We start from the raw sequence: 53708 nt of genomic DNA on the forward strand, positions 1-53708 counted from the left end.
GACAGAGGAAGACAGCCTCGTAATGAGAATCCATAAGTATACAAGAACACATCAGAGTGTGCCACTCTACATGGACCGGTCCAGGGGACCAAGCGGGAAGGAGGGAGGAAGGTACAGATCTGTCTGGCAAATGGGGCAAGTCTTTCGGGGAAAACCTAATTCCTCAATAAATTGGCTCAATGAGTCAGCTGACGGAAGGGGAGAGTGAACCTTAAAATTTTTAAGAAAATAATCTTTGCAAAGGGCCCTAGGACAAAAGGGCCGTTTGGACATACACAATTTATAAATCAAATCAGTAATCAATTGTCTCCCCCCTCCTTCTGTCTATCCCACCCTGTGTTGGTGTTGCAAAAACAAACAAGGGTGGGTGCCCCCTCAAAAGAGAAGACTATTCAGGTGCCCACCTGGCTGCGTCATCATGGCGAACTTAGGTGCCTCTTAGCTTTGACAGGCTACTGTAAACTCCTGACCTGAATCTGACTCGCAGGAAGGGACTGGGTCCCCCAGGGACAGACCACCCTAAGCCATATGAGGTCACCACAAAACTGCAGGTTAGGGCCCACTCAGACTCTGTAAGTCACGAAGGCTGTGGAGCCACACTCTCGCCCTGGAATGAGGACAAACCAGGGCACTCACTCATACACACATTCAGACCAGAGTTTATCACAGTGCCCCCGCCCCCTGAAGGTCCCTAACTGGTGGGCTTCCTACTGAAGACCATAGGAGGTGATCAAGCTCCTCCTCCATCTAGAGATGGGACCTGACTGGGTTTGGTGCCCCGGGGCCTTACCTGATCCTGTGGCCGTTCCTGGTGAGTTGGTCCATCCCTCCAATGAGTCTGGTCGGTGCCCAGCTGTCTGGAGAGTCAGAGCACCAGTCCGAAAGAGAACCTGGAATACCATCAGGTGGTGCACCTCCTCGTTCATCTCAGAGCTCCTTAACTCCAACTCCACTGAACCACTGGTCTGACGGCTCAAGGGGCCAGTGTGGTTGGAATCTCACTGGGGCCTCTAGAAATGTTGTAGAAATCAGTCCATCAAGAAACCAAGAACCACAATCGGAGGGTTGGAGAACTCAGGTTTATTAAGCCGGTGGCCCCAGATGAGCTAACACTCCAAGGTTCTGGGCCCCGAGCTCAGGATGAGCTTTGCTTTTATAGGGGTCAGTGCACATGGCTACAGTGAGCATTGGTAGATTGGTTACTTGGTTTACAGAGCACGGAAGTTTCCAAATAGAAACTTACAAGAGCAGGTGTAGAACATTCCATATTTAGCAAAACATGGTTACATTTGATTGCTAGGTCATCCTGTTTTTGCTTTTCTTTTTCAGTGCAGCAAGCATATTTTACAAAAGCAGAACAAGCATGAAGTTATTTTTAGCTGAGTGCAAGTTTCTAATTTTCGTCTTCACAGGTATAAAAAGAATGAAGTATTTACATAACAGTTATGAATCACAAAATAATTATGCAGCATGAAGACAAAGCACAATTTTTAAAAAGTAAACATTTTTATGATTCCAATCATATAAAGTTCTATAAAACAAACTAACTTACTGTGAAAGAGTAAATCAAGTTGCTGTGAGGGCAGAGATTTTGTAAATGGTACAAGTAAGTTCCCTGGTAGCCTAACGGTTAAGGATTCTGGGCTTTCACTGCCATGACTCAGGCTCAATCCCTGGTTGGGGAACTTGAGATCCTGAAGCTGTGTGGGGTGGCCAAAAACATAAATAAGATAAAAGGGGTACAAGTAACTATGAATTTATAGATATGATCATCACAGTTTTTTAAATGGTTTCATGGGTGTACACTATGTTATAATTATATTGTACAATTTAACTCAATTATACCTCAATAAAACCGTAAAAATTTGTTTAAATAGAAATCTAATTCCCCTACATTTTTCCCCCAGAGAACCATAGCTTTAGAAACTTTGGGAAGGGCAGCCCTCTGATGAGGGGAAAAAAGTATTGGCAAAGGTCATTTCTGAGTCAGTAGGGACAGCTGCTGGGTCATAAAACCTATATATCCCTGGGCTACAACATCTCCCTTCTCATTTTCTTGTCTATGCAGCAGTATTCTTAGGGTGAACACTGCAGAGGCTACAAGAAAAAACAAGGCTTTATTTGCTCTGACAATGACCTCAACCACAGGATGAACACAGGTGTAGCGTGTACAGTCATCTAACACAGCCCTAGTCACTGGGAGGCACCTTTGGAAGAGGCACACCTCTCACATTGCCATGGTCTCCTCACCAGTGTGTATTAATCACATCCAGTGTGTAAATTTAGATTTCAGCCTCACCCCTGTAGTCCTACAACCAGTAACACCAGAAAAACCAATGCTAGACATGAAGGCACGAAACTCCTTTGTAGTACCCGGGGAACAGCTTCCCTACAATAGTGCTCAGCACTATGTGATATCCTCGGGAAAAGGGAATGGGTTTATACTTCTCACAGAGGCACTAAAGGTGCTTCCTCTAGGTGACCTCTGGGCCCACAAAATTCCTTGCATCCAAGGCCATAAATTAGGGCTATGAAGCCCTCTACAGTCTCTCCTAGGAGACCCTTGGCAGCAATGTAAGTTAAATCAGACCTGGAAAAAGATAAACCTGCTGCTGTTAACATCCACACTGATCTTTGCTAAAACTGGGTCAGGATCAAGTCCTAACTAGTCAGAGGGGAGGGAATGAGGCACCCCTGAAAATCATTCAGACTGTTCTGCAGAGAACGGGACAGAGAACAGAGGCATCTGCCTTCCCTGATCACACTGGAAGGAGTGACACATACTGTTGGAACCTGGAAACTACTAGGTGGTAGAGTGAGACTTCTGCCACAGAAACTGGAAGGGACATAATTCAGACAACAGAGCCAGCAGTAGGATATACAAAAGAGGCTCTTAGAAGCTTCCCACAAACCTAGAACTCAGGGGGGCACCTCCCCACTGCGGATGCTCAGTGCAAGTGTCTCCCTCACAAAGACTTCCTCATTCTATTAAGTGAACAAAAAACCTGTGTTCCCTGTAGGTCTCAGACCTTTAGATGAAGGTTTATCCCAAATTTGCTTCACAAATAAAAATTTATCCAGGCAGTGAATGTCTCATGTTGCTTTTCTCACAGTCACTGCATTCATGAGGTTATCTGGTGTGAAGTTTCCTGTGTTGAATGATGTGGGAGCTTTGACTAAAGGACTTCCCACATTCCCCACACTCGTAAGGCTTTTCTCCTGTGTGTACTCTCCGGTGCTGAATGAGGCTGGACTTTTGGCTAAAGGATTTCTCACACTCGTCACACTTATAAGGTCTGGCTCCAGTGTGAATTCTCTGATGTTGATTGAGAGTGGAGCTGTGGCTAAAGGACTTCCCACACTCCCCACACTCATAAGGCCTTTCTCCAGTGTGAATTCGCAGGTGCTGCACAAGTTTGCATTTGTAGCTGAAGGATTTTCCACATTCGCTGCATTTATAAGGCCGTGCCCCACTGTGAATTTTCTGGTGTTGAATGAGGTTGGAACTTTGGCTAAAGGAATTCCCACACTCACCACACTTGTAAGGCCTGGCTCCAGTGTGAACTCTCTGGTGTTTAATGAGGGTAGAGCTGTAGCTAAAGACTTTCCCACATTCCCCGCATGCATAAGGCCTCACTTTAGTGTGAATTTGTAGGTGCTGCACAAGTCTTAACTTGTAGCTGAAGGCTTTCCCGCATTCGCTGCATTTGTAAGGCTTTGCTGCAGTGTGACTTCTGTGGTGTTGTATGAGTCTGTAGCTTTGGCTAAAGGATTTCCCACATTCACTGCACTCATAAGACTTTGCTCCTGGGTCAGGTCTCTGGCAATTGAGGATGGAGCTTTGGTTAAAGGGTTTCTCACAGTCATCACAGTCATAGTAACTTTCTCTAGTATGAATTTGCTGATCCTGAAAGACTGTGTATTCACAGCTGAACAATTTCTCATACTCACTGTACCTGTAATGACTCTTTCCACTGTGAAAGGGCTCCCCACACCGGAAGCTGCTGTGTGGCTTCGCCCCTTTGAGCGTGGCCTGATGCTGGAGAAGATTCAACATTGTCAGGAAATCTTTCCCGACTTCCTTGCAGGTGAAGGGCTTCCCCGAAACGTGGAATGTGTAGCTTGTCACCACTGAGGCCCTGTCTGTGTCCCTTGTGAATGGCTTCTCGTCGCTGTGCTCCTGGTGCTGGTAAAGGTTTGAACTGAACCACAACTGTTTTCCATATGCCTCACAGGTGCATGGTCTCCACCCCGGGTGCAATCCTTGGTACTCAGGCAGGTACACAGGGTCTCTCCCGGCCACAACACACTTCTCACAGGGGGCAGTCTTCTGAAGGGCTGGATCTGGACTTTGAGTCTTGCCCAGTGACACTTGATCTACAGAAACATTCTGCACAGAAAATGCCTCCTCGTCCTCCATTCCATACCAACAGCCTGAAAACACAGAAATGCGGATGAACTGCATGCTCTCTTTGGTGGGAAGGGCAGCCCCTACACAAATGTGGGTCAGACACAGTAAAGAATGAGTCCACTAGATTTTTTTCAATATGAGGTTGATGAACAGCTCTTTCTGGGACTCTGAAAGCCCTAAGAATTAGGGAGGATCAGATGGAGGATGTAAGGGTGGTGTGCAGCACAGGAAGAAACAGCATCTCCAATCCACTTCTCTACCCACGCCCTGCAGGAGGGCCTTGGCTGCTGGTGACATCTGAGTGCTGTGACCTGCACACGTCCAGGCCCAGGAAAATATGGTTGCAACTGACTACATGGTACTCAAAGTCTATTTAAGAATGTGTGCACACCTTGCAACACATTACGTGGGACCTAATGTTGGGAACATCGTGGAGGGAATAGTAGAGAAAAGGTGACACACAATGGTAGAAAGGTCAGGGATTCAGAGAAGAATCAGGTTATGGAAGTGTCCAGAGTAGGGAAGGAAAGGTAGAAATGAGGTGTGGTCACTGGTATCACCATCAACACACTGGTGGACACAGGACTGATTCCTGGTATGGTCTGAACACACTCCAGGGTCAGACCTGCCCATCTTGCCAGGGCTGGAATCATATCTGTCCCAGGACTCTTCTTTCTAAACCCCAGCTGAACAACTGCCTGTGACCCGAGCCCTAAGGCAATGACAGGACAGGTGAGGGACTAGCATTGGCCCAGAACAACTCTGCACATAACAGACAACAGAAAACAAAACAAAATATTACAAAAAGAGCTGCAGAGAAGCATCTTATTACAATAAATAGCCTGTAGGAATTCCCTGGCAGTCCAGGGGTTACGATGTCAGAACAACTGGGGGCTACAGGTTCAAGAACATGGCAGTTGCTCAGCCCAGCCTATAGACCACAGCACCCAGCCTGGGAACTGGGAAAGGAGGCAGAACATACTGTTTAAACGTGAGCAGACTCTAGCCCAAGGTACTGGGGTGGGTATAAGAGCTTACCCAGTGAGGTCACAAGTGCAAAGTTCTCCAGCATCACATCGTGGTACAGGCATCTCTGAGCCTCATCAAGGAGACCCCACTCCTCCCAGGAGAAGTACACAACCACATCTTCAAAGGTCACATTACCCTGCCGTGATGAGAAGAGATGAAATCACAAACAGCCGCACTCCCAAGGACCCACAACCATCATCCTCCTCCTAAGCTCTCTACCTCAGAGGAGACACCAGACCCTGGTGTCACTGATGTCACTCTCTCCTCAGGTGTCATTAGTCACTGTGTCCAGCCTCAGCAATAAAAGGCAGGTGGGCCAAATAATCTAAGTTGAGGGCCTGGCCTGCAACCCCACCAGCCCCCAGCCAGGCCATATCCCTGGGATACCCCCGAGTGTACCTCCCAGGTACAACCCAATGTGGACTCAAACTACACTCAAGTCCCTAATTCCAAGGTGTGGAATCATCAGCTCACACTCCCTCTCCGTGTGCACATCTTGCTTAGCACCTCTGGTGGCTGTGCACCTGTAAGTGCATCCCCACCACCACAGGACCCATTTGTCTTCCCATTACTGATCATACAGCATCAAGAGTGCCCTCCTACTGCAGACTTTTGCAGGATCCCACCTGCTGCGGCCTCTGCTTCAGTCCCAGCCACCCAGAACCATGTGCAGGTCTTAGATAACCATGGCCCTCTTCCTTCACTAGTCACAGCCCTTTTCTTCCCAGCCACCCTCATCCAAAGCCCAGCCCCAGTGGCCCTCCTCCTCAGGTGTATTAAGACAGTTCTGGAGGCTAAAGTACCACGATCCAGGTGTTGGCATGGTTGGTTGCATTTGCAGTCTCAATCCTTGGCCTACTGATAGCTGTCAACTCCCTGTGAATTCACTTGGTCCTCCCTCTGTGTCTAAGTCCAAATTTCCTCTTATTACAAGGACACTAGACATGGAGGAGGAGGGCTCATACTAATAACCTCATTTTAATTTAACCACCTCTTTAAAAAAACCGTCTCCAAATACAGTCACATTCTGAGGTGGTGGGGATTAATACTTCTACATAAATCTTTAGGGGGTCATAATTCCACACATAACATGGGGCCAAAGAGCTCACAGATGTCCCTATTCGTCTGAGCTCATCTACCAAGCTGACAGGCTCCACGAAAGGTCACCACAAAATTATGGTGAGTCAAGGATGGCGAATAAGCAGCAGCCGCAGCCTCAGGGTCATGCTCCCTCAATTATTCTTTGGCCTCTGCATTAATCTTACGTTCAGCGTTCCCTTGGAAACCTTGACCAACTGCTAGACTATCCTCTCCTCCCTCACTGGCCACCTCTCTTAAAACCTTTTACCTGTGTTTGAGAGACCACTTCCTCCACACAGGTGCCCAAGAGACCCAGAATTGACACCCACCCTCTTCTTCCTGACCTGTTAGAAATATTGCCACCAGAACAAGAATTCCCCTTCCTGTGACACAAAGCTCCACCCAATCCACACAGCACTTACCACCTATGTGTGTCTAATAATGAACTCTGTCTCAAACTTCTAGACCTTTATAACCTGCTACCCACTTGATGCCTCCATTCTGTGTTTTCTGAAACACGTGAGACCAAAAACAAAACTTCTGGCGTCCTCAATGGGAATTACTCCCACTCCCTCTACTGACGTCTCCAGCCCTGTTAATGGAGACTCCATGTGTTCAGCTGCAAAGACACCTTAAGGAGTCATCCCTGACTCCTCCCATTTTCTTCCTCCACTCTCCAAAAGAGAAAATCTGATTAGCTTTACAAGAAAGAAAGAAAGAAAGAAAAAGATAGAAAGGGAAAGGGAAAGGAAAGGAAAGGAAGAAAAGAATCTAACATCCAACAACTTCTCCACCTCCACAGCCACAACTTACATCCATCTCACCTGGACTACTGGGTAGCCTCTTCCCTAACCCTTCCAGTTTGTTCTTCTCTGCAGCTAGATGGAACATGTTAACATGGGTAAGGTCACCTTCATCTTATGATCCAAACCTTGCTTTCTTCCTACCACCTCCAAAATCAACACCCACTTCTCAGGGAGACATTTCAGGCCTCAGTCCTGCCTCCCTACTCTATTCTCATCAGAAAGAGACTTATATTTCCCTGAATACCTCCAGCCTGGCCTACACATTCAAACATCCTGCACATACAGCTACCTATGCCCTTGACAACTTCACTTTACTGATTTCTGGAACTGAGAATATCCATATAACCTCCAGGCGCAGTCTGACATTTCTCCAGGGTCCCAGATTAAGGGCTGGGAGAATGGCAGGTGAAGGGTCCCAGGATAACACAACCCCCGACACCACAAAGATAGGGTCATGATCAGTGAGGCCCGGGGACATCTTCCCCTTATTTGTGTAGATTCCAAAAGTGCTTCAACTGTTACGGAAACCATTGGGCAGAGGTCAGTGGAGGCAGGCAGCCAAGGTGGAGCTCAGTGGGCCCTGGGGCCGAGAGAACTGAGGCTATCTAAACTCTGGGATTCAGCCTCAATGCTGACTTGTACCAGCTCTGTGACCTGCACGAGGACCCAGTCTCCCCGCACTTCACTGTCACCCACCCTCTCCAGTCTGTTCTTTCAAAGAGTGTCTGGGGAAACTTCATTGAAATTCTTCTTCTTTGAAATCCCCCACAGTTCCCAGGGCCTTCAGAATGAAGGAACAACCTCTGAGCCTGCCAATCTGGGGGCCACTCCATCTTGATTCTCTGTTTCCTAAAGCAGTGGTCCCCAACATTTTTGGCACCGGGGACTGGTTTTGTGGAAGGCAATTTTTCCACAGACTGGGGTGGGGGTGGGTGCAGGGGAGGGTTCAGATGGTAATGCAAGCAACAGGGAGCTGCAGATGAAGCTTCTCTACTGACCCTCTGCTCACCTCCTGCTGTGCGGACTGGTACCATTCTGTGGCTCAAGCGTTAGGGACCCCTGCCCTAAAGCAGCAGATTTTCCCAATCCTCCCACCCCAGTCCCACCACCAAGCCTTTGCACCTGCCAGTCGCTCTGCCCATCACCCTCTCCCACGCGCCCTCACACCATCTGTCAGAAACAGGGCCCCACCCATGACCACCTCACCCTCCGGGACACCGCGGCCGGGGCTACGGGCATGTGAGCAGGTGCCCCGCACTCAGGGCTTCAGTGTCTGGTGGGGTGAGGGAGGTGCGGGCCCAGAGGACAGTTTACCTGAGGCGGGTCCCTCAGCGCCGCTGCCGCCATCAGACTCTGTGTGCAGAGTGGCCTAGTGCTTCAGACCTGCCTCTGTGCAGCGAGCACAATGATTCCTCTTGCTCACGTCTCCTCAGTCTGGTCACCTCGGAGCAGACCCAGAGCTCCAGAACCTCTGAGTATGAAACAGGCCGCCACTAGGAGGACACCGGAAGTCCCGCCCCGACACAATGGCATGCATGGAAAAGCCCCTGTCCTGGACCTTCATTGGCTCCACACTGATGGGACATTGCTGGCTCAACGTCCTCTGGGTAATGCGGTTCTCACAGCAGTGAATAAAACACTGAATCAAATAGTAAATAAAACAGTGAATAAAACTCCTCTGTATATTGTATCTACTTAATGAGCTTACAACAGATAAAGATGTAAAATCTTTCAGAATATTTTGAGGTATTTTCTTTTTTGGCCACACCATGTGGCTTGGGGGATCTTAGTTCCCCAACCAGGGCTGGAACCCACACCCTTGGCAGTGAAAGCATGGAGTCATAAATCACTGGACCACCAGGGAATTCCCTTGACGTATTTACCCTTAAATTGAGCTGCCAGAGATCATAACCTGCCCTCTGTGAGAATGGTTTAGTGACAATGATTTGCTAATCTACATGTATATAGACCATTTGGTATGAAAGCTGCTCAGAGGTTCTAACTAAAAATACCATGTAAACTGAAGCACCTGTTTGGGAAAGACAAGCCCTCCCCTTAAGTGTGTGTGCATGCACAAGCCACTGTGTGACTTCGTGAGCACGAAGAACATTTCCAAAATATGTGAATTCTTGAAAACATACAATAGCTGCACCAAGGGTAACTTTTGGGATCTTGATTTAGAAAACATTTTCAAGCTCATAATTTTCTCGGGGCAACAATTAACAGATTTTATATTTCAGGTAATGGACCCCTATTCAAAGGACTATCTAGCTAAACCACTGAGTGTTTGCATAAAGCCTGTGAAGACTGAATACATTAGATAAATCCCATAGAGGAAACATTGAGCTCCTCAACAGATTAGATAATAATAGAATCTCCCTGCAAAGAAACAGCTCTTATAAACAGTGTTATGTGCCACACTGGCATAAGGATTATCTTGAGCTGGAGGCAAATGGGAATCAACACATGCAGAAAGAAGCCTTCCCAGAACATCCTTTATCTGATTAAAAGCAGAACTTCTGAGAAATGAGGAGTCAAGCGTGAGCTCCTGTGGTGGAAGCACTGAGTCCAAACTGCTGGACTAACAGAGAACCTCAGACCCCAGGGAATATTAATCAGAGTGAGGTCTCCTGGAGGTCCTCATCTCAGCACGAAGCCTGGTTCTACCCAAGTGCCCACAAACTCCAGTACTAGCTGCCTCAGGCTAAACAACCAGCAAGACAGAAACACAGTCTCACCCATCAAAAAAATAAGTAAATAAATAAAAAATAAAGAGGAAACACACAACTTATTTGATAAAGAATTCAGAGTAAGGATAGTAAAGATGATTCAAAATCTCGGAAACAGAATGGAAGCATAGATCAAGAAAATACAGGAAATGTTGAATAAAGACTTAGAAGAACTACAGAACAAACAGTGATGAACAATGCAATAACTGAAATAAAAAATACCCTAGAAGGAAAGAGCAGAATAAGTGAAGCAAAAGAACAAATAAGTGAGCTGGAAGATAGAATGGTGGAAATAACTGCTGAAGAGCAGAATAAAGAAAAAAGAAAAAAGAATTGAGAACAGCCTCAGAGACCTCTGGGACAACACTAAGTGCACCAACAGTCGAATTACGGGGTCCCAGAAGAAGAAGAGAGACAGAAAGGACCCAAGAAAATACCTGAAGAGGTTATAGTTGAAAACTTCCCTAAAGTGGGAAAGGAAAGAGTCAACCAAGTCCAGGAAGTGCAGAGAGTCCCATACAGGATAAACCCAAGGAGAAACACACCAGGATACATATTAATCAAACTAACAAAAATGAAATTCAAAGAAAAAATATTAAAAGCAGCAAGGGAAAAACAACAAATAACATAAAAGGGAATCTCCATAAAGTTAAAAGCTGATCTTTCAGCAGAAACTCTGCAGGCCAGAAGGGAGTGGCAGGATATATTTAAAGTGATGAAAGGTAAAAACCTACAACGAAGATTACTCTACCGAGCAAGGATCTCATTCAGATTCGACAGAGGAATCAAAAGCTTTACAAACAAGCAACAGCTAAGAGAATTCAGCACCACCAAACCAGCTTTACAACAAATGCTAAAGGAACTTCCCTAAGTGGGAAACAAAAAAGAAAAAGACCCACAAAAACAAACCCAAAACAATTTATGGTAATAGGAACATACATACCAGTAATTACCTTGAATGTAAATGTATTAAATGCTCCATCCAAAAGACACAGATTGGCTGAATGGTTACAAAAACAAAACCATATATATGCTGTCTACAGGAAACCTACTTCAGACCTAGGGACACATACACAATATAAGTGAGGGGATGGAAAAAGACATTCCATGAAAATGGAAATCAAAAGAAAGCTGGAGTAGCAATACTCATCCCAGATAAAATAGACTTTAAAATAAAGAATGTTGCAAGAGACAAGAAAGGACACTACCTAATGATCAAGGGATCAATCCAAGAAGAAAACATAACAGTTATAAATAGTTACACAGCTAACACAGGAGCACCTCAATACATAAGGCAAATGCTAACAGCCATAAAAGGAGGAAATCGACAGTAACACAACAGTGAGGAACTTTAACATCCCACTTACATCAATGGACAAATCATCCAAACAGAAAGTAAATAAGGAAACACAAGCTTTAAATGACAGAATAGACCAGAAAGACTTAATTGATATTTACAGGACATTCCATCCGAAAGCAGCAGAATACACTTCCTTCTCAAGTGCACACAGAACATACTCCAGAGTAGATCACACCCTGGGTCACAAATCAAGCCTTGGAAAATTTAAGAAAATTGAAATCATATCAAGCATCTTTTCCAACCACAACCCTATGACATTAGAAATCAATTTGAGGAGGAAAAAAAATTGTAAAATACACAAACAGGGCTTCCTAGGTGGCGCAGTGGTTAAGAATCTGCCTGCCAATGCAGGGGACATGGGTTCAATCCCTGCTCCAGGAAGATCCCACATGCCACGGAGCAACTAAGCCCATGTGCCACAACTATTGAGCCTGCGCTTTAGGGCCTGTGAGCCACAACTATTGAGCCCGTGTGCTGCAACTACTGAAGCCCACGAGCCTAGAACCCATGCTCCACAACAAGAGAAGCCACAGCAATGAGGAGCCTGCGCACCACAACAAAGAGTAGCCCCCACTCACCACAACTAAAAAGAAAGCCCACATACAACAAAAAAGACCCAACACTGCCAATAAAATAAAACAAAATAATTAATTAAAAAAAAAACCCACAAACACATGGAGGCTAAACAGCGCACTGCTGAACAACCAAGAGATCACTGAAGAAATTGAAAAATACAAAGAAACAAGTGACAATAAAAGCACAGCAACCCAAAAGCTATGGGACACAGCAAAAGCAATTCTAAGAGGGAAGTTTATAGTAATTCAATCTCACGTCAAGAAACAAGAAAAATCTCAAATAAAAAAATCTAACTTTATACTTAAAGCAACTAGAGAAAAAAGAAAACCCAAAATCAGTAGAAGAAAAGAAATCATAAGATTAGAGCAGAAATAAATGAAATAGAAATGAAGAAAATAATAGTAAAGATCAATAAAACTAAAAGTTGGTTCTTTGAAAGGATAAACAAAATTGACAAACATTTACCCAGACTCATTAAAAAAAAAGGGAGAGGACACAAATCAATAAAATTAGAAATGCAAAGGAAGAAATCACAATTGACACTGCAGAAATACAAAAGATCACTAGAGACTACTACAAGCAACTATATGCCAATAAAACGGACAACCTGGAAGAAACGGACAAATTCTTAGAAAGGTATGACCTTTCAAGACTGAACCAGGAAGAATTAGAAAATATAAACAGACCAATCACAAGTAATGAAATTGAAACTGTGATTACAAATCTTCCAACAAACAAAAGTCCAGCACCAGATGGCTTCACAGCTGCAGTCTATCAAACATTTAGAGAAGACCTAATACCTATTCTTCTCAAACTCTTCCAAAAACCTGCAGGGGGAGGAACACTCTCAAACTCATCTTACAAGGCCACCATCACCCTGATACCAAAACCAGACAAAGATATCACAAAAAAAGAAAATTACAGACAATATCACTGATAAACATAGATGGAAAAACCCTCAACAAAATACTAGCAATTAGGACACAACAACACATTAAAAGGATCATACACAATGATCAAGTGGGATTTATTCCAGGGATGCAAGGATTCTTCAATATATGCAAATCAATGTGATACACCATATTAACAAATTGAAGATGGAAAACCATATGATCGTCTCAATAGATGCAGAAAAAGCTTTTGACAAAACACCCACTTATGATAAAAACCCTCCTGAAAGTGGATATAGAGGGAAACTACCTCAACATAATAAAGGCCATGTATAACAAACCCACAGCAAAAATCATTCCCAATGGTTAAAGACTGAAAGCATTCCCTCTAAGATCAGGAACACGACAATGATGTCCATTCTCGCCACTATTATTCAACATAGTTTTGGAAGTCCTAGCCACAGCAATCAGAGAAGAAAACAAAATAAAAGGAATCCAAATTGAAAAAGAAGTACTAAAACTGTCACTGTTAGAAGATGACATGCTACTACACATAGAAAATCCTCAGGATGCCACCAGAAAACTACTAGAGCTGATCAACGAATCTGATAACAATGCAGGATACAAAATTAATGCACAGAAATCTCTTGCATTTCTATACACTAACAACGGAGGATCAGAGAGAGAAACTAAGGAAACAATTCCACTTACCATCATATGAAAAAGAATAAAATATCTAGGAATAAACTCCCCTAAGGAGGCAGAAGACCTGTACTCAGAAAACTAGAAAACACTGAGGAAAGAAATCAAAGATGACACAAACAGATGGAGAGATATACCATGTTCTTGGACGGGAAGAATTAACATTGTGAAAATGACTATACTACTCAAAGCAATCTACAGATTCAATGCAATCTCTGTGAAATTACCAATGGCACTTTTTCACAGAATTAGAACAAAAAGGTTTACAATTTGTATGGAAATACAAAATATTGCAAATAGCCAAAGCAATCTTGAGAAAGAAAAATGAAGCTGGAGGAATCAGGCTCCCTGACTTCAGACTATACTACAAGGCTACAGTAATCAAGACAGTATGGTACTGGCACAAAAACAGAAAAATAGGTCAATGGAACATGACAGAAAGCCGAGAGATAAACCCATGCACCTACAGTCACCTAATCTATGACAAAGGAGGCCAGAATATACAATGGAGCAAAGACAGCCTCTTCAATAAGTGGTGTTGGGGAAATTGGACAGCTACACGTAAAAGAATGAAATTAGAACACTCTGTAACACCATACACAAAAATAAACTCAAAATGGACTAAAGACCTAAATGTAAGACTGGACACTATAAAACTCTTTGAGGAAAACATAAGAAAAACGCTCTTTGACATAAATAAACAGCAAGATCTTTTTTTGACCCACCTCCTAGAGTAATGAAAATACAAACAAGAAACTGAAACCTAATTAAACTTAAAAGCTTTTGCACAAAACAGGAAACCATAAACAAGATGAAAAGACAACTCTCAGAATGGGAGAAAATAAGGACTTCCCTGGTGGCACAGTGGTTAGGAGTCCGCCTGCCATTGCACGGGACATGAGTTCGATCCCTGGTCTGGGAGGATCCCACATGCCACAGAGCAACTAAGCCTGTGCACCACAACTACTGAGCCTGTGCTCTAGAACCCACGAGCCACAACTACTGAGCCCATGGGCCACAACAACTGAAGCCCGTGCACCTAGAGCCCGTGCTCTACAAGAGAAGCCACCACAATGAGAAGCCTGCCCACCGCAATAAAGATGCCATATATACATTACTAATAAGAAAAAAAATACCAAATTTTTTACTTTAAATATATGCAGTTTATCTCAATAAAAGTTCTCAAAAAAAAAAGAGTAGCCCCTATTCGCCAAAACTAGAGAAAGACTGTGCACAGCAATGAAGACCCAACGCAGCAAATAAATAAATAAATAACATATAAAAAAAGAATAGGAGGAAATATTTGCACACAAAGCAACAGACAGAGTATTAATCTCCAAAATATAGAAACAGGTCAGGTAGCTCAATATCAAAAAAACAAAAAACTCAATCTGAAAACGGGCAGAAGACCTAAACAGACGTCTCTCCAAAGACGACATATAGGTGGCCAACAAACAGATGAAAAGATGCTCAGCTCATCGTCACTAATTATTAGAGAAATGCAAATCAAAACTACAGTGAGGTATCATCTCACACTGGTCAGAATGGCCATCATCACGAGGTTTAAAAACAAGAAATGCCGGAAAGGGTGTGGAGAAAAGGAAACCCTCTTGCACTGTTGGTGGGAATGTAAATTGATACAGCCAATGAAGTGCACATGGGTTCAAGCCCTGGTCCGGGAGGATCACACATGCCACGGAGCAACTAAGATCGTGAGCCACAACTACTGAGCCCACGTGCTGCAACCACTGAAGCCCACGCTCCACAAGAGAGGTGGCCACTGCAATAAGAAGCCCACGCACTGCAACAAAGAGTAGCTCCCGCTCGATGCAACTATAAGAAGCCTTCGACTAGAGAAAGCCCACATGCAGCAACGAAGCCAACACAGCCAATAAGTAAATAAATTAAAAAAATAAATAAAGAAGATGTGGTACATATATATAATGGGGTATTGCTCAGGCATAAAAAGGAATGAAGCTCGGTCATTTGTAGAGATTTGGATGGAACTAGAATCTGTCATACAGAGTGAAGTAAGTCAGAAAAAAAAATATTGTAATATTAATGCATGTATCTGGAATCTAGAAAAATGGTACAGATGAACCTAGTTCCAGGGCATGAATAGAGACACCAACATAGAGAAAGGACGTGTGGACACTGAGGGGGGGGGGATTGGGAGATTAGGTTTGACATAAATACATGTGTAAAACAGATAGCTAGTGGGAACCTGTGGTACAGCACAGGGAGCTCACCTTGGTGCTCTGTGATGACCTAGATGAGTGGGATGGACTGATGGTGGAAGGGAGATCCAAGAGGGAGGGAATATGTGTATACACATAGCTGATTCACTTCACTGCACAGCAGAAACTAACAATAGTGTAAAGCAATTACACTCCAATTTTAAAAAAAGATAATAGAGCAGATTCAGAGTGCTTCCCTTAATAATTAAAGACCTGGGTTTATTAAAAAAAAAAAAAATTCAGGACTTCCCTGGTGGTGCAGTGGTTAAGAATCCACCTGCCAATGCAGGAGACATGGGTTTGATCCTTGGTCCTGGAAGATCCCACATGCCTTGGAGCAACTAAGCCCGTGCACCACAACTACAAAGCCTGCACAATAGTCCTCATGCTACAACTACTGAGCTCATGTGTCACAACTATGGAAGCCCATATGCCTAGAGACTGTGCTATGCAACAAAAGAAGCCACGGCATTGAGAAGCCTGCACACCACATTGAAGAGCAGCCCTTGCTTGCTGCAACTAGAGAAAGCCCGCCTGCAGCAACAAAGACCCAATGCGGCCATAAATTAATTAATTAATTTAAAAAATTTTCAAATCAGCATTGGATTTCCACCATCAAATTCCCCAAACCTGAAAAAGCTGTACATTACTTAACTTTAGAGCAACATCTTTGAATAATTATTTACACAACAGTTCTGTTAAGGAACTATGGACCAAAACCACCCACCTTGGCCAGGCCCCCTTGCCTGAGTTGTCTCACAACAGGAGGTCCCAATAAGGAACATGGTGCTGCAGCAGAAAACTAACCGGGAGCATTCAGGAGGGGCCGAAGAGGAAGGAGATGACCAACCTCCCAGACCCCTTCCTGCTCGAATCCATTTTGGCTGAGAGATGTGTGCGCCACCAGCAAGGACCCTGAGTCAGACTATGAGCCAAGCAACATGATTTGCCAGAGACAACCTGGACTAACCCCATCACCATAAAACCTGAGACTGCAAGCCATGTGGCAGAGCGGTCCTCCTGGGTTCCCTTACCCTCCTGCTCTCCACCTGGGTGCCCCTTCCCAATAAAGTCTCTTGCTTTGTCAGCATGTGTCTCCTCAGACAATTTCCAGTGTTAGACAAAAGCCACTCTAGGGCCTTGGAAGGGGTCCCCCTTCCTGCAACAGTTTCTTTTGCATCCTACAACTACTGTGAGTTATTTCAATTGTTATTCAGTAGTGAATGCAAAATTTCCAACAGTTAACTGGCATAGTTTATAAGAGTATAAACAAAGGGACTTTCCTGGTGGTCCAGTGGCTAAGAATCTGCCTTACAATGCAGGGGATGCAGGTCTGATCCCTAGTCGAGGAACTAAGATTCCATATGCCTTGGGGCTACTGAGCCCATGTGCCACAACTAGAGAGCCAGTGTGCCACAATGAAAGATCCTGCATGCCACAACGAAAATCCTGCGTGCTGCAACTAAGACCCGTCGCAGCCTAATAAAATAAAATAAATAAAACAAACAAAAAAAGACTATAAACATAAAAAGAAAAATGTATCAAATATATAATTTAATGTCCTGGAGGGAACTTAGAGCCCAGAGGCCATATTTGGACTAAGATGTTTTCCTTACCCAGCAGACAAAGCAGAATTTAGAGACAGGGCTGTCACTGCTATCAGCAGAAAGGGACAAAATGTTGAGAAACTTAAAGATGAAAGCGAAGAAAGGTTTCCATCAGCCAATGGCCTGGGTTTACAACCAGGACCGTCCAAAAGGACAAAACAGAAGTGAATAAGTAAAAAAAATCCAAACATGCTCACCAGGATCAGGATGGTGCATGTGGCTCTGGCTTCATAGGAAGATCCAGAAGAAAGTCTATTGCTGAGAATGTACTCGACTTACTGCTTGTATCTGTAAAGAACAAAGACAATGGAGTCGTTAGCCCAGACCAAAAGGCTCAAACGCATTACATCAATATCACAGACACTAACTATATTTCCTCTCAATCTGTCTGGAATATCCCAGGAAGATCTGCATACATTCCCCTCCCAAATACTTCTGTTTCTGCTCCTTGCCACTCTCACAGGAATGTCAATATATACCAGGAGTTTCAGAATCCAGTCGGGGAAATAGCAGAAGCCAACGTACTCAGTGGAGGGAGCTAAGAATGTGATCCCCAAAGAGGTACTGGGACAAAGCTTAGTGGCCTAGAAACTACTCAGGAGGCAAGTCATGCTGGGGGAAAGCCCCATGCCCTTTCTGTGTAAACAGAAGACATGTTTACACGCAACATCATTCAATCCAAAACCTGCCACTGGTGGATGTTCCCTTTAGAGAAAGAACCAACTTGTTAGCAAAGACCAACTGACCCACAGAGGTCTCAACTCATGCCCAAATTTGAGTTACAAAGTTATAAAGAGTGAGGAATTTCCAAGGATCTCAACCCAGTCTGAGTGAAGATAATACCAAATTAAAGACAGTAGAAACTACTCCATCAATTTAGAAAGTATGTTAGAGACTCATTTTATATGAATCAGAGGAATCTAGTGACAAAGAAAGATAACGCTAGGTAATTATCATTATGCCAGAAAACCGATTTGCTCACATAACAAATTGTTTTAATTTAATAATAAGAGCAAGTCTTTTGTAATAACAAAGCTATTTGGTATCGACGATTTTATAATAACAAAGCTTAATCAACCTAGTATCTAACAATAAAAGATTGAATAATTCATGCTGCATCTTCATAATGAGCATTAGGTAGTTTTGGACATGATCAATAAATTTTCTCTACTGCTGAACCTTCAGATCATAATCTTACACTCTAAAAAAATGTAGAAATATCATATTCAGAATATTGTAGCCTATGTATATTCTTACTATATCATATATGTAAGAATACATGTATGTAACATATTTAAGAATATCACATAGGAGTGCAACAAAAGACATTTATTAGTAAAGAAGAGAATGAGCACCAGGATTTAAGGCAGAAAAGGACAGGCTAACTCTACCATTTTGTGTAAATGCAGTCAGGTTTATAATCAGGACTCCTCTTACTATACAGCTGCTAACCCCTGGAAAAAGATAAACACCAACTACCAGTCTTTCAGTTGTATAAGAAGGCCTGGACAACAAGAACCCTCTTGCGGGACTGGTTCCATTGATGCTTTGTCCCTGAAATCAGTAAGTACATTGCCAGTAAGGTAATGCCTTTTACAGTTCTTTTAAATTGGACAACACCCTTGGTCACACAGAAACCACTGAGTTCCAACACCGAAGGCCTCAAAGTGGTCTACTTGCCCCCAAACACATGCCTCTATAATTGAGCCTCTAGATCAGGGGATCATAAGGATCTGTAAGCCTCCTCTATGGAAAGATTATCAATGCTATGGAAAAGAATCCTGATAAAGAAATCATCATGGAAGCTGGGAAGGATTACGCCACTGAAGATGCTATTGTTGTTATAGAAAATGCTGTGAAAGCTGTAAAACCTGAAACAATAAATTCCTACCGAAGAAAACTGTGTCCAGGTGACTTCACAGGATTTGAAACAAAGCCAATCAAAGAGATTGTGAATATGGCCAAAAAAATTTTGGAAGGTAAAGGGTTTCAAGATATGGATCTTGGAGAAATTCAAGACTAACTGACACCACACTGGAGGAATTCACAGAAGACATCTTGATGGAGATGAGTGCTTCTGAACCAGTGCCAGACGTCGAGGAACATGGTGTAGAAGCATCAGTGCCAGAAAACAAACTGACATCAGACAGTCTGGCAGAGGGTTCTGATTATTCAACACTGCTTGCTGACTTCTCTTACGACATGGACCCTTGTATGATACAGGCACTGAAACTAACGCAAACAGTGGAAGAAGGATTAGTACCATACAGAAACACGTTTAGAGAAATGAAAAAGTTAAAAAGTCAGAAATTATGTATTTCTGTAAAGTTCCTCTGAGTGTGCCTGCCTCTCCTGCCTCCCCTTCCACCTCCTCCACCTCTATCATCTCTGCCACCCCTGAGACAGCAAGACCAATCCCTCTTCCTCCTCCACCTGCTCACCCTACTCAACATGAAGACATCAAGGATGAAGATCCTGATGATAATCCGCTTCCACTTAATGAATAATAATTATCATGCCTTACAGTTAATAAACTTATCTGTTGTGTATGTGTGCGTCTCTGTGTGAAAATCTAATAACTATACTGTAAGAACTGTATGAGGCTTTTTTTGTGCCATCATCATCACTGCCTAAGTATTTGTCCTGTAGAACACTGTATGCAAAACTTGTATTGAGGGAATTTTCTGGCAGTCCAGGGGTCAGGACGCCATGATTTCACTGCCAAGGGCGGGGGTTCAATCCCTGGTCGGGGAACTAAGATCCTGCATGCTGCAATGGAGTGGCCAAAAAAAAAAAAAAAAGGCCTTCTATCGAAGTGGATAGCCCATCCTCACATAGGAGTAAGGTGAGTGATATTTAATATAAAATTAATAATGTGTTAGTTTTTTATAACTTTGCTTTCAAAGAATTATATTCTCATATAGTACCCCCCCTCTCCCTTTCTCTTAATTGGAGAAGCTGCATATCAACCTGTCATCACAAGTAAGTCATTTAAAATAATGTAACATTTCTAATGTTGTGTTCTGAATACAACTGTAATACTGCGTGCCATAAAAACTTACAGCCATTCATTCATTAGTGTACAGGCTAGGCTACCATGAAGCAGTCATACTGCTGCTCCTTCACTATTAACATATAGATCACTATACCTGTAAATATGAGTTTCTTTCTCACATCTTATTTTTTAATTAAGGTAGAGTTGATTCACAATATCATATAAGTTTCAGCTGTACAATGTAGATTCACCCTTTTTAAAGGCTATACTCCGACAAGGGATTGAACCCGAGGCCCCTGGATTTGCAGGCGGATTCTTAACCACTGCACCACCAGGGAAGTCCTCTCACTGTGGTTTTGATTTGCATTTATCTGAGGTTTAACAACGGTGAACATCTTTTCATGTGCCTGTTAGCCATCCATAAATACAGTACAATACTGTAAATGTATTTTCTTTTCCTTATGATTTTCTCAATAGCTTTTTCTTTCCTGTAACTTTAAGTATAAAATACATGTAACAGAAAATATGTATTGGTCAACAGTAGGCTATTAAATAATTATGTTTTGGGGGAATGAAAAGTAGACACAAATTTTTGACTGTGTAGGGCGTCAGCACCTCTAACCCCCACAATTTAAGGGTCAATTGTATCTACAATGGATTAAAGAATAAATTTATAAAAATCCTTTACATTTACTACTACAGAAAAAAGAAGGAAAAAGCTCAGTTTAGAGAATGGCAAAGGACTGAATCATCACACTGAGAAAGAAGAAATAAAAAGAATCAAGATATTTTTGCATATTTTTTAACCTAACTGCTCCTCCAATAACTTTGTTTGTAAAAAACATGTTCTACCTAACGAAAGAAAAGGAGGGTAGAACCATCACCTATATTGATGGTACAGGCAATAATCATCAATGGCTGGGACTCCCCTGGTGGCGCAGTGGTTAAGAATCCACCCACCAATGCAGGGGACATGGGTTCGATCCCTGGTCTGGGAAGATCCCACATGCCACAGAGCAACTTAGGCTTCGAGCAACAACTATGGAGCCCTCGAGCCACAACTACTGCGCCCACAAGCCACAACTACTGAGCCCACGTGCCTAGAGCCCATGCTGTGCAACAAGAAAATCCACCGCAATGAGAAGCCTGCTCACAGCAACGAAGAGCCAACTCAGCCAATAAATTAATTAAAAATAATAATAATCAATGGCTGCCAAACCCCTCAGATGACAGAGTGACTCAGGTGTAGTCAACACGTTGACTACACTTATAATCTTACAAAAGAGAAAAATGAATACTTCTGAATCTGATCTCACCTCTAAAATAACTACCTTCTTGCAGGAAATATTAAGCACAGGAGGTCATGATAAAAGATATCATGAGAAGGCAGTAAGCCAAATCAGAATATCAGAAAATTCTACGTGGAATATGACCTCTTTCAAACAAACCAAATTAATATGTAAAAGGGAGTTATCCATAGAAGATTATAAAATCAAGAGATATAAACTATAATAACAGATAAGAAATGATTTCACGTTTCTTTAAGTGTACCTGTCAAAATAACTAATAAACATTCAGGAGAATTTGACTACTGTTTCCTACTGGATAATAATGGAGGAATTATTGTTTACAGTTACATTATGATAAAGATACTACAATTAAGTTAAACAAAGAAATCCTTGTCTATTAGGGACACTTACTTAAGTTTTTGTTTTTCTTTTTCTTTTCCCTTTTGGCCATACCATGCAGCTTGCATGATCTTAGCTCCCTGACCAAGGACTGAACCCACACCCTCGGCAGTGAAAGCCTGGAGTCCTAACCACTGGACTAGCAGCAAATTCCCTACTTAAGTATTCAGGGATGTAGTGATATGGCTTTTGGAGTTTGTCTTAACATAAGGAGTTGCTGGAGGGAGATGGAGCAGGATGACAGACGAAATGATTTTGGCTGTGAGTCAGTCCATTTGTAGATGTGTGATGAGTTTTTGTGGCTTTTTTCCTATTACCCTCTTCACTTTAATGGGAATTTTTAAGATTCTGTAATATCATTTACAAAATTTTTTATATTAATAATTAAAGATGTTTAGTTTGTTTTCAATTTGCTATGTTATCCTTTTATTCTGGCATGTTCAGATAATACCACATTTGGATTCTCTTAATATTACTATATTTCTCATCATTTTTCCTTAGCAAAGTTTAAAATATTGAATCCTTTCAAACTCAGGAGGGGTTCAGACAGAGAAGTATAGTCAGCCACATAGTCAGCTGGCAAAGGTGTAAAGTAGGGAAGAGAAGACTTAACTCTGTGGGTTATTTCATAGTTCTCACCAAGTTTGCACTTCTATTACCACCAGGTCATCAAACTCAGACTGTTATTGAACCTGCCTACATTGTTGGTGGGAATGTATTGGGTTGGCCAAAAAGGTCATTTGGGTGTTACAGAAAAAACTGAATGAGCTTTCTGGCCAGACCAAAAGATTGGTGCAGCCACTATGGAGAACAGTATGGAGGGTCCTTACAAACCTAAAAATAGACCTACCATATGATCCAGCAATCCCACTCCTGGACATATATCTGGAGAAAAGCATGGTTCGAAAGGATATATGCACCCCAATGTTCACTGCAGCATTGTTTACAACAGCCAAAACATGGAAGCAACCTAAATGTCCATCAACAGAGGAATGAATAAAGAAGATGTGGTACATATATACAACAGAATACAACTCAGCCATTAAGAAGAATGAAACAATGCCATTTACAGCAACCTGGATGGACCTATACATTATCATACTAAGTAAACTAAGTCAGAGAAAGACAAATATCACATGATACCACTTACATGCAGAATCTAAAAAAAAAAAAATTAATACAAATAAACTTACTTACAAAACAGAAACAGACTCACAGACTAAGAAAACTAACTTATGGTTACCAAAGGGGAAAGGTGGAGGGGTGATAAATTGGGAGTTTGGGACTGACATATACACACAACTATATTTAAAATAGATAACCAACAAGGATCTACTATTTGGCACAAGGAACTCTGCTCAATATTCTGTAATAACCTACATGGGAAAAGAATTTGAAAAATAATAGATACATGTATATGTATAACTGAATCACTTTCCTGTACACCTAAAACTAACGCAACATTGTTCATCAACTATGTGCTAATATAAAATAAAAAATTTTTTTAAAAAACTGACTTATCTAAAACAACAACTTTTATAAAAAGGTTCAATTAAAACACCATGCAGGGGGCTTCCTAGGTGGCGCAGTGGTTAAGAATCCGCCTGCCGATGCAGGGGACATGTGCTTGATCCCTGCTCCAGGAAGATCCCACATGCCCTGGAGCAACTAAGCCCATGCACCACAACTATTGAGCCTGTGCTCTAGAGCCCGTGAGCCACAACTATTGAGCCCGTGTGCCGAAACTACTGAAACCCACGTGCATAGAGCCTGTGCTCCGCAACAAGAGAAGCCACGACAATGAGAAGCCCACACACCACAACGAAGAGTAGCCCCCACTCGCTACAACTAGACAAAGACTGTGTGCACCAACGAAGACCCAACACAGCCAATAAATAAATAAATAAATAATTTAATTAAAAAACAAAACAAAACAAAACACCATGCAGGCAAACATATGTCTATAAGGAGAAGCTTATGGACTTACCAACACTCTCTCAATATCTGATATCATTCATGGATAAAGATGCAGTATAGTACCTCATGTACAACTTTTGTTTTTCCAAAATTACAGGTTTTCAAAAAGTACTATCATGGTTAAATATTAGAAGCATATGCAAATTTTTCAGAAATAAGCCATAATGCTGAGTACCACTAAATATGACATGCCTGAAAAAGATCAGATGAAAATGACAGGTGAGGGGACTTCCCTGGTGGTAAGTGGTAAAGAATCCATACTGCAATCCAGGTGACGCAGGTTTGATCCCTGGTCAGGGAACTAAGATCCCACATGCCACGGGGCAACTAAGCCTACGCGCCACAACTACTGAGCCTGTGCACCTCAACTAGAGAGCCCATGAGCTCTGGAGCCCACACATCACAACTAGAGAAGAGAAAACCCTCACACCACAACTAGAGAAGCCTGTGCACCACAACAAAAGATCCCGTATGCCGCAACTAAGACCAGATGCAGCTCCCCCAAAATATCTCATTGACAATTGGATATTTCACACTAAACTTGAAAAGAGGTGAAGGAATAATCCATGTGAATGTTTTGGGTTTATGATCCAAGCAAAAGAAACAGCAAGGGTCAGGGACTTCCCTGGTGGTCCACTGGTTAAGACTCCACACTTCCAATTCAGAAGGCACAGATTTGATCCCTGGTTGGAGAACTAAGATTCCACATGCCCTGTGGCACGGCCAAAAGATTAAAAGAAGAAGAAAAAAGAAAGAACCAGGGTCATGTCATGTCCCAGGCAAAGTCAGGTGCTCATGCACATGAAACCAGTTGACTGAGGCAGAGTTTAAGAGAGAAGGTCAGTGGGAATTCCCTGGCAGTCCAGGGGTTAGGACTCCATGCTTCCCCTGCAGGGTGCCTGAGTTCAATCCATGGTCAGGGAACTAAGATCCCACAAGCCATGCAGTGCAGCCAAAACAACAACAACAACGAAAAACCAGAGAGAAACAGAGAGAGAGAGAGAGAGAGAGAGAGAGAGAGAGAGAGGAGGCCAGAGAAGAACATGAAGCTCCACAGGGTTCTGGTAAGGATTTTGAACTTCCTCTTAGGAAAATGGTAGTCGTTACAGAATTTTGACCAAAAGACTGACATTTACTATTTCATCCGTTGAAAGGCCATGTTGTCTGGTAAGTTGAGAAAAGACGGCAGAATATTAAGGGTGGGAGCACAGAGACCAGCTAGACTACCACTGAAGAAATCCAGGTAAGAAAAGATGTTGGCTCTGACCAGGCTGGTGGCAGAAGTGGTTAATGTGATTTTTTTTTTTTTTTTTTTTTTTTTGTTGGCACACGGGCTTAGTTGCTCCGTGGCATGTGGGATCTTCCTGGAGCTGGGATCGAACCCGTGACCTCTGCATTGGCAGGCGGATTCTTAACCACTGCGCCACCTAGGAAGCCCCTCAGAAGTGGTTAATGGAAAGTGGTCAGACTCTTGACAAATTCTGAGAGCAGAGCCAATAGCATCTCTTATGACTGCATTTGTATGGGGTGTCAGAAAAAGAATGCATCAAAGATAATATCTAGATTTTTGGCCTGCCTCAGCAAGTGGAAGAATGGAATTGACACCAACGGGGACAGAGAAAGCTATGACCAGGAAGGATTGGAAAGTAGCTCAGGAGAAATTTTTAACACATTCAGTCACTGATGTCTACTAGAATGTCAAGGAAAGGTCTATTATATAGATAACTGTGGAGTTTCAAAGTGAGGTATGTTATGGAGACGTACATTTGCAAGTTTGGGGCTTATAATGCCATTTATGGTCATGACAATGCATGAAATCACAACAGAATGTGTATGTAGATTGAGAATTTAGAAATGACTAAGGACTGAGCTCTTGGACAGTTGCATATTAAAGGGATGGGGGGAAAAGAGGACCCAACAAATTCAAATTAAGAATAAAAATGTCAATTGTGACAAGAGCTTCAGAGAAGAAATTTAAATAAAATCTTAGAAGTTACCATTACACTTAGGAGTTTGTTAATGACAACGGACAACGGAACTGTGAGGCTAATAAACCACACTTGAGTGAGTAGAGCTAAGTAGTTGAGGTAATAGAAAGATAGAAAAAAGCAATGCTCTTTAAAAGTTCAGTTGAAATAAATGGGATCTAATGAAACTTAAAAGCTTTTGCACAGCAAAGGAAACTATAAACAAAAAGACAACCCTCAGAACGGGAGAAAATATTTGTAAACGAATCAACAAAGGATTAACCTCTAAAATATATAAATAGTTCATACAGCTCAATATCAAAAAAACAAACAACCCAATCAAAAAATGGGCAGAAGACCTAAATAGGCGTTTCTCCAAAGAAGACATACACATGGCCAAGAGGCACATGAAAAGCTGCTCAACATCACTAATTATTAGAGAAATGCGAATCAAAACTACAATGAGGTATCACCTCACACCAGTTAGACTGGGCATCGTCAGAAAATCTACAAACAATAAATGCTGGAGAGGGTGTGGAGAAAAGGGAACCCTCTTGCACTGCTGGTGGGAATGTAAATTGATACAGCCACTATGGAGAACAGTATGCAGGTTCCTTAAAAAACTAGAAATAGAGTTACCAGCAATCCCACTACTGGGCACATACCTAGAGAACACCATAATTCAGAAAGACACATGCACGCCAATGTTCACTGCAGCACTATTGACAATAGCCAGGACATGGAAGCAACCTAAATGTCCATCAACAGATGAATGGACAAAGAAGATGTGGTAAACATATACAATAGAATATTACTCAGCTGTAAAAAGGAACAAAATTGGGACATTTGTAGAGACATGGATGGACCTAGAAATTGTCATACAGAGTGAAGTATGTCAGAAAGAGAAAAACAAATATTGTATATTAACGCATATATGCAGAATCTAGAAAAATGGTACAGATCAACTGGTTTGCAAGGCAGAAACAGAGACCCAGATGTAAAGAACAAACATATGGACATCAAGGGGGGAAAGCGGGAGGGGACTGGGGTGGGATGAATTGGGAGAATGGGACCGCCGTATATACGAGTAAGAAAAAAATATATCAAATTGTACACTTTAAATATGTGCAGTTTATTGTATGTCAATTATATCTCAATAAAAGTTCAGAAACAAAAACAAAACAAAACTCAAAGCTCATAATCTACAAACCAAATCCAAGGTCATGCAGATTTTCTATGTTTATAATTTTGATAGTTCTGCATTTTAAATGTCTGTTAATAAATCTGAGTGAATCTGGTGTACGTTTAAAAAAAAAAAAAAAAGTTCAGTTGTTGGGAATTCCCTCGCAGTCCGGTTGTTAATACTGTGCCTTCCAATGCAGGGGGTACAGGTTCAATCCCTGATAGGGGAGCTAGGATTCCACATCCCTCCAGGCCAAAAAACCAAAACATAAAAACCGAAGCAATACTGTAACAAATTCAACAGACTTTAAAAATGGTTCACATCAAAAAAAATCTTAAGAAAAAAATGAAAAATAAAAGTTCAGTTGTAAAAGGTGACAGAGACAGTAGAACAAGAAATGAACTGGATCATTAAGAGAGAAAAAACTATTTTTAGAAGGTATACATGTTTATAACGTCAGTTTAAAAAGAGACTGAAAGAGAGAACAGTAATAGATCACCAGTCATGAGATTTGATAAAGAACCAGTTCACAAAGAAGTTAAGATTAAGACATGGGGGCATGGTCCTTAGGTAGCATTAAACTGATTTGTTCTAGGTTAGAAAGCAGAAAGTGTTTTCAAATGGTGATTTCTTTGTCCTTTCTGAGGGGGGCAGGGACAGAATATCAAGATAGAGGGGAGTAATACTGGGGAACTTAATGAACTAACAATTAAGATTTATCAGCCTTGCCAAAAGTTTAATAAACATACTGAGCCAAGAACTGTACTCTGGAGAGGAAAATAACAGGAGATGGAAAAAGGCTGCTGGTCCAGGGGACAATGTGTGCACAGGAGTTCAGGTAAAATCTGTGAGCAGGGTTTGGGAAGTTTTAAATGACATATCTATAATGACTGAGCTCTTCTACCTGAAAGTACTGAAATATTTATAATTATTAAGACAATTCAGGGCAAGATGTCCTAGATTTTCTGAATGTTCCCCAACCAAGTGAAGGTGGTAAGGCTAAAAAGGAAATCTCCATGTGGAGTCTTTTTAGTCAATGGGAACACTGAAATCTTAAAGCAGTGATGGTCAAATCCAGGACCTGACATCTCTAATGAGCAGAGAACATGTTTGAGACCCTAGCTGTTAATTCTGAAAGTCTTCTCTCTTTAAGCCAGCATATGCTCCCAGCAATAAGTGACTAGCACATGAAACTGTGCCAATGGTCATTGGGGGTAAGATGCAATTCCACTCCCCTAATTGGTGGCTGTGGTATAAGGAGAGTTTCAGTTAGAAATATAAACAGGAATTATGACATCTGCCAAAATGCTTATGATACACCATGGAGATGATCCATCTAAAATTTAAGTGTGGTTTGTGTACAAAGGAAAAAGAACGTTCTCCAAAAGCCCTAGCACTGTGGCTGTCAAAGCAAAGGATTGTACATTTGGGAAAACTACTTCTGTTTCACAGAATGTATTCTCCTCACAATTGTTTGAAAACCCACTTCTGGGCATATATCCAGAGAAAACCATAATAGGAAAAGATACATGCAGGGGATACAAGCCCTAGTGGTTAGGATTCTGGGCTTTCAATGCGGTGGCCCAGATTCAATTCCTGGTGGGGGAACTGAGATCCTGCAAGCCTGAAAGGGGGAAAAAAAAGAGGAAAGAAATGAAGAGATACCCATGCACTCCAATGTTCACTGCAGCACTATTTACAATAGCTAAGACATGGAAACACACTAAGTGTCCATCATCAGAAGAATGGATAAAGATTTGGGGTGGGGGGTGGGGGTGTAATGGAATATTACTCAGCCATAAAAAAAAGAATGAAATAATGCCATTTGCAGCAACATGGATGGACCTAGACATTATCATACTAAGTGAAGTAAGTCAGACAGAGAAAGACAAATATCATATGATATCACTTCTTTGTGGAATCTAAAAAGATGACACAAATGAATTTATTTACAAAACAGTAACAGAATCACAGACTTCGAAAACAAACTTACAATTACCAAAGGAGAAAGGTGGAGGGGAGGGCGATAAATTAGAAGTTTGGGATTAAAAAATATACACTACTATAAATAAAATAGATAATTAACGAGGACCTACTGTATAGCACAGGGAACTCTACTCAATATTCTGTAATAACCTATACGAGAGAAGAATCTGAAAAAGAATGGATACATGTATTTGTATAACTGGGCCACTCTGCTGTACACCTGAAAATAACACAACATTGTTAATCAACTGTAACCCAATATAAAATAAAAATTAAATTGTAAAAAATTGTTTAAAAAAAGGGACAACTGGCCCAAAATGGAGTCACTTGAACTGAGCTCCACTCACCAAACCAAGACTTAATACCTTACTTAATTAGTTTCAGCCTCCCCTGGAAACTGCATCAGTCAATCTGGAATTACCTGGTCAGCACTGAGGTAATCAGCCTGATAGATCCCTGCCTGCCAAGCACCTAGAGCCCGTGCTCTGCAACGAGAAGCCACGGCAACGAGGAGCCCGCGCACAAGAAAGAGTAGCCCCCACTCACCACAACTAAAAGAAAGCCCGCGCACAGCAAAAAAGACCCAACACAGCCAATTAAATAAATAAATAAATAAATAAATAAATAAATAAATAAATAAATAAATTTATTAAAAAAACAAAAACAAAATGGGACTACTTTGATGTTACCTAAGGAAACCCCAGAGAGCTTTATAATTTCAGATCTCTCTGCCTGAATTTCTTTGTTCTCAAACAGCCATATGAAGTGCTTGCTGTCCACTCCTTTCAAGTTACTTGCCTAATGTCTTTTCATTATAGTCCTTCATGACAACCCCATTTAAAATAACAATAATGGCATTTGTCTTAATTTTCTCTAGTATATAATATAAAATGCACCCTTTCTAATGTACACTTCTACATCTTTTGACAGCATATATAATCATAAATACACCACTAAAATATACAGAACTTGGGAATTCCCTGGTGGTGCAGTGGTTAGAACTCAGCGCTTTCATAGCTGTGGCCCAGGTTCAACCCTTGGTCTGGGAAGTAAGATCCCACAAGCTGCGTGGGGCGGTCATAAAAACAAAAACAAAAAACAAAAACCAACAACAAGGGAAAAGCAACAAATAACATACAAGGGAATCCCCATAAGGTTATCAGCTGATTTTCCAGCAGAAACTCTGCAAGCCAGGAAAGGGAAAAATTTACAGCCAAGAATACCCTACCCAGAGGGAAAAACCTACAGCCAAGAACACCCTACCCAGCATAGCTATTGTTCAGATTTGATGGAGAAGCAAAAGGCTTTACAGACAAGCAAAAGCTAAGTGAATTCAGCACCACCAAACCAGCTTTGCAACAAATGCTAAAGGAACTTTTAGAAACAAGAAAATTGCAAATAGGAAAGCTCACCAATAAAGGCAAACTTATAGTCAAGGTGGGATATCATCCACACACAAATATGATATCAAAACCAGCAACAATAAGAAGTGGAGAGTACAAATGCAGGATATTGGAAATGCATTTGACATTAAGAGACCAGCAACCTAAAACAACTGAGAGAGAGAAATGCTATATCAAAACCTCATGGTAACTGCAAAACAAACTTCCAGTTTCAAAATAAATAAGTCACAGGGATTTAATGTATAGCATAGGGAATACAGTCAATAATACTGTAATAACTTTGTATGATGACAGACAGTAACAAGACATGATCATCGTTTTACAATGTACAAAAATATCCAATTACTATGTTGTACAACTGAAACTAATGTAAGTCAATTATACTTCAGAAAAACAGAAAACAAAACACCTAGGTTCATCTCTGAATCTTCCGTTTTACTCTCTCAGTTATAGATGGAATGTTCACATCCCCCCAAAATTCACAGTTGACACAGTACCTCCCAATTTCCTGGTTATTAGGAGCTGGAGCCTTTGGGAGGACAACAGGATTAGATGAGGTCATGCAGGTAGGCCCTGCATGAAAATGGGATTAGCACCCTCATAAATGTCATGAGAGAGCTTGCTCCTCTCTCTGTTCTCCACCATGTAAGGGACACAGTGAGAAGATGGTGTCTATGAACCAGGAAGCAGGCCCTCACCAGACTCAGAACCTGACCATGTAGGCATCCTGATCTTGGACTTCTAGCCTCCAGAACTGTGAGAAGTAAACTCCTGGTGTTTATAAGTCATCTAGTTTATGGTATTTTGTTATAACAACCCAAGCAGAACAAGACACTTTCCTTCCACATTAGGAAATCTAGTTAACCCTTAATAAAAACACATCCAGCCACTTCTAAGCTACCACTGTTCCATGAATCCTTAAGTGGACTACTGTTATAGCCTCCACCCTGGTTTTCCTCCCTCTTCCCTCAGTCTCACCATCTGTTTTCCACTATGCAGCCACGTGGAGCCTGTTAAGACCTAGGTAAGATGATTCCCCTCCTCTGGGTCAAACTTCCTACCATCTCCATAAGAGAGACCCAACTTCTTAGGCAGCCATTCCAGGCCCGAATCCTGTCCCCCTACTCCTTCTTCCCACCTGATGGAAAGGAGATCTTCATGATCCCAACTCAGCTCTACCTCTAAGCATCTTTTTGTCCTGGTACTGAGATAACATTTCCACCACTGTTTACATTAAGTGCCAGAAATGGAAATACCTCCACATAATGCCTGGGAGACTCAGGACCCCGGGCTTGGGTCCTTAAAGAATCCCAGGACACCACGATACAGAAAATATATGGGTGGAGGTAGGAAACAGTAAGGGACTAGGACACTCTACACATACCTGTATAGGTCCCATAAGCGTTTCTGCAGCCATGTTTTAAGAGACAGTTTACAGATAAATGAACATAACCTCGTCAGGTTACAATGGGTTCAGGCTCCTGTGTGCCCACGCCTGGCCCTTGACCCTGGTGATCTAGGGCTGGATGCCTAACGTTAGTGCTTCAGTGTCTCACCTTACTAGCTCTGTGTGCTTGACAAAGATCCAACCTCCTGGTGCCCCAATGTCTTCAACCTCCTCCTTCAGTCTGTTCCTCTGCTGAACAGCCTTTGGGAAACTTCTAAAAGCCTCATATAGTCTGTGTCCCTCCTTAGTTTAAAATTTTCCGCAGCGCGTAGTGTCCTGAGAATATAGGCAGAGTCCTCAGCCTGCTACTCCAGGCGTGACTCCGCCTCAGACTTTGTCCCTCGCCAGGCACAAGGGAGCCCAGATTTCCCGAACTCTCACGGCTCAATCGCGACTCTAAGCCTTTCCACAAGCCGGTTCCTCTGCCTGTCACCCTCTCCCACATCTAGTCACACCCCCAACAGTGAAATTAAGCAGGCAAGCTGAGGTGTTACGTTTGTTCACGACCATTGTCAGAAACAGGAGCCCATATACCAGCGCCTCACCGTCCGGGACACCGCGGCCGGGGCTGCGGGCACGTGAGCGGGCGCCCCGCCCTCGGGGCTTCCGTGTCTGCTGGGGGGAGGGCGGTGCGGGCCCGAGGACGAGCGTTTACCTGACGCGGGTCCCTCCGAACGGCCGCAGCCATCCAGGCCTGTGGGCGGAGCAGGGCCGGGAGCGGGCCGGCGGTTCTTACACCCGCCCTGGTACGGATCATCTCGGGCGGCGCCGCGGCCGAGGTTCAGACTCCCCTCTGTGCAGCGGGAACAACGACTCCGCTGCCGCTCTCTCAGTCCTGTCGCGTCAGCCCCCACTCAGCGCTCAGGAACTTCTGTCCGGTCGCACACACCCCACCAGCCAAAATGACCGCCCGGAGGAGGATGCCGGAAGTCCCGCCCCGCGCTTGGCGACACGCAAGGAAAAGCCTCTGTTCTGAGCCTTCATTGGCTTAGCAAGGCTGCCGATCGACGCAGAGCTTTCTGGGTAATGTAGTTCCCACGCTTGCGGTAGCCCACGCCCCCAACAGAGTGCCCGCAATTTTAGACCCGTGAGGGGCGCTGGGAAATGGAGTCAACTGGCCCAAGAACTTAAAAGGTACTTGTCCGTTCTTAAAGGGGCAGAACTCAGCGTTTCTGGGGGATGTTGTGTTGCCTGCAGAAGTTCACCCAAGGTTGGAGATTACTTTCGACTCTGTGAACTTCATCATGCTCCCTGAGACTAAACATAACATTTCGCAAGCTCCCAGAGGACACAGATCCAGATGCACATATCGTTCCTAGGCATTCAGACTCAAAATCTGTCCACTGGTAGCAGAAGCTAATAAACATTTCATGGGGGAGGAGCAAAATAGGGGTATGGGTATTCAGAGACACAAACTACTATCCTTACCAAACCAAACTTGAGCTGTTCACCTGATGCACAGTAAGGTCAATCCACTGTCACTTGGTTGTGCTGAAGGAAAGTACAGGGTTTCTTGCAGGCACCAGCAAGGAGAACAGGCAGCTCATGCGCAAAAGACCTGAACTCCCCCATGGCTTTCAAAGAAGGGGTTTTCAAAGACAGTGTAAGGGAGAGGGTGGAAGGTTGTGTGATCAGTTTGTGCACAATTCTCTGGTGGCTGATGAGGTAATGGTGATATTTTCAGAATCTCAATTATCAGTTTTCTGGCTCCACCTGGTCTGGAGTCTATGTCCTGACTGTCAGCATGCAGCTAACTTCTTCCACCTGGTGGGGGTTTTAGCATCTGCAAAACAACTCAAGGTATGGCTCAGGATATTATCTATAGCCCTTGAGGAGGAAATAAAGGTCCTTGGCTTTGTTTTATGGCTAAACTAATATTTTGTCTTGCTTGACTGCCTTCCTTTGTTTCTGCATTTTCTCACTTCTCTGATTTTGCTTTTTGGAATTTGGGGAAGGCCTAGGAGGCTAAAACTTTTCTATAAAAAAAGAGTCGAGTCAGGAATTCCCTGGCGGTCAAGTGGTTAGGACTCCACGCTCTCACTGCTGAGGACCTGGGTTCAATTCCTGGTCAGGGAACTAGGATCCCACAAGGTGTGCAACAAGGCTGGGGGATGGTTGGGGGTGCCTGTCCCCGGGAAGGACCAACATGGTCCTGCTCAGTTTCACTATGTATAAAATAGATAAGCAACAAAGGTATATTGTACAGCTCAAGGAAATACAGCCATTTTTTAAATTTTTTATTTATTTATTATTTTTTTGGTTGCACTAGGTCTTCCTTGCTGTGAGCAGGCTTTCTTGAGTTGTGGCAAGCAGGGGCTCTTCATTACAATGCACAGGCTTTCTCATTGCAGTGGCTTCTCATCGCAGAGCACAGGCTCTAGGCGGGTAGGCTTCAGTAGTTGCAGCACATGGGCTCAGTAGTTGTGGCTTGCAGGTTCTAGAGCACAAGCTCAGTAGTTGTGGCACATGGGCTTTGTTGCTCCACACCATGTGGGATCTTTCCCAGACCAGGGATGGAACCAGTGTCCCCTGCGTTGGCAGGTGGATTCTTAACCACTGAGTCACCAGGGAAGTCCCTAATAACTTTTAATAGAGTATAATCTATAAAAACATTGTTGTACACTGGAACTAATGTATACCTGGGACTAATATTATAAAACAACTAAACTTCAATAAAAATAAATTAATAATGAAAAATAAACATTATCATGTTGGAAATTAAACATATATGCTACGAAGTGTTAGAGGCAGTTTTATCAGTCTCTGTATGTTTGCTCAGGGAGAAGAGAAAAAACACTCCAAATGGGCCATGACAGGAAAGACAGTAGAGGGAGGTGGGGCTGCTCAAAGCAGGAGTACACAGGTGGATCTCTGTAGTCACCTCAGAATACTCTAACAGCATAGTAAATTATTGTGTCCAATTTAGTAAGTAATATTTTTATACATTTAGCATCTTTTGGGATAGCTTCATAGTTAACTTCCTTTTGGGAATCTGACATCAATCTCAAAAATAGAACAATGAAAGACATGCTGTCATGATATGGGACAATGGGTGCGGTGTTCACAGGTGGAGCATGTATGAAAAAGATGCTCGGAACCCCAAAATGCATGGGATAACTTACACCATGATCTCATCTCATCATTGGGAAGTGGTTATCATTTCCCCTGTGCTTACAGAGACTGTTCTGCACGAAAAGTTGATATTATCTGAGAAAAAGTTATAAAATTCAAATTACAGAAAGCTATCAATGACTATGTAGTGATTCACAGATTGTGTCAGAAATGTCTCAGAGAAAGTATCAGTGGATGGTAAAAATGTGAAAATCTTAGAGAAGTTTTAGCAGTGATGTCTGAGAAGAGATACAATTAAGGTGAGCAAGTGACTAGAACAATTGCTCTGAAGACTGTCTCCAAAATGTGATTCCTCTTCATGCTTGAAGTCATTATGCAGTATCAGCGTTCAGGAAAAGTTACAGGGGACATTGAGAGCAGGCAGAATTGCAAAAATATACAGGGAAGCTGAAGCCAAAGTGTCTTGTTTATTTGCTGTTCTGACAAATGGTCAATGAGTAAATATTTGGTTTCAAGAACTTATCGTAGATGCATGGGAGACATTGGGACACAAAAGGGACAAGACTCCTGCCCTCCTGGGGATTATACTATGTTCAGGAGGACACAGAAATCATGAAAGAAGAAATGCTAAGTCCTATAGTATGTTGAATGTGGAAGGCGTAATGGAAAGAACATAAGATGAATGTACTTAGAGGTAGAGTGTGGTATGCAGATGACAGAATGCAGTAAGGGAGGCCTCTTTGATAGAGGGTCACTGTGCAAAAAACGTGAAGGAGATGAGGAATAATTATATGGGAATTTTCTGAATCAATTATAGCCAGATTAAGCACGTGGCTAGATAGTTTTGGTGGGTGGAGCCCTCACACAGCTCCTTGGCAGTGGAGGGCCTAGGACTTTAGCCAAGTTGGCCATTAGCCTGACTTGCTCACTACAAAGACACTCAGGCAAGTGTGTGTGAGAAACCTCAGCTCCACCTCTGGGAGTCTGCAGACTTCAACTCTCGTGGATTAAGGCCTGAAACCAGGAAGGCTAATTTTTCATAGAATCCTGGTTTTCACATTTGATCCCTGGACCTTCAGCATGAAATGCTCATTTTTGTTTTAGAACTCAACCTAGTGAAGCAGATATTCTGTGGGTCAGGCCCTAGAATCTGTGTTTTAACAATCTTCCTGGTGATTCTGATACATTTTCAAGACTATTCCATGGTACCATTGCAATTTATGTGGACCAGATCACTGTGTTTCTTGCAATAACAGAAGTCCCCCTGAATCACTATGCTGTACACCTGAAACTAATATAATATTGTAGATTAACTACACTTCAAAAAATAAATAACAGGAGTCCCCTCTAAATCTGCAGGGTTTTTGAACTGACATTAAAAAGGGGGTGGGGGCTTCCTAGGTGGCGCACTGGTTAAGAATCCGCCTGCCAATGCAGAGGTCACGGGTTCGATCCCAGCTCCAGGAAGATCCCACATGCCGCGGAGCAACTAAGCCCATGTGCCCAAAATAAATAAATAAATAAATTAATTAAAAGGGGGTGGGACCAGTAAAGTTTATTTTTCCTAATACAAAACACTATAAAATTATAAAATAGGGAATACGGGGATATGTGTATAAAAACAGATGATTGAACCTGGTGTACCCCCAAAAAAATAAAAAAAAATAAAATAAAATAAAATTATAAAATAGAATGTCAAAATACCTATATTTCTACCACCTGAGGAAAATGTCTGCAGTAGAGCATAATCTTTTCAGAATTGTGTCTGCACATGCATGCATCAACCTCTGTACCATGTGTTCAAATATATTCCTTTATAAATTGCTTTTCTCAGTAAAAATAAAGTCAGACTTTGTATACAGATTCATGTTTTGATTTTATCACTTAGACAACCTAAAGCTACTTTCTCATTTTACACCCAGTATTTCCTGATACTTCCTTCTCTCAAAACCTTGTAGACCTAAAGCTACCATCTTTTTAAAGATTGCCTTGCATTTTGTCCTCTACGTGTACCATGGCTGGCTAGCTGCTGTGAGCTCATGGCTAGTATCGCTTCTCAGTGTCCCTGTATGGGCCCTTCAAGGCCAAAGAAAACTCTCCAAGGCCAAAGAAAACTCTTCAGCAGGGACCAGAGTCCTCCAGTGCCAGACAAGTCCCAATGAAGCGCCCCATGGGCAGAGAAACAAGACCAAGTAGTCATGGCATGAAGGTCTAGGAGCTGACAATCATGTCCCAGGAGTCAGGTTCAGCTGAGGTTACGAATGCGGAGTCCAAGAGGCTGCCTCCTGACCAGAGGGCAGGTCCCTAAGATGGCATGGACACGTGTGCAAGAGAGGGGCCGGCACTGCTCAGGTGCCCCAGGTGGGGCATCAACTTCTGAAGTAGGAGGAAGTGGGACCTCAGCTTTTGAGCCAGAGATGAGGAAAACACTGCCTCTGGAGGAGGAAGCTGGGATGCAGTGGCTGGTGTCCTCTGTCCACACCTGACCTCTGATGCCAGAGTGAGGGTTTCCACCTCTGGGAGGCCTGGCCTGAGGTTTAAGAACACCTCTGCCTGGGTAGTGCCCCCCTGAAAAGATGTAACCATGAGGTTTCCAGCTCCTTCTGGAGCCCTGGGCTCTGAGCTCTGTTGCCTCCACCTCTGCTTTCTGGGTTCCGTTTCCACGTGCAGGTTTAGAAAGTGCCCTGGCAAGAGGATAGGAGGATGCGACCTCACCTGCTGTGCCGTCCTTCCCTCAAGTTCACAGCCCCTTGCTGTGTGCCACCCCATGCCTCAAAGCAGGAACTCCGTGTATTTTGCCACTTTTATAATCCTTTATGGTGGGGGTGAGAGTCAGTCTATTACTGTATCACAAGCAGAACCTACAATACACTTGAAAAAAACCTAAGTGGTTCTGAGGGTTTCAAAAGCTAAAACTCAATGTAGGACTTTATTAACACTTTTACAAATTGGAGTTAGGTTTTGGATTCTGACAGATACATCACAAAATATACATCTCCAAACCCAATTTCCTTATAGGTATGTAATAATAAGCTGATTTATAGTTATGAGGGATTTCCCAAGTGAACCTGATCAGGACACTAGCTAGCTCCTGTGAAGGTGAACCTTTTTAATTTTCACTTTGTTGCTAATGTAGAAGCTGCTGACAGATAGTGTAAGAAGAAACACATGCAAGGATTACAAAGAACAGAGAATGGAGAGTTAGAAGCACTATGAGCTGTGTTCATTCCTATAATGAAGTATTGAGCATGTTCAGATCAAAGGAGTGAAGGAAATTGCTTTATTTTCTTCTGACGGCTTTTACATTAAGATACAGAATCAAAAAAATTCTGAAGAATGAATCATTACCAAAGATCATGTTCGGTCTCTGCAACAATGTTTTGACATTGATTTGCTAATTTACATGTATTTAAGTGACCACTAGTTTCTCAATGTAAATACCATGTAAAGTTGTGGGAATAGGAGAGGATGAGGCTCCTCACAGATCACTGCACTATCATAGGCATAAAAAAGTTCACATAATATTTATGCTTTTTAAAAATGTGGTAGGGGCTTCCTAGGTGGCGCAGTGGTTAAGAATCCGCCTGACAATGCAGAGGTCACAGGATCGATCCCAGCTCCAGGAAGATCCCACATGCCATGGAGCAACTAAGCCCATGTGCCAAAAAAAAAAAAATAAATAAATAAATAAAAATAAAAATGTGGTAGGTGAACAACAGATAATTTTGAGGACTTTAAATTAGGACAGATTTCAAAGTCAACGTTTGGTGGTGAAATATATAAAAAGACTCAACATTTCAAGGTAATGGCATCACATTCAAGAGACCACTGAGCAATTACTAAAAACTTTGAGTCTGTAAATAATACAGAACAGTCAAATTAAAATCCTGAAAAAAAATCCATGCAAAGTCTTAATTTACTATAGAAGGATAAACTAATGTTGAAAAGAAAAACTCATTCTGGGAGGTAATGCTGCTATAATGTTTTATTAGTGGTAATAAATGTAACTTATTTCAGCAAGATTTATCATTAATAATGACCACATTACCTAAATATTCTGGATTGAAATAGTATTTAGACAAACAACTTATATGCTTCATATCTGCACACAGTAAAAAGCACTTTATATGATTAAATATAAAGAGAGTAAAACAATTTCCCAATCAAATTTAAGTAGACATCACAGAACTGTAGAATTATACATTTAGCCACAGGTGAGACTATTTTTCAATGGCCAAGTATTGTTTATAAGTTAGTCATAATAAAAGACAAGTGATTATTAAATATGCACAATAAAGACTAAAGACTACATGAAAATGTAGATCTTTGAAAGTTGCTTTTAGGTGCTAATGGCTGTCAAATTTTGCTGAAAAATATTTATATTTCATTAAAAATATTCACTTAGTACTTTAAAGTGAAATGGTTAAAAAATACAATCTTTTTTTTATAAATTTATTTATTTTATTTATTTATTGGCTACATTGGGTCTTCGTTGCTGCACATGGGCTTTCTCTAGTTGCAGTGAGTGGGGGCTACTCTTCATTGTGGTGCGCAGGCTCCTCATTACAGTGACTTCTCTTGTTGTGGAGCACAGGCAGGCCCTAGGTGCGTGAGCTTCAACAGTTGCAGCACATGGGCTCAGTAGTTGTGGCTCACGGGCTCTAGAGCACAGGCTCAATAGTTGTGGCGCATGGGCTTAGTTGCTCCGTGGCATGTGGAATCTTCTCAGGGCAGGGCTCGAACCCGTGTCCCCTGCATTAGCAAGTGGACTCTTTACCACTGAGCCACCTAGGAAGTCCTAAAAAATACAATCGTTAATAAATTTATTTTTAATTGAAATTTTTAAGGAATCTTACCATTTCTCTTACATGAATAAACACTCAGTAACCCATTATGTCTCCTCTGGAAAGCTTCTCACCTTTGGTGTTTCCATCAAAACCTGTCAGAAGAAATTCTCATGTACTTCCCTGGCTTTATCTTACTTACACACACACACAATTCTTGAACTCCCTTCAGTTCTTGCAGTCTTCAAAAGCCTCCAGAAGCCAGCTTATTCCTAGAGCAAAAGATTAGTCCATAAAATGAAAATAAATAAGGAAAACAGAGACCTTACCCAAAATGATGCATTTAATTAAAAAAAAAAAAAAAGAAGCAGGGGACTTCCCTGGTGGTCCAGTGGGTAAGACTCCACCCTCCCAGTGCAGGGGGTCCAGGTTTGATCCCTGATCAGGGAACTATATCCCACATGCCACAACTGAGAGTTCGCATGCTGCAACTAAAGATTCTGCATGTCGCAACGAAGACCCAGCATAGCCAAATAAATAAAACCATTTCAGACTTACTATTGAGAAGATAAAATATGAAATCTGCTATGAAACCTATAGGTGAATTAGGAAATGGGACTATGGTTGGCAGAGTTTTAACAGCTGTGAACTCTGACCCCAGGAGTTAACTCTCATGAATATGTTATGTTAGATGGTAAAACAATTCTGTAGATGTAATGAAAATTGCTAATTGTTTAACTTTAAAATAGAGATTATGGGGACTTCCCTGGCGGTCCAGTGGTTAAGAATGGCACTTCTACTGCAGGGGACATGAGTTCAATCCCTGGTCAGGGACCTAAGATCCTGCATGCCAGGTAGTGTGGCACAAAAAACAAACAAACAAACAAAAAAATAAATAAAATAGAGATTATTCAGGTTATCCTACTGTAATCACATGAGCTCTTAAAAGTAGAGAACTTGTTCCAGCTGAGACAGAAGTGGAAGTCAGGCAGATCTGAAGTGTGAGGCAAAAAAGATTTCACCTGACAATCTCCTGTTGTGGCTTGAATATAGAGGAAGTCAGATGGAAACTATGAGAAAAAAATTAATTCTGCCTTATGAGTTTGAAAGCGGATCTAGAGCTACAGATGAACAGAAATAAATGAACCCACTATTCTATCTGGGAGACTACAACACTCCTCTATCAGAAATGGACAGCTCCAGCAGGCATAAAATCAGTTAAGGACATACTTAAACTCACAGCACCTTCAATCAATTGAATATAGTTGACCTCTGTAGACTACTTCATCCAAAAAGAGCAGATTACACATTCCCAAGTTCACATGGAACATTCACTACCCTATTTTCTGGGATATAAAATACACCTTAACAAATTTAAAGGAATAGAAATCACACAATGACTGCTCTCAGATCACAATGGAATTCAAGTAGAAATCAGAAAGACAGCTAGAAAATCCCTAAATACATGGAGATTAAACAATATGTTTTTAAGTAACACATGAGTCAAGGAGAAATCTCATGAGAAATTTCAAACTGTTTGGAACTAAATGAAAATACATCTTATCAAAACTTGTAGGTTGCAGTGAAAGTAGTGCTTAGAGGAAAATTCACAGCATAAAAAGAAAAAAGATACAGAATCAATAGTCTAAATTTCCATCCTGGAAAACTCTAAAAAGAAATGCAAATTAAATCCAAAGCAGAAAAAGAAATAATAAAAATTAGAGTAGAAACTAACGAAATTGAAAACAGGAGAGCACAGGTGTTGGAGCAGTAGAGTGCTGTCCCAATTGCCGAGGTACTGGAATGCAAATAAGAATTCATCAGATAGGACCTGGAGTGGTTCAGCAAATTCAGTCTGTCTGCATGGAGTGCCATGGCCATGCAGAGCGAATCAGTCCTAAAGATAAATGTAAACGCTGCAATGGAAGGAAGATAGTTCAAGAGGAGAAAATTCTAGAAGTTCACATTGACAAAGACATGAAAGATGGCCAGAAGATAGTATTCCATGGTGAAGGAGACCAAGAACCAGGACTGGAGCCAGGAGATATTTCATTGTTTTAGATCAGAAGGACTATGCTGTTTTTACTCAACGAGAAGACCTTTTCATGTGTATGGACGTACAGCTGGTTGAGGCATTGTGCGGCTTCCAACAGCCAATATCTACACTTGATAACCGAACCATAGTCATCACTTCTCATCCAGGTCATATTGTCAAGCATGGAGATATCAAGTGTGTACTAAATGAAGGCATGCCAATTTATCATAGACCATATGAAAGGGTTGCCTAATCACTGAATTTAAGGTAAACCTTCCTGAGAATGGCTTTCTCTCCCCCAATAAACTCTCTTTGCTGGAAAAACTCCTACCTGAGAGGAAGGAAGTAGAAGAGACTGATGAAATGGACCAGGTAGAACTAGTGGACTTTGATCCAAATCAGGAAAGACGTCGCCATTACCATGGAGAAGCGTATAAGGATGATGAACATCATCCTTGGGGTGGTGTTCAGTGTCAGACCTCCTAATGGGGCCAGTGAATAACACTCACTGCTGGCATTTTATTTGCAGTAGTGATGGAGTGAAGGACTATAATCATAATATGCTCACTACTTGCTATTGTTTTAATATTCAATTATAGTAGTGTTTTAAAAGTTAAGTGAAGAATAAACTCGAATATAAAAAAATTCTATTTTGATTATTCTTCTTTGAAGTCCATCTCACTTCAACTGTGTTAGAAAACGTAGCTTCCCTTCAGTTCTTGCCTTGCAGTTATGTCAGTTCTTAATTTTCATTGTTGAAGACTTATCATATTGTCCCGTCTAAGAATGTAGATTTTCATGAGTCTAGATTGTAGTTTTTTTTTTGTTTGTTTTTGTTTTTAATTTTTTTATTTATTTATTTTTTTTTGGGGGTACACCAAGTTCAATCAACTGTTTTTATACACATATCCCCGTATTCCCTCCCTTCCTTGACTCCCCCCCTCTCGAGTCCCCCCCACCCTCCCCGCCCCAGTCCTCTAAGGCATCTTCCATCCTCGAGTTGGGCTCCCTTTGCTATACAACAACTTCCCACTGACTATTTTACAGTTGGTAGTATATATATGTCTGTGCTACTCTCTCGCTTCGTCTCAGTTTCCCCTTCACCCCCCGCCCCCCCCATACCTCGAGTTCTCCAGTCCATTCTCTGTATCTGCGTCCCTGTTCTTGTCACTGAGTTCATCAGTACCATTTTTAGATTCCGTATATGTGAGTTAGCATACAATATTTGTCCTTCTCTTTCTGACATAGATTGTAGTTTTGCTCTCTATAGCTTGGTCCCTAGTCTTTTTTTTTTTTTAAATTGGGTCTTTGTTACTGCCCGCAGGCTTTCTCTAGTTGTGGCAAGTGGGGGCTACTCTTCGCTGTGGTGTGCAGGCTTCTCAGTGCGATGGCTTCTCTTGTTGTGGAGCACAGGCTCTAGGTGTGCGGGCTTCAGTAGTTGTGGCACTCAGGCTCAGTAGTTGTGACTCGCAGGCTCTAGAGCGCAGTTCAGTAGTTGCGGTGCACAGGTTTAGTTGCTCCACGGCATGTGAGAATCTTCCCAGTCCAGGGATTGAACCCATGTCCCCTGCACTGGCAGGCAGATTCTTAACCACTGTGCCATCACAGAAGTCCCTCCCTATTCTTTCGAATGACCTGCTTCTCACTCTCTAAACCTTGAGGAAGTAATTGACTTGTGTTATACATTAGTGCTTTCCATGTTCAAAAAGCATACATATAACTTTGTCTCTTATTTTCAGAATTGTGCCACTTCATGATATTTATCTGTGATGCCTACTATAATTCATATCTCTCATTTCCTCTCTCTCTCCCTCTTCTCTCTCCTTTGTTTGCTATATCACTGTTTTGCTTTACCCCGTGGGTTTGTTTTCTCTCTAAGATCACACCTAGCCACAGATAATTTACTCAACGTATGCAGTGACCTCATACTAAACTTCCATGAAAAGGGAACACAGGAGAATGATGAGCCATCTAGAGTGGTTTCCCAGACTTGGAATCTTCTCCATATGGATTTACTCCTGGCAAAATGAAGAAGAAATATTACTGAGCTGAAGTCAAGACAGGTCATAGACATTTTCTCTCTCTTTGTTCTTCACATTATTTAGTGGAATCCAGAAGGATGGATGTGTTTTGATATAGTTATGAAACTTAAAATTTATAGTGTAACTATATTTCTGTCTTCTGCTCTTCCAGCTGACTTCTGAAACCTCATGTTGTCTGTTCGCCTTGCAGAGCCATGGACATTTTTATAATGCACTCTTGTAGATGATGGTAGGTAATACAGTACGTGGTTGGAGGGGGGCATGCAAACACAAGAGTGTGTTTGACAAACTCAGGACAAGTTCATGGGACTGTCTGCAGGACAAGGGAGGTGATGCAGGTTGAGGATAAGGCTACTTTGCTGTAAGGGAATAAAGAGCACAGAATGGGGAAGGTTTATAAGGTGAAGGACATGACTATAGGATGGGACATCTGGAGGAGAGCAGGGCCTACAACTTGTTTCTCTGCAAATAACTTCCAGCATGCTCTCTTTTGCTGGTGACACATGACCACAAGATAGAAGCATAAGTCCAGGACCAAGAATATCCAACTGCAATAGAGTAGCCTGTGTTCTAGAACTTTTTAAAGATATGTGCACACCTCATGACATAATATGTAGAGGTCAATGTTGGAGAGCACTGCAGACGGAGCAGTAAGAAAAGTGGGTGAGAATCCAGAGAGGTGAGGATTAGTCCTGCATGGGATGTACAAGTAGAAGTGACAAGTAGAGTTAACAAGTCAGCAAAGTGTCAAGAATGGGGAAGGAACACCAGAAACGAGGTGTGGCCACTGGAACTAGCACAAAATACTAATCAAACACAACAAGTTTCTCCTATAATTTGAACACAGCCCTGACATCACGTCGTCTCCCAGGTGCCACTCAAGACTAGGAGCCTCCTGACCCATCTTGCTGTGGCTGGATTAATAGCCATTTGTGAACGACTGAAGGCTCACCATCCTGCTCCCAAGATGAGCAAATATACATGGCACCCATGTGAGGCAATTACTTAGGGAAAGACATTACAAAAGGGCAGCCAGTACTAGGCCAGAACTCAGGACACAATGGGAAAGAAAACTATTACAGAAAATTTCGGAGGGTCTTGTAAGAGAAGACCATGGTCCATGTAATTAACAACCATGTCAGTGATGGCAATTCCTGGCACAGGCAGGCACGAGGAAATGTCAGCTAGAGGAAAGAAATAGGATCTGGGGTACTGGGGTGTTTTAGATCTGGACAAAGTCACCAGGCCAGGGAAAGGACTAGCAAACTAGGATCAATTATAGGGACCAGTAGATGCCTGACCCTCAATCACTCTTTGTGAGGCTGCAAGGAAGCAGGTGTTGGGGCTTTTCAAGGAGACAGCAGGGCAGTGCATGCACCTTATCCCAACCAACCTCAGCACCTACTTAGGGACCTGGGGAAGGAAGCAGTGTCTGTGGTTCTGACGTAGGAAAGGCAGACCAGGCTCTAAGGAAAAAAGAGAGAGCAGGGAATACCTCAGGGCACAGAGGTGGGTGTGCGGACCTTACTTAGGGAGGTTTACGTTCAAGGTTCTCCAGCATCACATCACGGTACAGCTGTCTCTGAACCTCATCAAGGAGACCCCACTCCTCTCCAGAGAAGTACACAACCATATCACAGTGCTTTGTCATGATGGTAACAGATAAAACTATAAAGAGCTCTTCTCTGAGTACCCACAATGCACCCCATATACATCTACACCATGCCCATCCTTCTCTCAAGCCCCCCAACTCAAGGGACAAACCAGGTCCTGGTGCAACTTGAGCTGGTGTCTCCTTTGGGGCTCACTGGTCATGAAATCCAACAATCAGCAACAAGAGACAGTTGGAAAAACAGATGTCTAAAGCTGTGGGCCTGGTGAAGATGCATCCATCCAATCCTGTCAGGCTATTCTCAATAGAATCAACGTCACATAAGTCTCAATACCAGAGCTCTGGGACCATCAGACACACTCCCTCTCCAAGTACATATCACTCTTGATTGCACAGCCCTCACATCTCTGAACACCACAGCCACATGCCAATGACCACCATGCCTCACTGCCCCACAGCACAGGCATCTCCCTGGCCACCCATATGTTATTTTTGTTTTAATCATCTCCTTTTTACCCCACTGGTAAGGATGGAATTCCTGTCCTAGGGTTATGGCAATGCAGAACACATGATACCTGACACTTGACAGATGAGATCAATAGCAGTTTGTTAATTAGAGACACAGCCTGGGAGAGGAGGACACCACATACCATACAGGGCCACATGAATGTTGTACACTGGGAAAGAACCACTGGGGGTTGTGAGGTGGAAGTTTTGTAGGATCAAGAGGTCGGGGTATAACCTGGTTCCCACAAGGTGATGCAAACGGCTTGTCTGAATAACTGCAGGCCAGTAGAGACTGAAACCCACTTCAAAAAGGTAAGCAGTGTTAAAAAGGAGAAGGCAGGTGAAAACAGTCATTGTGCTAAACCCTAGGTCAGCAAAACAACACTTAACACCTAACCTAATTGCAGTTTCAACCTGCAGGAACATAACCTTTAACAAATCAACCTGGAATTTCCTGGTCACAACTAGTGAGGTAATACGTCCAAAAGACCCCTTTCTAGGGCGACCTTGCCTGAGACAATGCATTCTTTGCTAATAATTTCCCTTTTCCACCTCCTTTCCACCTTTAAAAACCTTTCCTTTTCTCTTTGCTATGTGGGATGCTACCCAAAGCATATTGATGAATAATACCAATTTGATCTTTTTTTTTTTTTTGGCCACGCTGTGTGGTTTGTGGGATCTTCTCCAAACAGGGATCGAACCTGCATCTGCTGCAGTGGAAGCATGGAATCCTGATCACTGTTCAACCGCCAGGGAATTCTCGCCAATGTGATCTTTAAATTTACTCTGTTGAGCTTTTGTTCTTTAACAGCAGGAACTGCTCTGGTCTCCTTGATAAAATGGGAGACCCTATCTAAGATTACCAAGTCAAGTGGGGAACTTGCACTCAGGCCAGTTTAGCCACTCCAGGTTTTACCATGTGTCAAGGCAGCACAAAGTACTGGGCCTTATTCTTATGCCTTAAAATACAACTTTGCAGAAAGGACCCAGAGTTGCTTGGCAAACTCAAACAGGATTCAATACTAGCTTAGAATTCCCATAGCTCCCATTGGGGGTGGAAACATCTAATCCTTCTATGAAGGCCTCTCTCCCTGTATAGCTGTTCACTGCCTAAGTCTAAGTCACACAGAACCACCTGTCAATTTTGGATACCCATGGCCCTCTTCCATTTCTGTGCTGCTCTTGCTGTCGCTCAGCAATGAGAGCCTTCTCTATCTATCTAACCCTCATTCAAAGCCCAGCCCCATTTACCAACCACCCCTGTGCTAAAATGATCACAAATGACCATATTTGCCCCTGACCATGTGCACCAGGATGAATGAACCATTCCAGGTCCCATCAAAATCCTCACAAAATCTCGGTGAGTCCCTAGCGTGGTGAATAAGCAATAGCTCTGGTCTGCATGTCACCTTGCCTCAATCACCCCTATGCCTCGGCATCCATCTCTCTTCTCTTACAAGCCTTGGCCATTTGTCAGGCTCTCCTGTCTGATACATCCTACCTTCATGGCCACATACTTACTCCAACTACATTTAAGAATCCCAATATACATCATTCAGGTACTCAAGCAAGAGACCCGGTGCTCGGCCCCCATCCTCCACTTTCTGGCCCCTGAACTACTTTAAGACATAACATTAAGATTATTCCTTCTAAATGTGACCACAGGTCACTCACGTGGGTCCACGGTAGCTACCGCATTTTTTTTTTTTTTTTCAATTTTGCTGTGCCGGGTCTTGGTTGTGGCACACGGGATCTTTAGTCTTTGCTGCGGCATGTGGGATCTTTAGTTGAGGCATGTGGGATCTACTCCCTGACCAGAGATCAAACCTGGTCCCCCTGCATTGGGAGTGCCGAGTCTTGGCCACTGGACCACTAGGGACGTCCCAGTGGCTAAGACTGGCACATTTTGTGTATCTCCAACTTGAACTGCTCTTTCGATTTCCCAACTTATAGGTCCAGCAGCCAATTTCATGCGTCCACTTACTGGTTTCTGAAATACCTCAAACTCTTAACATGGTCAAAACAAAGCTCCTGATAACCCCAGTGAATATTACCCCTACTATCAACTTCCTCATCTCAGCTGGAGTTTCCATCCTAACAGCTACTAAAACTGAACACCCTGGGGTTATCCCTGATTTCTCTGTTTCGCTCTCTTACCATCCATACTAGAAAACCTAGTTGCCCCCTTTTAGAACATGCATCCAGACTCCAACCACATTTCCTAAATTATAGCCCTGGCCCACTAACCCTTACCTACACTATGTCAGTAGCCTCCACCCTGATTTTCCTTGCTCCTTCCTCACTCCCACAACCTGTTCTCCACTCTACAGTCAGATGGAGCCTTTTTAGACCTTGGTAATATCACCTCCCTCCTCTGATCCAAACCCCCCCAATACATTCAGAATAGATGCCCAATACCTCAGGCAGTCATCCTACGTTCCATTTCTTTGCTCATACCAGAAAAGGAGACCTGTGGTTCCTTAACACTACCAGCTCAGTTTTAACACTAAGTATTTGCAAATCCTGGTACCAGCTCCTGGGTTAACCTTCCACACTAGTTTCCATTGGTTGCCAGAATTAGGACCCTGGGCTTGCGGTTTCTATAGGATCCCCAGACCCAAGGACTGGGAAAATGGCATGTAACAGTCCCAGGACACCACATACCAGAAAACATCTCAGTGACGGTTAGAGCCAGTAAGGAACTAAGACACCCACTACATACCAGTTTTTTATCCATAAGTACTTCTGCAGCCTTGGGACTCTGTGGAAAGAGATAGGCCTTAGAAGAACGTAACTGGGGCTTAGAAACGTTGAGGCTCATGCCACCTTGTATCCTTGCCTGGCCTTGGACCCAGGTGACCTCAGGTTGGTCGTCTGACCTCTGTGCTCTGTCACCCCTTAACATCAGTGTTACCTTGAACAAAGATTCAACCTCCTAGTGCCTCAATGTCCTCAGCACTCGCCTCAAATCTATTTTTCCTTTGAACAGTCTTGGGAAACATTTAAAATGCTAATGTAACACCTGTTCCCCTTTTGTTCAAAATTCTCCATGCCTTCTTAGGTCCTCAAATAAAGATACAACCGTCAGCCTGACAGTTTGGGCATGAGTCTGCTTCACATTTTTGGGTCCTACTGACATAAGATGGATCCCAGGTTTCCCGAATCCTCCGGCCTCAGTCCCACCTCCAAGCCTCTGCACCTGCGGGTCCCTTCGCCCGTCACCCTCTCCCACGTGCCCTCACACACTGCCAGAAACAGGGCCCCACGGTCGACCGCCTCACCATCCCGGACACTGCGGCCGAGGCTTCGGGCACGAAAGCAGGTGCCCCGCACTCGGGGCTTCAGTGTCTGGTGGGGTGAGGGCTGTGAGGGCGCAAAGGATGAGCGTTGACTTGAGGCGGGTCCCTCAGCGCCGCCGCCGCTGGACCCTGTGGGCGGCGGGGAGCAGCGAACGGCAGGGGGATGTGGGCACAGCAGTCACTCTCCTGGGCCTGGCTCGGGGCATCCCGAGTGGCGTCGCGGGGCCTCAGACCTGCCTCTGTGCTGCGGGGATTACGCCTCCACTCGGACCTTTCTGGTTCTGTCACCTGGGTCCTGACACAATGCTACGAAGGTGAACAGACCCACAGCCATTAAAACGGCCTCCTTGAGGAGAAGGCCGGACGTCCCGTGCCTACAAACGTGCAGCAAACAGAAACTGCCTATTTTCTGAGAATTCATTGGTTACTCATACTGCCCTTTTACGCTGAGCATTCTGGGTAATGTAGTTGGGACAGACGCACAACCCATGGGCAAAGGCTCTTTCTCTACCAGATTTTCAGCAGAAAAAGCTAAGCTCCACAAGGAGAGGTGCTGGAAAACTGGAAAAGTGACTCCAGTTCTAAGAACAGATTTTGTTCTTCATAAAGGGCCATACTAAAATCTGTAGGAGTGCTGCTGTTTGTGTTATCAAATGGAACTTAGTCCACTGGCTCCACAAAGCCCATCTACTACCAGCTGCTTGTGGTTAAGTATAGCACTTACTGCAGGGCCCCAAGGAAGGGAATGGGAGACAACCCTCAGACCCACTCCCCTGCAGTCTTCAAGTTCAGGGGGTTTTGTGTGTTTGTTTTTGGCCATGCCACCCAGCAAGCGGGATCTTAGTTCCCTGACTAGGGATCGAATTTGTGCCCCTTGCATTGGAAGGGCAGAGTTTTTACCACTGGACCGCCAGGGAAGTCCCTGAGTCAGGGGTGTTTTTTAAAGGGGAAGAAGAAGAGGCCACGGTTAATCATCTTGTGACATTTATGTGACATTTCTTAATCATGGTTATGGGTATCAGGATGTCTCTGGTTTATAATTCTTTGGTCAGGTGGTCCATGGCTCAGGGGTCTTGCCCTAGGGAAACAACCTGAGTTTGTATGTTAATAATGTTTATAAGAGCATTTTTAGTGCCTTAGCTGTGATGTTATTGACAATAGAAATTTTAATCAACCTGATTCTGGTTGATTAGTATTCAGTGAGTCCAGGATTGAGGTTATAGTGAACAAGAAAGGGAATAATGTTTTGGATAGAGAGATTAATCATAAACTCAGAAAGGGATCTCCATTTTAAGGGGCTTGGTTTCATTTGGAGACACTATTTCAGACTCAGTGAAGCAGCTCAGCACGTTCCCCGAGTCTAAAAATATCATTTGAGGACTTCCTAGGTGGCGCAGTGGGTAAGAATCCGCCTGCCAATGCAGAGGACACAGGTTCGATCCCTGCCCCAGGAAGATGACACATGCTGCAAAGCAACTAAGCCCGTGTGCCACAACTATTGAGCCTGTGCTCTAGAGCCCGTGAGCCACAACTATTTAGCCCATGTGCCGCAACTACTGAAGCCCACATGCCTGGAGCCCGTGCTCTGCAACAAGAGGCCACCACAATGAGAAGCCTGCGCACCACAATGAAGAGTAGCCCCCACTTGCTGCAACTAGAGAAAGCCTGTGTGCAGCAACAGACCCAACACAGCCAATAAAATAAATAAATAAATAAATTTATTTAAAAAATAAAATAAAAATAAAAATATCATTTGAGATGCTCTCAATGGTCACAAATCTAAAGGCATGTATCATTCCATACAGTAATTAAGACACAAAATGACTCCACTGGAAGCTGAAGCTAATAAACATTACTGTTTTGTTGTTCAAAGGCATGCAATCTCAAGCTTTAGATTCATTTTTGTCAGTCCATGTACACTTGGTCAGACACAAGAGAAAAACAACTCTAGGTAGGAATAGAACAAGTAAGATGGAAGACGGATGTTCACTAGGTTGAAGCAGGAGTGGAAAGATGGATCTCCATCAGTGACTCCCACATAAAAAATTTCTCCTCCTTTATAATTAATAATTATATCCAATTACAAAATACTCTTATCTACTGAATACTTCTTACTCCACTCCATATCCTGACACATATTCAATTCCTTCAGGAATCTGAAATCAGGGACTTCCCTAGTGGCACAGTGGTTAAGAATCCACCTGCCAATACAGGGGACATGGGTTCCATCCCTGGTCCAGGAAGATCCCACATGCTGTGGAGCAACTAAGCCTGTGCACTACAACTGCTGAGCCCATGAGCCACAATTACTGAAGCCCATGCACTGAGAGCCCATGTTCCAAAACAAGAGAAGCCACAGCAATGAGAAGCCTGCACACCACAACGAAGAGAAGCCACTGGCTGCAACTAGAGAAAGCCAGCACACAAAAATGAAGAACCAATGCGGCCAAAAATAAAAAGAAATTTTTTTTTAAAAAAAAGGAATCTGAAATCAAACTCAGAGAACAAGGAAACAAATAAGAAACATATAGCAAAGCATGCTCTCAACAGCTTATTAAACAGAAAAACCACAGGCCCAAAATAGAATCATTTGTGCTAAAGACCATGATTCCCAAACTAGACTTACTACCTACCCTAACTGCGGTTTCAACCTTCCTGAGAAATGTAATCATAAACAACCAGTTTGGAATTTTCTGGTCAGCACCAATGAGGTAATCTATGGACCCTCTCTGTCTTCCCCCTGAGGAAGAAGAGGCAATGAGCATAAGAAAACCTGTGCCATTCCGCTCCCCACCAAAGATGTCTCAGCCTTAAAATAATCCTTTCCTTTTTGGCAACGTCCTTGCCCCACCCGCACTTCTGCCTATAAAAACTTTCCATTTTGTGCAGCCCCTCAAAGCATCCTTCTAGTCACTAGATGGGATGCTGCTTAATTCATGAATCACCTAATAAAGCCAATTAGATCTTCAAATTTATTCAGTTGACTTTTGTTTAACTGAAATATTGGAAATATATTAAACTGATTATTTCATCTTTCTGCTGGAAAGCAATGATTATTTTTCTGGTCATTACTAGGACTGACCTCCAGATGGAATTGAAATTCTCTCAGAAAAAGCAGCTGTAAACTGCAAATTACAGAAAGCTATTAATAACAATTATGTAGTGATTCAAAGATGGTAGCAGAAATAGTTCCGGTGAAACATCAGTGGATGGTGAAAAAAGTTAAGATCTCTGAGAAGTTTTAGCAATGATGTCTGAGAAGATATAGATTTAATAAGCTCAGTACATGACAAGAATGGTCACTCTGAAGATTCTGTCTCCAAACTGTGATCCTTCTTCATTCTTGAAAACATTTAGCAAATCCCAGTTGGAGAGAGAGTTAAAGAGGACATTCAGAGCAATCAGGATTGCAAAAATAAATGGAACAGCTGAGGTTTGCAGTATCGTATTATCCTTTTAGAATTGTGTCTGCATTTATGTGTGTCATTCTGTGTGGGTCTGTGTTCAAATATTTTCCTATAAAAGTTGTCGGCTCAGGAAAAATTAAACTCATACGTGCTTTGTATACAGATCTGTACTTTGCTCTCTCAGTTAACAATATCTCTTGGACATCCTAAGCCTACTTCCTCATTTCACACTTGATGCGTCCTTATTGCCACACTTAGCAGACCCCAAATTGCCTGCTTTGCATTTCACTGTCCGCATGGTCCATGGCTGGCTTGCTACAAGAGGGCGGGAGCCAGACCAGAACTGATCTCCCCTTGTTCCCTGCAAGGGCCCTCTTCTAGGCTGTGGGAAACTCCGTTGAGGCACCTGGCATCACCCTAGGCCAGTTCCTCAGCATTCCAGGTCCCCCAGGCCAAAACCCAGTACAAGGCAGTGCTGGTACGAAGTCCAGGGCATAAGGAAGCTGTCCTAGAACGTGGGATCCAGATCCACCTGGCCGTGCAGGCTGGGGCTGGATTTGGCCTTCCAGCCCACCGCCACGTCCAGGAGGCAGCCAAAGACCTGTCGTCCTGGCTGTGTCCTGTCCTGCACTGGTCTCTGAGGGTGTCCTGGCACTGTTCAAGTACCATGGAGGGTGTCAAACTCTGGAGGAAGGAGTGGAGACTCAGCCTCTGAGGCCAGGGATGAGGATGGCTCCACCGGAGGAGAAAGCTAGGATTCAGTGGTTCTCCGCCCCTGACCTCTGATGAGGGTCTCTGACTCTGAGTCTGAAACTTCAGATCATCCCCTGAAAAAACGCAGCTGCAGGACTCCCTGCTGACCCCACCATCCTGGGCT

The 53708-nt window shown here is 42.9% G+C and overlaps 1 protein-coding gene and 1 pseudogene across 1 annotated transcript; one reads left to right on the plus strand and one right to left on the minus strand.

Moving 5' to 3' along the window:
- Window positions 1-1071: 1071 nt before the first annotated feature.
- Window positions 1072-32986, minus strand: LOC130842947 (zinc finger protein 211-like). Its single transcript, XM_057719529.1, has 5 exons — window positions 32729-32986; window positions 17625-17715; window positions 8641-8965; window positions 5450-5576; window positions 1072-4434 (listed from the first exon to the last, which is right to left on the minus strand). Exons 3-5 carry the CDS (start codon window positions 8671-8673, stop codon window positions 3131-3133), a joined length of 1464 nt encoding a protein of 487 aa, XP_057575512.1. The 5' UTR covers window positions 8674-8965; window positions 17625-17715; window positions 32729-32986; the 3' UTR covers window positions 1072-3130.
- An 8713-nt stretch (window positions 32987-41699) lies between these two features.
- LOC130842958 (dnaJ homolog subfamily A member 1-like) lies at window positions 41700-42450 on the plus strand (annotated as a pseudogene).
- The last annotated feature ends 11258 nt before the right edge of the window (window positions 42451-53708 follow it).

Source organism: Hippopotamus amphibius, unplaced genomic scaffold (assembly GCF_030028045.1).
Source record: "Hippopotamus amphibius kiboko isolate mHipAmp2 unplaced genomic scaffold, mHipAmp2.hap2 H_1, whole genome shotgun sequence".
In the NCBI taxonomy this organism is placed as follows: Eukaryota; Metazoa; Chordata; class Mammalia; order Artiodactyla; family Hippopotamidae; genus Hippopotamus; species Hippopotamus amphibius.

Bases quoted from the DNA above. Each gene is read 5' to 3' on its own strand.
- LOC130842947 (XM_057719529.1), bottom strand. From the start codon at position 8,673: ATGGCGGCAGCGGCGCTGAGGGACCCGCCTCAG. The intron at 5,577-8,640 runs GTAAACTGTCCT...TCATCACGGCAG, and splicing joins CGCTGAGGGACCCGCCTCAG to GGTAATGTGACCTTTGAAGA. The intron at 4,435-5,449 runs GTAAGCTCTTAT...CTGTGTTTTCAG, and splicing joins TGCACTTGTGACCTCACTGG to GCTGTTGGTATGGAATGGAG.